Raw genomic sequence first — 71,479 nt, forward strand, 5'->3', positions numbered from 1 at the left:
TTCCTCCAGAAGATTTGCCAATTATCTATGAAGCCCACATCGTTTCTTGGACACCACTCAGACAGACAGCAACTTAAGGAGAACATGTGGCTAAACATGTCACTCCTGGTCTGTATCCCAATTCAGGGTCTGCAGCCTTAAAGGCCGCATTTTAAGGCCGATTACGTCACAGCAACGTGACGAAGGCTGTCCCAATTCAAAGGCTGCTCGGAATGCGGCCCTCAAATGCGTCCTTCATTTCCCTGAATTTTAAGGATGTGTCGGTGTAGACTTCGTGGCCCAACATATCCCAGATTGCATGGATAATTTTGCCAAAAAAAAACGGTGGAAGTGGAGCAGCCAAAGAGTAAACATTTAAAAGTAAGTACTGATATGATGTCTCAACAGGACCTGGAAAAACTAGTCCATGCATTCATCTTTAGTAGGCTTGATTACTGTAACAGCATCTTTACAGGTCTACCTAAAAAATCAGTCAGACAACTACAGCTCATTCAGAACTCTGCTGCTCGAGTCCTCACTAAGACCAAAAAAGTGGACCACACCAGTCCAGCTCTGAGGTCTTCACTCTGGCTGCCTGTCCGTCAGAGGATAGACTTTGAAGTTCTGATGCTGGTCTATAAAGTTCTGAATGGTTTAGGACCAAAATACATCAGTGACCTCCTCACCCAGTATAAACCTTCCAGATCCCTCAGGTCACCTGGATCAGTTTTTTTTAATCAGTTCCCAGAGTCAGAACCAGACACGGAGAAGCTGCATTCAGCTTTTATGCTCCATATATCTGGAACAAACCCCAAGAAAGCCTCAGATCAGCTGAAACACTCAGTTTATTTAAATCCAGGTTGAAGACTCACCTGTTCTCAGCTGCATTTGAATAAAGCACCAAATCCACACTTTTAAGCTTAAATTCTTTTTAATCAATTTAATAAATCATGCTTTTTATTTGTTTTTGTTTTTTAATGTCTCTTTAAAGCACTTTGAATGACCTTGTTGTTGAATTGTGCTATATAAATAAACTTGCCTTGCCTTACTGAATATTATGTCACTTATTTATGTGCAAATGTTTAATAATGAAGAACATTAAAACATTACTGTTGGCCACATGTCGGCAAAGTTATGTGACATTAGTGATGTTTGTACTAACTTGGTTTTAAAGCCTTTACTTTAAAATATTCTCTGTTCCATAGTCGACCTTAATCTTACAGAGAATGTGATGATTTTATGGATAATTAAAGTCAGTCATATATCCACAAACACAACAAGCTGAAAGTCAGTGATGCTGCTCGGTTTGCAGTCCTGAATATCACGGCACAAGCAGGATTCACTGCACTGTTAATGTTAGTGATGTTATATTGCTGCCTCTGTTCGGTGGTGTCGAGCCAAACAGACTTTAACGTGTGTTTGAACGAGTTGACGGTTCACTCGTTAAGCTGAAAGAAAGATGCCTCCGTGCCAGCTTGAACATGTTGCGTATGCCGTCGGAACTGGATTTCAGTCTAAACTGATGTCCGTGTTGGTCCTGCAGAGAATCAGAGTTGGAAAAGTTGTTATTGTAGCAAAAAACAAAATGTAATGCAATCTCTTTAAAGCCATGATCTTTTTTTATCACTGTCACTGGAGTGGGTAAATGAGTCTGCAAAGTTAAAAAAACAAATTTACATTTATTGTTTATTACTTTTATCGAACATCATCCCATCCCATTTATACACATTTAAGAAATAACGTAGAAAATATCCTTTTGTATGCATTTGGAGACTCAGCATTGGAACCATCCCAAATATCTGCACCAGGGAACCAACTTCTCAAGCTGGTAAAAAGGTCAAGGACACAGTTACACGATCGCTAAACTAACCAGTTTTTGAATAAAAGAAAACCATATAAGCATGATCCCTGGAATCTAGGTTTAAAAAAAAGTCAAGCACTACAAATTACTTTTCTTATGTTTAGTATACAGGAGTTGCTGCTCACACTCTGAGTTGCACTAGTGTGTCTGTCAGACGTCCCAAATGGACAGACCGCACTCGCACTCACGCCGGACACTGTAACAGTCACAATGGTGTGGTGTCTCTTTAAGACAACCCAAGTCAAGGGTTAATGTTGTCATCCGTATGCGCCACTGACTCTCTCTGTGATTGTGTGGACATGTGCTTGCACGCTAGTGCATGAGGAGGGACAGATTTTATGTTTTACCTCTCCAGGCACCTTTGTTTGCAACGTTATGGGTTGTACGAACACTGCGCTCTATGCTTGTTAAGCTGCAGCCGTTCAACCGGGCTTATATGGTTGATGAAGAGAAGGTATATTAAAGAACACGCTGTGGAATTCCCAATGCCAGTGCGAGTGTGTATTCTTTTGGCTAAGTGTTTTGCCGCCTCCTCTCAACCACTAAACGCAACCCGACGTTACAACACCTCCTGACTTTATTTCCACGAGCCCTCGACTCAGCTGCAAAGTGCTTACGGGGTCAGTTTCATCAGAATTATCTGCCGTCATTCAGACATAAGTTGAGCAATGGTTTAACCAATTTTCCATCAAACCATGAAGGGATGTCGGAATTTAACAGAACATAGGATGTAAGTTAAGGAAATATAAGTTTGACTATGGAGCACATCTCCTTCAGCGTTCACAATAATGGATTGCATTTCTCTCAGTCAACTGACTGTTTAGGGGGGGGGGGGGGGGGGGAAGCGGCTAAGAGTTAGTGGGCTCTGTGTTTGTTGTTTTTTAATCACACTAGGAGTGAACAAAAGCAGAAAAAACCCTGTAAAGATGCAGACTGTGAAAGTCTGGTTTATACCATAAATCTTAACAGCTGTAACTGAGTTTTTTGTGGTTTAAGTTATAAGCATGTGTCAAGACTTCTGAGAGATTTGCTATATAAATATGCTCAAGAGTCTGTTTGAGCTAAAAAAAAAAAAAAAAACAACAAAAAAAACCCCCTTCAAATATATACATATAATTTTAAATCAGTAACATAGATAAAATGTTTTTGGATAACAAACGAGTCACATTTTAAACACTGTTTGAATAATCAAAGAGACAATTATAAAGTGCAGGCTACAACAGACATGCTTACCGGGAGCAGAGAAACACGCTGTATTGTCTCTTTTGCATAAGCCACACCAGAAACGCTCTGTGGGGACATCAAAGTCTGCGCCGTGGGAGTGTCTGGACCCTCCACGCCGGGATTTGACGCACAACCTCACACTGGTCCCATGCAGGGGCATAGCCAACGTGTAAGCCCTAGTTCAGCTCCCGAAAAACATGCTCGAGTTGTTCTTGTGTCCAACAAAAATGAGTTCTAGTGTTCTGTTTTCAATGTTACTGCGTTGAAGTTTGCACAATTTGAATTAAAAAAAATCATTAGACTCTTAAATAAATGGCATCTTGACGTGGACTCGGCGAATGGCTTAAAAAACGAATACATTGTTTTACATCTTGTGCACTTGAGTACACTCCAATGAAACTCGAAAAGTGGGATAAATCCAGACACAGATTATGGAGATGATGACTCGGCATTTGTTAGGGAGGAGTGTAAGTATAGAGAGGAGGAATTCCTACTTCCCATTCATGTACTCTGCACTGGGCATTGTGTCAAAACTGTCCTTGTAACATGTTTACTTTTTTTTTTTTCAGAATAAATGGCTGTGAAAAAAAAACATCAAAGTTGAGGTAAGTGTTCACCACAGTATCCTGTTTTTTTTTATTGGGGTCAAATTTCTCTTTGGGTAAAAATTAAGCCAACATCCATGTGTGAAAGGTTGGTTAACATTTATAACGTGTATAACGTTTTGTAGAAACGTTTGATCGATTTGCGCTCTCTCACTCTCTCTCTCTCTCACTCTCTCTCACTCTCACTCTTAGAAAAATAATAAATTCTCTGGGGTTTTTCTTATATGTTTATGGTACCCGACGGAGGAAACATTGACCGGGATGAACCGACGGTCGTCTGACACCTTCTTGATGTGCGTAAAACAAGGCCATTTTCTTTTAGGGTTTCTGTCTATTTTCTGTTAACGAGAAAACCCGTTGTAAAAGTAGCTATAAAAATGAAGAAAAACTCTTTACTTTGGTATGAGTGGCTGCACCAAACCAAAATACCTGATCAGAGTGTTTTAATAAAATTATTTGGGATAGAGTTCTGAATATGTGAGCGGCGCTTTTTTCACTAAGGGATATTTTTTTACACATACGAGGAGACGAGTGGGCGGCCTGTCGGTTAATATAAGAAAGTAAAATACATCCGCTATTGTAAAAAGAAATGGCTATCTAAGCAATAGAAAGTCCTTCTTTTCATTACAAGCATTGGTGTAGCATACCTCCACCCGGCTCTATAAATATAAATGCAATCCGTTACTAGTCAGATAATCTTAAAGCAGGGGCGATTTTAGCCCATTTTTGGGAGTTCTTCAGCTGCCAGAGCGACAGTGGCTTAGACGCAGCGGAGCGCAGGTGTAAGTGTCTGGCTTAAACCAGGACATATTTGCTGCATTTAACCTTCAGTTACTCTTTATATAGTTAGGTAGGAGGCAGTCCATGTTTCTTTTTAACTGAAAAAAAAAACATTACAACCAGTAAAAACATTACACCCAGGTAACCTGCTGTGTTCAAAACGTGTTTCCCGACTATGTTCGCTACCCTACAATCCGTCCTACTCTGTAGTAAAATTTATAGCCTATTTAAAATCTAAAACTTAACATTATCATATATATATATCTGCAGCAGGTCCTCTTAGCGTGGACCCTCATTTATAAACACAACTTCTCACTACACAAATACCTCATCTGGAACAACAGAGATATTTTATTTCTTTTATTATCACTTTTCCTGGAAACTTGGGTCCAAAATGGGATCCTATTGGTGGCTCAGCTGGTTAATAAAGAGGGAGCACTACTTGCTTACAATGTATCCCTTACACTTTATAATTTTCCCGTAAGTGTTCGGGAATTCTCAATGGTGCTTGGTGCCATACCCTCAGGTACTTTAATGTTATATAAAAACACTGACAGTTCAATATCTGCCTCAGTCACTCTCCCTGATCCAGCTGAGTCAGCAGTGGGAAAAATTTGCTTTTCACAGGAACTTGGTAACAGCAATAAGAGAATACGTAGTTTATTCCAAGAAGATATCATGTCTCTCCCATATATATAATATCTTACTGGAACCGACATGTTCCAGATATCACCTGGAAGACAGTCTGGATGATCCCATAAATATCTAATTGTAAACAAGGTGAAGGAAATCTCATATAAAATTCTTCATAAATGTTACCCAGCCAGTCACTATATGGTAACATTTAAAAGAGACATAAATACTAATTGAACTTTCTGTGGGGATCATCCAAAAACTGTGGCACATCTTTTTTGGTACTGTTCCTCTACACAGAGATTCTGGAAGGAATTTAGCAGCTTTGTTATTGTCCATATTTAAAGGGAGTTTTCTTAATAATGGGAAAATGTTTTATTCTATTTCTTTAAGTTCCCCAGGAAGAATGATAAATGTTTTTTTTATAATAAATTTGTTAATACTTTTAGCTAAATTTTTTATCCATAAATGTAAGTTTATTAATAAAACACCATATTTCTGCCTTTTTATAAGGATATGGAATTGTACATACAATCAATATCAGACTCAACCAACAAAAAGGCTCTAAGAAAATATTTATATGTTGATTTTTGCGCTTACTCATATCATAATTTTTTTACCCCTGATTTTGTATGTTCATGTTCTGTTCTTTCGTAAACTTCATCTGTTTGTATGTTGTATACTCATTGTGTGTTCAATAAAGTTCAATTTAAAAAAAAGTACAGAAACTTCAGACGTCACTAATCATGTGACTCTGGCCAAACGAATCAAGCCTCGACACAGTGCTTCTGAAGCAGCGTGTTGATCTTTTTGACACACGCACCGGAGCGTCAGCTTCAAGCGGACCATCACTATCTCTCACATCTAAAGGTAAGTGTCAAGGTAACTTTGAACTGAGTTCAGTCAATCTTGAGTTTTTCGAAGTTTTCTGAGTGAAGTTTTCTGTTGCTCTCTGTGAGAGAAGACCGTTAAAGGCGAGGCTCTCCAGAGTGAGCAAAACAGGAAACCACAGGTGGATGTGTGTAAGTGTGCAAACGAATAGATTAGAAGTGGAAGTGAGCCACGAGTATAGAAAGGTCAAGTTTCGTGATTTGTTTTTCTCACCACTGATCACGCGCTCAACACTTTACACATACTTGCATCACACGCGCGCTCTCAAGCATCAGCATTGTACAATTCTGGGCGTCACGTGAGTTGAGGTTGTTACCATATAAGGGAAATCTCCATTGTTCTGTAGCAGTGGTTCTCAGACGTTTCACAATGAGTTTCACCCTTACGAGCAACATCAAAGCACAGTAGTATAGGCCTATTTAACACCACATACACATACTTGCCAACATTCAAAAGGGCTCTCTGTATGTGTGTGTGTGTGTGTGTACACGTGGGCTGATCAACTGGCGTTGGTTGAACAGATGTGTGGCAGACTTGCTTTTCAGGAGCCGCTACCGACAAAACAGCAAATAAACACCAAATATGTCATCTGTGACATTTGTGAGGTTACCTCAAACACACTCCGTCAGTCTTGTTCCTCTAGGACAACAAAATGTTTAAAAATATCGCGGGTTTACCTGGTGATATTCTCATGCAGATGGTGTTCACAGGACAGCAAGAGTAAACGATCGGGAGAATCTTGTCTTTGTCATCGTTCCCCTCGTACGTGTTATTACTCCGATTTCAGCGTTTTTGCTTCACAACTAGTGCAGTTTACTACTCAAATGGAGTCGAGTCAACCAGCGCCACCTCTGGCCAAGTACCATAGCCTACAGCCAGATTAACTTGTGACACACAGTAGCGGTTTTTGATAGGGCTACACGGGCTGTTGCCCGAGGCGGCATCGTGGTGGGGTGGTGGGGCACCACGGGCATTGGCAAGAAAAAGAAAAAAAAATTGCTCGTACTCGTGCTGCCCCGACATCATGCCAGCGCATATTGGGAATGTCGTAGGCACCGATCGGTTTTCTCCCATTTGCTGGGAGTAAGGGCGCCCTCCGTTTGCGAGGTGCGTCTGCTGCTTGCGGCACAGGGAGGAGAGGGCGGGGCGGCGGGGGAGTCTCTGGCTGGCTGGAGCGGCATCTAATAATCAACTCGCAAAATAAAACACACCAGACATTATGATACAGACTTATAATTTGCACCGATGTTTTTTTTTTTTTATTCTATACACGAAAAGTGAGCGCGAGAGCCCTCGGTGCGCGTGCTCGCTGCTGAAGTCAAAGTAAACTTTATTGTCATCTCCGCTACATACAGTCCAGTATATAGAGAGACGAGACGACGAGGCTCCAGTTACAGCAGTGAAAGTAAACAAACAATAAATATAAGAAGAGTAAGAAAATAAATATACACTTTAGGACCAGGGGTAAAGGGATCAATAACAATTTAAAATTTATAATTTACAGTTTGATGATTTAAAGTCTCTCACAAAACCCCTGGAACGGGGAGGGGGACATGCTGCTTCCAAATAGAGCACATTTCATTCATCATGTTGTAAATCCAAGCCCATTATGTATTCACGATCTGAATACTGGGTTGTGCGAAATCCCAGAAATAAACCTCAGACAAAGTGAATCTGTGAACTAAGGTGTAGGTCTGTTAGGTTAAGTTGTGGTGATCCTCGGGTTGGGGGATTTGTGTTCATACTGGAGTGCAAAATTAAAACCAATGGAAGATGGACAAGAAAAGTTCAAAGCCATCAGGTGCTCAGTTTAGAAAAAATAGAAAAGAAAAGGAGGAGAAATGAGCAAAAGATACAGGTAAGCAGATGTGTGATTGATTGTTTCAGGATGACCTGCCATTATCCAGACTAAACTCCAAACAATACATTATGTTACAGATTTTAATATTAATTAGTCATTGTTAATTGTTGATTTGTCCTGTTCTCGTTGTATGACGAATTATGACGACTGTTTGGTAGCTGTTTGCATATCCTCTCTCTCTCTCTCGCTCTCTCCCTCTCTCTCTCCCTCCCTCCACGTGTGTGTGTGTGTGTGTGTGTGTGTGTGTGTGTGTGTGTGTGTGTGTGTGTGTGTGTGTGTGTGTGTGTGTGTGTGTGTGTGTGTGTGTGTGTGTGTGTGTGTGTGTGTTTCTCTGGTGAAACAACAGTTTTATGTTAATGTACAATCCTTAAGAAGTTTTATGTGTGTGTGTGTGTGTGTGTGTGTGTGTAAAGTTCCACAATACATGTGGAACTTTCTATTTTGTCTGTTTTTGTATCTTGCAAATAAACCTTTAAAATAAATAAAATTTTATTATGTATTTATTTTTGGCCTACATCAGTAAGAAATGCCAAATTATATACACAAAGTTATAGAAATCACCACTCCCGTTATTCATGATGATTCCAATAACATCACATAATAACATGTAACATCACATCCTGTAAGCACAGTCTGCCTGTGTCTTTTCTCTGGAAATGAACATTTTCAGTCAATATAGGTAATACATCAACATGGCTGCCATGGCTAAGTTAGGAATATTTATAATGTAATTTCCAAAACTTGCATATGATTTGCTATTTGTAGCAGATCTACTGACTGTCACAGAGCAGCTGGAGCAGTCTCAAATGGAGGTCAGTCCACTACTGCCACCTGTGGCCAAGTGCCATAGTCTACTACTAGATTAACTCGTGACACATCTGCACCTGTTTCTATGACCACATTGAGTAGAGGCTGAGTGGCTGCACTTACACTGGTTGTAGCATCCCCGGTTGAAAAGATGGTCTCTCAAACTGATGGTTCACAATCCTTTTATTAAACAGCCGTGTATGTGAACACACCGTAAGAGCTACAACATACAGAATAAAAGACTATTAGTAAATCAAACAGTGTGTTACCTTTAACCTTTTGACTTATTCATTAATCACAAATTAATTCTCTTTACCTTACAAAACAAATAACACTAAAACTTGTAAATTATTGCATATAACAGGGAAATCGTTGCATTGCTGACTAAACATGACGAGGTATGTTAGCACCCTCTAGTGGGTGAAAACTTAGCCTTTATGCTTAGTAGCGGTCAGCAGCTATATGCTCCGTAAAACAACAAAATACATATCTACAGGACAAACTTTGTTACAGACCTTGTTCCCTCATCAACCAGGTGCTAAGAAACTGCTTTCAACTCAGTGTTGCACCTTAATAGCCGTTCTTTTTCCCATTCCCGTCCATTAACCATAGAGCACACCTTCTCTCTGTGCATTAAAACTCGCGCTTCTGCTATATGGTTTACTTCACTTAATTTACGGCACCTTGTCGCTCCGTGACTTTCAAAATAAAAGCATCCGTTTACACTGGTGCATTCAAATCTACCCACAAACACTGAAAGATGCAATGTGGATTGTCAAGACTCAAACCAATCATTAAGCAAAGACAGCAGGGATCACTTGTTTCTGTTTATTATACAGCCAGATTTACTTGTGACACACATGTGCAGCTGGCTTTATCACCTATTTTGAATTTGTTTCAAGCACAATACATTTGTAACTTTCAGTGTTTTCAGGTCTTCCAAAAGAAGAAGAAAAAAAACCTTCAGCTACATGACATGCAATTGTGTATTTGTTTTCACCTTATCATACACTTGAAGTTTTACAAATCACCTCTCCTTTTGTTAATATCATTTCAGTCTCAGACAATCTAGTTTTTCTTACAGAGATTGAATGCACCTTCTGCGGATGGCGGTACCACACAGTGTGCGTGAACTTCCCCTGTACAGAAAGCAACTACAAATGTTGTGAATGCTAAATAAACAGAAACAAATGATCCCTGTTGTCTTTGCTTAATGATTGGTTTTAGTCTTGACAATCCTCATTGCTGGCATTGCATCTTTCAATGCCAGCAATGCCAGGTATCGGTGCTCAAACCTTTTGTGTTTGTTTCCAATAAGTTGCCCACCTCGGGAAGCAAAAATGTGTTCTTTTACTTGTGAGATGAACATATGAGACACTTTGACTCTTCAGTGCAGTGTGGAGCCTAACAAAGATCTGTTTTGTGTCCCAGCTGATCAGCAGGAGGAGAAGAGTCTGACGGAGCAGCAGAGGAACATTTTCAGCTACTTGGACTCAGCTCAGCCACTACAGAGAAAACGATGAGCTCAACACAGAAGGTGACAGACAGAGCAGGGCGATATGACCTTGGAGCAAATGTCGGCCAATTTCCTCTGGAAAATCCTTTTGGTTTAACTGTCAGCAAGCAATTTGCATTTGCACTGTTAAATTTTTATATAACTTTAATGCACATAAAAACAGCTGTTTGTTTAACTGAAAATATATTGAGTTTTTTAATAAAGTTGTGGAGTTGTAAAGTATTTTGTCTAGTGTCAATTATATCGTCAGTTATATTGTTATCACAAATTAAAAACAAAGTAACTTTTTGTAAAACTGTTATATTTAGAGCATCTTTTAAGTGGAATAAATTGCCTTATAAAATTAGAGAATTATTCAAACTCTTCAAAACTTCAATGACCACTTAAAAGCCAATTTACAGAGCTTTTAGTTGTTGTAAATATTGTAAGAGATTATTTCTTTTTGAAATTTGTGTAATGTGCCTGAATGTTATTGATATTATTATTATTATTATTGATTGCTTATATTTTAACAATTGTGAAACCTCACTGTGGATGTAAGAGCCAAATTGAATCCACTTTATTGTATAATATTTTATGTGATTGTATTTGACGGAAGATGAGCAACATCTGTTGTGGAAGCTAATGGGGTTCTTTTTGAATAAACAAACATAGATAAATGGTAAATGGCCTGTATTTGTATAGCGCTTTTACTAGTCCCGCCTAGGGACCCCAAAGCGCTTTTACACGTCCAGTCATCCTCCCATTCACTCTCACATTCATACACTGGTGGAGGCAAGCTACAGTTGTAGCCACAGCTGCCCTGGGGCAGACTGACAGAAGCGAGGCTGCCATATCGCGCCATCGGCCCTTCTGGCCATCACCAGTAGGCGGTAGGTGAAGTGTCTTGCCCAAGGACACAACGACCGAGACTGTCCGAGCCGGGGCTCGAACTGGCAACCTTCCGATTACAAGGCGAACTCCCAACTCTTGAGCCACAATCGCCCCAAACATAGGATTTATTATCACTGAATAATTATGTATAAATCTATAAAAATTAAAGAAAGATGTAATAGGAAACAACACTATAATATAAATGATAAAATAATAATTTAGTGTGTGTGTGTGTGTGTACAATCAGGAGGGATGGGCATGATTTTAGTGTTTAAACAGTCATGAATTCTTTTTAACACCAGGTTGGATGTAATGTGTTAGAACTACCAGCAGGTGGGGATAAGAGACCTTTAAGGTGTTTGGTGCCACACTCCACCTTCAGGTTTAAAACTAGTGTTGATGGAGGGAGTTTGAAGGCTCAGTTTGTTCCACGACTGCATTTCACTCACTGCCTCTGTTTGTATCTCTGTCACTGCAGGACCAACATGGAGCGAGAAGTCAGCGCTCTCAGGAGGCCGACAAACCTCACAGAAGAAAGAGAGAGGAAAAACACACCTGTGACGAGTGTGGGAAGCATTTTACTAGGAAGAATTCACTAAAACTTCATCAGTTCATCCACACTGGAGAGAGACCGTTCAGCTGTGACTTGTGTGGAAAGTCTTTTTCCAGGAAGGATTCCCTAAAAAAACACCAACTCATCCAAAGTGGAGTTAAAGCGTACAGCTGTGACGAGTGTGGAAAGTCTTTTTCCAGGAAGGATTCCCTAAAACAACACCAACTCATCCACAGTGGAGTTAAAGCGTACAGCTGTGATCAGTGTGGCAGAGCTTTTACTCACGGTAGGAGCTTACAGAGTCATCTAGTTACCCACTCTGGAATTAAGGCATACAGCTGTGACATTTGTGGGAAGGATTTTGCTCTGAAGACTTCACTAAAAAAGCATCAGGTCATCCACAGTGGAGAGAGACCGTTCAGCTGTGACTTGTGTGGAAAGTCTTTTTCCTTGAAGGATTCCCTAAAACAGCACGAACTCATCCACAGTGGAGTTAAAGCGTACAGCTGTGACGAGTGTGGGAAGGAGTTTACTGAGAAGGGTTCACTAAAAAAGCATCAGGTCATCCACACTGGAGAGAGACCGTTCAGCTGTGACTTGTGTGGAAAGTCTTTTTCCAGGAAGGATTCCCTAAAACAACACCAACTCATCCACAGTGGAGTTAAAGCGTACAGCTGTGATCAGTGTGGCAGAGCTTTTAATCACAGTAGCCACTTACAGAATCATCTAGTTACCCACTCTGGAATTAAGGCATACAGCTGTGACATTTGTGGAAAAACTTTCAGCCAGAGAGGAAACCGAAATAAACACCTACGAATTCACACCAGACATGATGTGTACTGCTGTGAACAGTGTGGCAAATACTTTGCTACAGACGCACAGTTACAACGACACATGTTTACCCACACTGAGGGACGACCTTATAAATGTGACCTGTGTGAGAAGACTTTTAAATCTCCACCTTCCCTGAGAGAACACCAACAGATCCACACCAGAAAGAAACTCTACAAGTGCAGCTACTGTGAGGTATGTATTTATATTGTTATCTTGTCATTTTAGCCTGACTGTTTGAAACAACTCTGCTCATTAAACTGTGTTAGCATGTTAGCAATTCTACTTCATGGAAAAGCAGCTCTGAGTGATTATTCAGATTTTCATGTCAGTTATGGTTTTAGTATTACTGTAGTATTATGGTGGTAGTATTGTAGTTATTGCAGCCCAGTAAACTGAGTGTGTTAACTGAAACAGTAAAATGTAATTGGACGTCTGCAGAGATGCTCTTTATTTCAGGCGACGTTCAGGATAAAAATGTTGAAGGACTGACTTACACTGTCTTTGTGTCTTTGTTTAGAAGCAGAGCGACACAGATGGATCCAGTTCTCAACCCTGTCATCACTGTGGTGGTGGGAAAGACTTTCGTTGTGACCTCTGTGGAAAAACTTTCATTTGGCAAGCTGACCTAAAAATACATCAACGTAGACACACTGGAGACAAACTGAAATACTGCAAAGAATGTGGGAGAAGCTTCATCACATCACATCACTTAAAACAACATGAACTGATTCACAGTGGGGTTAAAAAGCACCTCTGTGATCAGTGTGGGTCATCCTTCATTACTGCAGGTCAGCTTAAATCACACAAACGAGTCCACACGGGAGAGAAACCATACAAGTGCAGACACTGTGACAAAAGCTTCTCACGTTCAAGTCATCGTAACAGGCATGAACATACACACATGGAAGGAAACTACAGCTGTGACCAGTGTGACAAGAGCTTCAGGAATCTCAGTTCATACTCCAAACACAAACGATCCCACGTTACTAATAAACTGTTTCACTGTTACCAATGTGCCCAAACATTCACCTCATTGTCTGCTCTGTGCAAACATCGGCGTGATCACTCAGGGCTGAAATCACTCCCATCACTGGATCACAGTGAATCTGAAGAGACAGAAAGATCCTCTGGTTTCAGTGTCAGACTCAAAAAGCTTGAGATCAGGCTCCACAGAGTTCAGATAGAATCATTTAAACTTGTGTTGAACTGAATTGGTTGCTGGGCTGAACTTCTGCATTACCAATGCAAACTGAATAATACAGAAGATGGAAGGATAGACTTTGATCAGTTAATAAAGGTCATGATCTTGATTCATTGTGGCTGCTACACAGATACTTCTGGGTCACCTCTCTCAGTTAGGAACCTTCCTCACCAAAACTGACTGTTGGACCACATCCCTGGTTTCATGAGAAATTGTTTCAGCCATGATTTCTCTTCATGTATTTCAGAGTGAAGACTGAAGCGACAAATGGAAACATGTTTAAAAAACACAATGTGAGAGAGACGTTGAGATCCTTAGAAGATACCCTGGGTTTTTCTGTCACCCTGCTAGATGTTACACACCTTGTTGTTGGACTGATTCCTACTGCTGGACTACTCCTGGGGAGAGTAACAATACTCTTACTAATTAACTCCCTTTCACACCTTTGGGGATATTTATTTTTGTGCTTGAAGCGCTGTGAGCCAGAACAGCGAGAGAAAAATCTGCAAACGCAATGAGCCGAATGCTTAAGTGAATCCCAGCAGCTGCACATGTGCTACGCTGATTTAGAGGATATCTTTGCTCTGGATTTATATTAATACTTTTTCATTTCTATATGATTCTTCTTGCATCTAAACAAAGATGATTCAATTTGCTAAATTTTGATGGCTCTTCGTGCTCAGGTGTAAATGAGACGTAATATTTGCTCTTGGTTTGGTTCTCCTGTACAGAACCTTGCAGTACAACAGAAACCTAAAAACATTATTTGTAGTTGTTATTCTTAGTTGTTCTGCTGCCTAAATACCACAGGGTGTAATTATGAAGTTATTGAGTTGCACATACTTTACGACCTGCTTAAGTTCGAGGTCACAGCGTCTGTAGAGAAGCTGGAACATAATGAAGTCTACAAGGTTAAAGTTTTCTCTTAACTTATTGTTCTTTCTGCTAGTTGATTTGATGGATCTGAGAGCTTTTGTTTTTATTACTGTTATTATAATTATCATTAATATTTTACTCTTTAGAAGCTTTAAAATAGTGTTTGTGTTTGAAAAAATGGATTTAAGAATTGAACAGAAACATCTGTCCTTCTGAAAATCACCCAAAGGCACGGAGACAAACTCAAAGGATGCAACCTGTAACTTTCTCTTCCTTCATGTCAGTACCATCATCGATTATTTATATAAAATGCATAAAGCAACAGTAACACTTTAGTTTGGATTTCATGATTTCTGTAGTTGGAAAATATTTTGTTTAAAGACAGAAGTGACCGCATAGTTGCAACATTAAAGTGAAATATTTAATATTTTAATAACAGATTAAATGCTGTGTTGAGGCTGTCTTTTCAGGAGGAGAGAAGCTGCAGAGAGGCGTGTAAGACTGCAACTCTGCTTCCTGGTTCCAGCTCTGGATAGTCATATTTTAGGGGGTTTAATAAATTTGTCCATATTTCTAGAAATGAGAGCTGCTCCATCCAAAGTGGGATCGATGCCCTCTCTCCTAACAAGAACAGGTTTCCTCCAGAATTTTTGCCAATTATCTATGAAGCCCACATCGTTTCTTGGACACCACTCAGACAGCCAGCAACGTAAGGAGAACATGTGGCTAAACATGTCACTCCTGGTCTGTATCCCAATTCAGGGTCTGCAGCCTTAAAGGCCGCATTTTAAGGCCGATTACGCCACAGCAACGTGACGAAGGCTGTCCCAATTCAAAGGCTGCTCGAAATGCGGCCCTCAAATGCGTCCTTCATTTCCCTGAATTTTAAGGATGTGTCGGTGTAGACTTCGTGGCCCAACATATCCCAGATTGCATAGCGCGGCGTGGGTGTGGATAATTTTGCCAAAAAAAACGGTAGAAGTGGAGCGGCCAAAGAGTAAACGTTTAAAAGTAAGTACCGATATGATGTCTCAACAGGACCTGGAAAAACTAGTCCATGCATTCATTTTTAGTAGGCTTGATTACTGTAACAGCATCTTTACAAGTCTACCTAAAAAAGCAGTCAGACAACTACAGCTCATTCAGAACTCTGCTGCTCGAGTCCTCACTAAGACCAAAAAAGTGGACCACACCAGTCCAGCTCTGAGGTCTTCACTCTGGCTGCCTGTCCGTCAGAGGATAGACTTTGAAGTTCTGATGCTGGTCTATAAAGTTCTGAATGGTTTAGGACCAAAATACATCAGTGACCTCCTCACCCAGTATGAACCTTCCAGATCCCTCAGGTCACCTGGATCCGTTTTTTTTAATCAGTTCCCAGAGTCAGAACCAGACACGGAGAAGCTGCATTCAGCTTTTATGCTCCATATATCTGGAACAAACCCCAAGAAAGCCTCAGATCAGCTGAAACACTCAGTTTATTTAAATCCAGGTTGAAGACTCACCTGTTCTCAGCTGCATTTGAATAAAGCACCAAATCCACACTTTTAAGCTTAAATTCTTTTTAATCAATTTAATAAATCATGCTTTTTATTTGTTTTTGTTTTTTTAATGTCTCTTTAAAGCACTTTGAATGACCTTGTTGTTGAATTGTGCTATATAAATAAACTTGCCTTGCCTTACTGAATATTATGTCACTTATTTATGTGCAAATGTTTAATAATGAAGAACATTAAAACATTACTGTTGGCCACATGTCGGCAAAGTTATGTGACATTAGTGATGTTTGTACTAACTTGGTTTTAAAGCCTTTACTTTAAAATATTCTCTGTTCAATAGTCGACCTTAATCTTACAGAGAATGTGATGATTTTATGGATAATTAAAGTCAGTCATATATCCACAAACACAACAAGCTGAAAGTCAGTGATGCTGCTCGGTTTGCATTCCTGAATATCACGGCACAAGCAGGATTCACTGCACTGTTAATGTTAGTGATGTTATATTGCTGCCTCTGTTCGGTGGTGTCGAGCCAAACAGACTTTAACGTGTGTTTGAACGAGTTGACGGTTCACTCGTTAAGCCGAAAGAAAGATGCCTCCGTGCCAGCTTGAACATGTTGCGTATGCCGTCGGAACTGGATTTCAGTCTAAACTGATGTCCGTGTTGGTCCTGCAGAGAATCAGAGTTGGAAAAGTTGTTAATGTAGCAAAAAACAAAATGTAATGCAATCTCTTTAAAGCCATGATCTTTTTTTATCGCTGTCACTGGAGTGGGTAAATGAGTCTGCAAAGTTAAAAAAACAGATTTACATTTATTGTTTATTACTTTTATCGAACATCATCCCATCCCATTTATACACATTTAAGAAATAACGTAGAAAATATCCTTTTGTTTGCATTTGGAGACTCAGCATTGGAACCATCCCAAATATCTGCACCAGGGAACCAACTTCTCAAGCTGGTAAAAAGGTCAAGGACACAGTTACGATCGCTAAACTAACCTGTTTTTGAATAAAAGAAAACCATATAAGCATGATCCCTGGAATCTCGGTTTAAAAAAAAGTCAAGCACTACAAATTACTTTTCTTATGTTTAGTATACAGGAGTTGCTGCTCACACTCTGAGTTGCACTAGTGTGTCTGTCAGACGTCCCAAATGGACAGACCGCACTCGCACTCACGCCGGACACTGTAACAGTCACAATGGTGTGGTGTCTCTTTAAGACAACCCAAGTCAAGGGTTAATGTTGTCATCCGTATGCGCCACTGACTCTCTCTGTGATTGTGTGGACATGTGCTTGCACGCTAGTGCATGAGGAGGGACAGATTTTATGTTTTACCTCTCCAGGCACCTTTCTTTGCAACGTTATGGGTTGTACGAACACTGCGCTCTATGCTTGTTAAGCTGCAGCCGTTCAACCGGGCTTATATGGTTGATGAAGAGAAGGTATATTAAAGAACACGCTGTGGAATTCCCAATGCCAGTGCGAGTGTGTATTCTTTTGGCTAAGTGTTTTGTCGCCTCCTCTCAACCACTAAACGCAACCCGACGTTACAACACCTCCTGACTTTATTTCCACGAGCTCTCGACTCAGCTGCAAAGTGCTTACGGGGTCAGTTTCATCAGAATTATCTGCCATTCAGACATAAGTTGAGCAATGGTTTAACCAATTTTCCATCAAACCATGAAGGGATGTCGGAATTAAACAGAACATAGGATGTAAGTTAAGGAAATATAAGTTTGACTATGGAGCACATCTCCTTCAGCGTTCACAATAATGGATTGCATTTCTCTCAGTCAACTGACTGTTTAGGGGGGGGGAAGCGGCTAATAGTTAGTGGGCTCTGTGTTTGTTGTTTTTTAATCACACTAGGAGTGAACAAAAGCAGAAAAAACCCTGTAAAGATGCAGACTGTGAAAGTCTGGTTTATACCATAAATCTTACCAGCTGTAACTGAGTTTTTTGTGGTTTAAGTTATAAGCACGTGTCAAGACTTCTGAGAGAGATCATTAATGCAGAGGATTGCAGCAGCTCTTGGATTTTCACTCTCTGCTGGCTTTTAGATGAACAGTCACATAAATTTCATTCCCAATTTTTCGCCTTTTTTCCAATTAAGATGTGTCTTTAAATCTTTTCTAGTTTGAATAGTTTATTCACATAGTAAAAAAGTAGCTCGGGAACTCAGTAAGTTTGAACTGCGATAATTTAAAGACATTTTCTAAAATAAAGAGGATTTCATCATCCACAGTTTGTGAAAACTGCTGTTAAAAACAAATCAGTAAATTCACAAATGATGGACTCTTTTCAGAGGTACGCTTCATGTACTGATTAACATACACTTAAAAGATGTACATTAGGGTGCAGACTGGTTATGTGGATTTGCTATATGAATATGCTCAAGAGTCTGTTTGAGCTAAAAAAAAAAAAAAACCTTCAAATATATACATATAATTTTAAATCAGTAACATAGATAAAATGTTTTTGGATAACAAACGAGTCACATTTTAAACACTGTTTGAATAATCAAAGAGACAATTATAAAGTGCAGGCTACAACAGACATGCTTACCGGGAGCAGAGAAACACGCTGTATTGTCTCTTTTGCATAAGCCACACCAGAAACGCTCTGTGGGGACATCAAAGTCTGCGCCGTGGGAGTGTCTGGACCCTCCACGCCGGGATTTGCCGCACAACCTCGCACTGGTCCCATGCAGGGGCACAGCCAACGTGTAAGCCCTAGTTCAGCTCCCGAAAAACATGCTTGAGTTGTTCTTGTGTCCAACAAAAATGAGTTCTAGTGTTCTATTTTCAATGTTACTGCGTTGAAGTTTGCACAATTTGAATTAAAAAAATCATTAGACTCTTAAATAAATGGCATCTTGACGTGGACTCGGTGAATGGCTTAAAAAACGAATACATTGTTTTACATCTTGTGCACTTGAGTACACTCCAATGAAACTCGAAAAGTGGGATAAATCCAGACACAGATTATGGAGATGATGACTCGGCATTTGTTAGGGAGGAGTGTAAGTATAGAGAGGAGGAATTCCTACTTCCCATTCATGTACTCTGCACTGGGCATTGTGTCAAAACTGTCCTTGTAACATGTTTACTTTTTTTTCAGAATAAATGGATGTGAAAAAAACCCATCAAAGTTGAGGTAAGTGTTCACCACAGTATCCTGTTTTTTGTATTGGGGTCAAACTTCTCTTTGGGTAAAAATTAAGCCAACATCCATGTGTGAAAGGTTGGTTAACATTTATAACGTGTATAACGTTTTGTAGAAAAGTTTGATCAATTCGCTCTCTCACTCTCTCTCACTCTTAGAAAAATAATAAATTCTCTGGGGTTTTTTTCTTATATGTTTATGGTACCCGACGGAGGAAACATTGACCGGGATGAACCGACGGTCGTCTGACTCCTTCTTGATGTGCGTAAAACAAGGCCATTTTCTTTTAGGGTTTCTGTCTATTTTCTGTTAACGAGAAAACCCGTTGTAAAAGTAGCTATAAAAATGAAGAAAAACTCTTTACTTTGGTATGAGTGGCTGCACCAAACAAAATACCTTATCAGGGTGTTTTAATAAAATTATTTGGGATAGAGTTCTGAATATGTGAGCGGCGCTTTTTTCACTAAGGGATATTTTTTACACATACGAGGAGACGAGTGGGCGGCCTGTAGGTTAATATAAGAAAGTAAAATACATCCGCTATTGTAAAAAGAAATGGCTCTCTACAAACAATAGAAAGTCCTTCTTTTCATTACAAGCATTGGTGTAGCATACCTCCACCCGGCTCTATAAATATAAATGCAATCCGTTACTAGTCAGATAATCTTAAAGCAGGGGCGATTTTAGCCCATTTTTGGGAGTTCTTCAGCTGCCAGAGCGACAGTGGCTTAGACGCAGCGGAGCGCAGGTGTAAGTGTCTGGCTTAAACCAGGACATATTTGCTGCATTTAACCTTCAGTTACTCTTTATATAGTTAGGTAGGAGGCAGTCCATGTTTCTTTTTAACTGAAAAAAAAAAACATTACAACCAGTAAAAACATTACACCCAGGTAACCTGCTGTGTTCAAAACGTGTTTCCCGACTATGTTCGCTACCCTACAATCCGTCCTACTCTGTAGTAAAATTTATAGCCTATTTAAAATCTAAAACTTAACATTATCATATATATATATCTGCAGCAGGTCCTCTTAGCGTGGACCCTCATTTATAAACACAACTTCTCACTACACAAATACCTCATCTGGAACAACAGAGATATTTTATTTCTTTTATTATCACTTTTCCTGGAAACTTGGGTCCAAAATGGGATCCTATTGGTGGCTCAGCTGGTTAATAAAGAGGGAACACTACTTACTTACAATGAATCCCTTACACTTTATAATTTTCCCTTAAGTGTTCGGGAATTCTCAAAGGTGCTTGGTGCCATACCCTCAGGTACTTTAATGTTATGTAAAAACACTGACAGTTCAATATCTACCTCAGTCAGTCTCCCTGATCCAGCTGAGTCAGCAGTGGGAAAAATCTGCTTTTCACAGGAACTTGGTAACAGCAATAAGAGAATACGTAGTTTATTCCAAGAAGATATCATGTCTCTCCCATATATATAATATCTTACTGGAACCGACATGTTCCAGATATCACCTGGAAGACAGTCTGGATGATCCCATAAATATCTAATTGTAAACAAGGTGAAGGAAATCTCATATGAAATTCTTCATAAATGTTACCCAGCCAGTCACTATATGGTAACATTTAAAAGAGACATAAATACTAATTGAACTTTCTGTGGGGATCATCCAAAAACTGTGGCACATCTTTTTTGGTACTGTTCCTCTACACAGAGATTCTGGAAGGAATTTAGCAGCTTTGTTATTGTCCATATTTAAAGGGAGTTTTCTTAATAATGGGAAAATGTTTTATTCTATTTCTTTAAGTTCCCCAGGAAGAATGATAAATGTTTTTTTTATAATAAATTTGTTAATACTTTTAGCTAAATTTTTTATCCATAAATGTAAGTTTATTAATAAAACACCATATTTCTGCCTTTTTATAAGGATATGGAATTGTACATACAATCAATATCAGACTCAACCAACAAAAAGGCTCTAAGAAAATATTTATATGTTGATTTTTGCGCTTACTCATATCATAATTTTTTTACCCCTGATTTTGTATGTTCATGTTCTGTTCTTTCGTAAACTTCATCTGTTTGTATGTTGTATACTCATTGTGTGTTCAATAAAGTTCAATTAAAAAAAAAGTACAGAAACTTCAGACGTCACTAATCATGTGACTCTGGCCAAACGAATCAAGCCTCGACACAGTGCTTCTGAAGCAGCGTGTTGATCTTTTTGACACACGCACCGGAGCGTCAGCTTCAAGCGGACCATCACTATCTCTCACATCTAAAGGTAAGTGTCAAGGTAACTTTGAACTGAGTTCAGTCAATCTTGAGTTTTTCGAAGTTTTCTGAGTGAAGTTTTCTGTTGCTCTCTGTGAGAGAAGACCGTTAAAGGCGAGGCTCTCCAGAGTGAGCAAAACAGGAAACCACAGGTGGATGTGTGTAAGTGTGCAAACGAATAGATTAGAAGTGGAAGTGAGCCACGAGTATAGAAAGGTCAAGTTTCGTGATTTGTTTTTCTCACCACTGATCACGCGCTCAACACTCTACACATACTTGCATCACACGCGCGCTCTCAAGCATCAGCATTGTACAATTCTGGGCGTCACGTGAGTTGAGGTTGTTACCATATAAGGGAAATCTCCATTGTTCTGTAGCAGGGGTTCTCAGACGTTTCACAATGAGTTTCACCCTTACGAGCAACATCAAAGCACAGTAGTATAGGCCTATTTAACACCACATACACATACTTGCCAACATTCAAAAGGGCTCTCTCTCTCTCTCTCTGTGTGTGTGTGTGTGTGTGTGTGTGTGTGTGTGTGTGTGTGTGTGTGTGTGTACACGTGGGCGTATCAACTGGCGTTGGTTGAACAGATGTGTGGCAGACTTGCTTTTCAGGAGCCGCTACCGACAAAACAGCAAATAAACACCAAATATGTCATCTGTGACATTTGTGAGGTTACCTCAAACACACTCCGTCAGTCTTGTTCCTCTAGGACAACAAAATGTTTAAAAATATCGCGGGTTTACCTGGTGATATTCTCATGCAGATGGTGTTCACAGGACAGCAAGAGTAAACGATCGGGAGAATCTTGTCTTTGTCATCGTTCCCCTCGTACGTGTTATTACTCCGATTTCAGCGTTTTTGCTTCACAACTAGTGCAGTTTACTACTCAAATGGAGTCGAGTCAACCAGCGCCACCTCTGGCCAAGTACCATAGCCTACAGCCAGATTAACTTGTGACACACACAGTAGCGGTTTTTGATACGAGCGACACGGGCTGTTGCCCGGGACGGCATCGTGGTGGGTGGCGGCATCACAAGCATCGGAAAAAAAATTAAAATAAGATTGCTCGTACTCATGCTGCCCCGACATCATGCCAGCGCATATTGGGAATGTCGTAGGCACCGATCGGTTTTCTATCACCCATTTGCTTGGAGTAAGGGCGCCCTCCGTTTGCGAGGTGCGTCTGCTGCTTGCGGCACAGGGAGGAGAGGGCGGGGCGGCGGGGGAGTCTCTGGCTGGCTGGAGCGGCATCTAATAATCAACTCGCAAAATAAAACACACCAGACATTATGATACAGACTTATAATTTGCACCGATGTTTTTTTTTTTTTATTCTATACACGAAAAGTGAGCGCGAGAGCCCTCGGTGCGCGTGCTCGCTGCTGAAGTCAAAGTAAACTTTATTGTCATCTCCGCTACATACAGTCCAGTATATAGAGAGACGAGACGACGAGGCTCCAGTTACAGCAGTGAAAGTAAACAAACAATAAATATAAGAAGAGTAAGAAAATAAATATACACTTTAGGACCAGGGGTAAAGGGATCAATAACAATTTAAAATTTATAATTTACAGTTTGATGATTTAAAGTCTCTCACAAAACCCCTGGAACGGGGAGGGGGACATGCTGCTTCCAAATAGAGCACATTTCATTCATAATGTTGTAAATCCAAGCCCATTATGTATTCATGATCTGAATACTGGGTTGTGCGAAATCCCAGAAATAAACCTCAGACAAAGTGAATCTGTGAACTAAGGTGTAGGTCTGTTAGGTTAAGTTGTGGTGATCCTCGGGTTGGGGAATTTGTGTTCATACTGGAGTGCAAAATTAAAACCAATGGAAGATGGACAAGAAAAGTTCAAAGCCATCAGGTGCTCAGTTTAGAAAAAATAGAAAAGAAAAGGAGGAGAAATGAGCAAAAGATACAGGTAAGCAGATGTGTGATTGGATAATGGCAGGTCATCCTGAAACAATCAGACTAAACTCCAAACAATACATTATGTTACAGATTTTAATATTAATTAGTCATTGTTAATTGTTGATTTGTCCTGTTCTCGTTGTATGACGAATTATGACGACTGTTTGGTAGCTGTTTGCATATCCTCTCTCTCGCTCTCGCTCTCTCCCTCTCTCTCTCCCTCCCTCCACGTGTGTGTGTGTGTGTGTGTGTGTGTGTGTGTGTGTGTGTGTGTGTGTGTGTGTGTGTGTGTGTGTGTGTGTGTGTGTGTGTGTGTGTGTGTGTGTGTGTGTGTTTCTCTGGTGAAACAACAGTTTTATGTTAATGTACAATCCTTAATAAGTTTTATGTGTGTGTGTGTGTGTAAAGTTCCACAATACATGTGGAACTTTCTATTTTGTCTGTTTTTGTATCTTGCAAATAAACCTTTAAAATAAATAAAATTTTATTATGTATTTATTTTTGGCCTACATCAGTAAGAAATGCCAAATTATATACACAAAGTTATAGAAATCACCACTCCCGTTATTCATGATGATTCCAATAACATCACATAATAACATGTAACATCACATCCTGTAAGCACAGTCTGCCTGTGTCTTTTCTCTGGAAATGAACATTTTCAGTCAATATAGGTAATACATCAACATGGCTGCCATGGCTAAGTTAGGAATATTTATAATGTAATTTCCAAAACTTGCATATGATTTGCTATTTGTAGCAGATCTACTGACTGTCACAGAGCAGCTGGAGCAGTCTCAAATGGAGGTCAGTCCACTACTGCCACCTGTGGCCAAGTGCCATAGCCTACTACTAGATTAACTCGTGACACATCTGCACCTGTTTCTATGACCACATTGAGTAGAGGCTGAGTGGCTGCACTTACACTGGTTGTAGCATCCCCGGTTGAAAAGATGGTCTCTCAAACTGATGGTTCACAATCCTTTTATTAAACAGCCGTGTATGTGAACACACCGTAAGAGCTACAACATACAGAATAAAAGACTATTAGTAAATCAAACAGTGTGTTACCTTTAACCTTTTGACTTATTCATTAATCACAAATTAATTCTCTTTACCTTACATAACAAATAACACTAAAACTTGTAAATTATTGCATATAACAGGGAAATCGTTGCATTGCTGACTAAACATGACGAGGTATGTTAGCACCCTCTAGTGGGTGAAAACTTAGCCTTTATGCTTAGTAGCGGTCAGCAGCTATATGCTCCGTAAAACAACAAAATACATATCTACAGGACAAACTTTGTTACAGACCTTGTTCCCTCATCAACCAGGTGCTAAGAAACTGCTTTCAACTCAGTGTTGCACCTTAATAGCCGTTCTTTTTCCCATTCCCGTCCATTAACCATAGAGCACACCTTCTCTCTGTGCATTAAAACTCGCGCTTCTGCTATATGGTTTACGCCACTTAATTTACGGCACCTTGTCGCTCCGTGACTTTCAAAATAAAAGCATCCGTTCCAACAATATAATAGTCACTCATAGCTTTTACAAAACACTTTACAAAATATTAATGAGGCCATTTACACTCCCACCAAATCATTAAGAGCTTAACTGGGAATTAACTGAAGCGATAATGATTTCCTAATGAAGAAATGACCCGTAACCATTATTAACCAGTATGATAACACATAGTTCCATTGAAAAGAGGGAGCCTTAAACCTTAGAATGTAGTTAAACAGTCTCTAATAGCAAAACCAGTTTCTGCACTGGGCGTTCCACTATAGAACATTTACTAGAACATTGTCCCTTCTCAGTCTTCCTTTCTCCGAAGCAAATCCTTACTTTTCTTACAAGTCCGTCTTTGTCAGTTACTGTGTCCATTACACGTGCTAATCTCCATTCATTGCGGGGTAGATCGTCCATCTTCTCCATGACAACATCTCCAACTTTCAAGTTTCTCCTTGGAGTGTGCCATTTCTGTCTTGTTGCGATGTTGGATAGATACTCCCTTTTCCAACGTGAACAAAACTGTTCTGATAGGTACTGCACCTGCCGCCACCTTTTACGTGCGTAAATATCCTCTTTGATGAATGTGCCTGGAGGGGGCAGGGATATCTTTGGCTTCATAGTAAGCAGGTGATTTGGCGTCAAGGGCTCTGGGCTGCTTGGGTCACTTAGGTTGTCCACCGTTAGAGGCCTGCTGTTGACAATCGCCATTGCCTCATAAAAGAATGTCCTTAACGATGCGTCATCCATTCTGCCAGATGAAAGTGAAACTGTGGAGCGCAGAATGTTTCGAACTGTCCTGATTTGTCTTTCCCATACACCTCCTGTATGGCTTGAATGAGGAGTGTGCATTTTGAAGTCACACTGCTTCTCTGCAAGAAATGTGGTAATGCGGTTGGAGTCCACTTGTTTTAAAGCTTCTTGTAGCTCATTTTTAGCTCCGACAAAGTTGCTTCCTTGATCGCATCTAATCACACTGACTGCTCCTCTTATGGCTAAAAAACAGCGGAGCGCATTGATAAAGGCGTCTGTAGTCATGTTGTCCAACATTTCTATGTGTACTGCTCTGCAGCAAAGGCATGTAAAAAGAAGTCCATAACGCTTGTGCTCTTTGCGAGCTTGTTTGGTTAGAAAAGGACCAAAACAGTCCATTCCACAGAATGTAAATGGTGGAGATGGCTCTAAGCGCTGCGTTGGGAGATCAGACATCTTTTGTTCCTCTGTGCCTCTTCTGAGTTTGCGACACTTCACACATTGGTGTATAAAATTTGCCACGGCCTTGTTGATGCCTGGAATCCAAAATCCATTCACTCTGACCTCATTGATTGTAAACCCTTTCCCTTGGTGCTGCACCTTACTGTGGAAATGATCTATTATTAGTTGAGTGACATGGTGACCTTTCGGAACTATCACTGGGTGTTTCAGTATGGAGGAGAATGAAGCATCTTTAAGTCTTCCTCCCACCTTAAGGAGTCCATCAGTATCAAGAAAAGTGTCCATTTGAAACAGTTTACTTTTATGTGGAAGTGGTTTCCCGTTCCTTAGCAACCTTATCTCCTCTGCATATTCACTTGCTTGTGTGTCCTTTAGAATAACACATCGTGCATTTTGTCTTTCTTGTACTGTACTGTGGCCTGTTGTTTTGTCTCCCTTGGCACAGCGAATGAGTCAAGCTATGGCTTGGGTGGCTTTGTACCATGAGGGAAAACTTTGTTAACTTGTCTGATAAACCTTTTTTCTCTGTTTTGAGCGTGTTCAGTGCCTGTACCTTCTTAACCTCTGGGTCTCCAAGTGGTATGTTCATGTCGATGTCTGCAGGTGGAGGTATTTCCTTTTCCCATAGAAACTGTGGCCCTTTGAACCAGTCGGATATGATGAGCTCTCTTGCACCTGAACCTCTAGAGGCAATGTCTGCAGGATTTTCCTCAGAAGGGACATATCTCCACTGCTGGGGAGAGCTGTTGAGCCTTATCCTCTGAACTCTATTGGAGACAAATGTGTGAAAACGTCTTACATCATTATTAATGTAGCCTAAAACTACCTTAGAGTCCGTCCAGAAATACTCCTCTATCTGTGTCAATCCAAGCTCATCTTTTAACATGTTACTTACGGTAATGGAGACAACAGCAGCGGTCAGTTCGAGTCTTGGTATTGTTGTTACCTTGATGGGAGCAACTCTGGTCTTTGCTGTGACTAAAGCACAATGCACTTTATAATCTTTGTTTACATGTCTTAAGTACGAACACTGACCATAGCCGTATGAACTTGCATCAGAAAAGTGATGCAACTCTGTTTTTACAATCGGGCCAAAGTCTTTAGGGACATAACAGCGTGGTATTACGATTTTCTCCAAGTTCTTCAAGTCACTGTTCCAGTTATCCCACATTGGCCTTAATTCGCTTGGAAGGGGATCATCCCAGCCTGTGCCTTGTTTGCATGTCTCTTGAAGCACTCTTTTGCCTGTTAGTACAAAAGGAGAGATGAATCCTAATAGGTCGTAAAGGGATGCAACCATAGAGAGGATGCCACGCCTTGTAGCAGGTTGAACATTGGGGCGAAAACGAAACCTGAGTGTGTCTGAGCCAATGTGCCAGTGAATGCCTAGTGCTCTTTCAAGTTTAGAGTCATTAAACGCCAGGTCACATGCTTGCTGTGGGGAGGCACGTTCAGATGCTGGAATGCTTTCTAACACAGTTTTGTCATTACTTACAAACTTGTGTAGTCTGAGGCCACCTGATGCACAGAGTCTCTGAGCCTCCTGAGCGAGCTGTATTGCTTCTTTGACACTTGGAGTGCTCGTCACACCATCGTCCACGTAGAAATCCTTCATTATAAATTAAGATGCAAGAGGAAACTGTGTCTCGTTTTCTTTAGCGAGATGCTTTAATCCATAATTTGCACACCCTGGCGAGGACGTAGCACCGAAAATGTGCACCTTCATCCGAAACTCTTGGGGCTCAGTGTTCATTGCGCCATTTTCCCACCATAAAAATCTTAAATAATCTCTGTCTGCTTCATACACGTGAAATTGGTGGAACATTTTTTCAATGTCACATAATAAAGCAACTTGATGCCTTCTAAACCTGATGAGAACACCATTAAGGCTATTCAGCAAATCTGGGCCTGACAGCAAATGATCATTAAGACTGGTACCTCTGTATTTTGCGGAGGCGTCAAACACTACTCTGAGTTTGTCTGGTTTTTGGGGGTGATATATCCCGTGGTGAGGAATATACCATCTTTCTCCTTCTTTAGCTTCATTCTGCACTTCCTCTGCATCACCCCTTTCCAATATTTCACTCATAAACTTTATATACTGTTCCTTGTACCTTTGGTCTTTTGACAGTTTGGTTTTGAGGTTTTGAAGTCGCACAGTGGCCATTTGCTTATTGTCTGGTAGGAGGGGTCTCTCCTTAAATGGAAGTGGCATTTCATAATGTCCTTCAGTGTTTTTGTAAATGCCTTCCTTTAACATGTTGAGAAAGAGAATGTCATCTTGAGACACTGACTTGTTATCCTTGTCATTATCCTTAAAGTCAGACTCAAGGACCTTGATTACATCAGCTGGAGTCACTAGGGGAAGCTCTTTAACTGCAACTCTGTGACACACAGTAGACATGCTAGAAGAGTCACCATAAGATGATGTCGGACCTACAATACTCCAGCCCAATGCTGTGCAAACTGCATAGGGTTCGTTCTCACCTCCTAAGATTACCTGCTTTGGAGCTAATGCCTTAGAGCAACTGTAGCCAATTAAGAGGCCGACTTCACATTCTAGCTGTGGAGGAATCTCGTTCCTTATTTCCTTGAGATGATTCCACCGCCTTGCCGTTTCACAGGTAGGAATGTGAGAGCGGTTAACTGGTATACATTCTTTAGTGTAAGCAGGAGGGAGTTCAATCATTTCTGAGGAGTTATAGCCTCTTACCTTGAGACCTGAGATGCGTTCGCTTGGCACAACAACATCCTTACCAAGCAGTGTAGTGAGCTTCAACCTTATTGGGGTAGCCTTAGCTTGGAGGTTATTAGACACATCTTGGTCAATGAACACGGTGTCACTTTGCGTGTCTAGGAGGGCATAAACAAGCCTTTCTGTACCTGGATGTTGCTCTGAAGAAACCCATACTGGTACAATCATGGAGGTGCTCACGCACTGTTCACTGGCTTCTGCAGTCAGAGACAGGGTGGTTGCAGCCTGTTCTGTGCTGATCTGAGTTTGTGGCTGGTTTGAGGCTGATTTATCATTGTTATAGTTGAAGTCATGCAGACAGGTAGGATGTTTTTTCTTACACACTTCACATACAAGTCTGTAATTACAGTTCTTTGCGCTGTGTCCGGGTTTGAGACAACCATAACAGAGTTTTTTCTCCTTTATATATTTCCTTCGTTCTTCAAGCAATATTCCGTTGAACTGTGGGCAACTGTGAAGTTTATGTCCGTTGTTTTGACAGAACATGCATGGGACCTTAACATTTGGACCTTTATTTTCAGTCTCAGTTATCGCCTGGGTGTGGAGAACATTAGAAGTGGGCCTTTTGTCCTTTTGGCAGCCCTTACCAGTGTCTGTGGTGAAGTTTGCAGAGTGGAGAGCCTGAAATGATGTAATTGGGTTGCACATGATCTCTGCTTCAGAAGACATGAACTTGGCAAAGTCCTTTAAACCTGGAAACTTCCCACTTTCTTTCATGAACTGAGTGGCCTGACGATTCCACCTTGCAGCTGCCCAGTTTGGTAACTTTTGAACGAGTTTTTGGTTTTCCTCGCAATCGTTGAGAATGCTTAAGCCTTCAATGTGGGGCATGGCCTCGTGACATGTTTGAATGAAATCAGCAAATGCCCTGAATCCCGTGGAGTCATTTGTTTGGATCTTTGGCCATTTTGCCAGTCTTTCTCTGAAAGCTCTCTGTACCACAAATGGATGTCCATACCTGTGGTTGAGACGCTCCCATGCATCTCTGTATGCTTCACTGTCGTTTCTATAGAAGATGCCATCAAGCGTTTGTCGAGCTGGACCTCCTATGTATTTCTTTAAGTAGTGCAGTTTGTCAGCAGGTGAGATGTTCCTTTTATCAATGAGAGCAGTAAAGGAAGCTTTCCACTCAATGAATTGTATTGGGTCACCTGTGAACGTGGAGGGCTCTGGCACTGGCAGTCTGTTCAATGCAACACTATCCTGTACTGCTTGTGCTAAGTAGAGGACATCTGTTTGTGGAAGTGAGGTAGACACTACATTGTTGTCAGGGACTTTACTGAGATTAGAAACTGTGGGGGCTTTCTGAGCAGTGTTTCTATAGTCAACATCAGAGGCACTGATTTCACTCTTTATCTCAGTATCATAGGTCCTTAGTCTAGCTCGTGCAGCCTTTAACTCCTTTTCAGCCTTCAGTTTCTCTAGCTCACGCCTTTGAGATTCGAGCTCCTTTCTTTGCCTTTCTTCTAAAAGCTGAATCTTTTCCTTTTGTTTTTCCTCCTCTAATAACACCTCATACTCTGCTTCTTTGGCTGCTAACTCTGCTGCAGCCTCTGCTCTCTTAACAGCTACTACTGACATTGCAGAGTATGACTTACTGGCAGAAGAGTTTTTACTTGAGTGCGTGACTGAGGAACTGTAAATGGACTGAGCATAGTCTGGCTCAAGAAGCTCACGGAGACGTATCTTTACCTTGTCCCTATCATAGTCATCTATGCCTGAGAGTCTTTCATGAGCAATCTTGATAATGTCTCTGGTGACTGCTTCACATGCGTCTATGAGTCGCCTTGTGCCACTCGAAGGAGTAATGTTTTCTCTAATTTCCATATACAACTTTATGACAGTCTCTTTTTCATTCTCTAAGATGTCCATGAGTGAAGCAATTTGATTGTCTGTTAAGTCTCCTTTTAATTGCTCTCGTGTTTTACGTACTTGTTTTTTCCATTCATCATAAACTTTGAGAAGCCGTTTTTCTTTCTTGTGGGCCTCCTCCTCCTGATATGCTTGCATTTTTTCAGTAGGCCTCCTTCGACGAACAGAGTGTGGAGGCTCCTCTTCCTCATTGGCCTTGGGATCCTCCGCAAACTCTGTCTCTTCTTCAGATGCTTCCATGCTGAGGACGGGGCAATTTAGTTGACCATCAGATCCCAGAAGACCTTGTGTGGAGCTGTGGAACTGGGACCTCGATGCTGAGCGTGGGATGAAGCTCTTCTCAGCTGGGGCCAAGCTCTTACTGTAGCATCCCCGGTTGAAAAGATGGTCTCTCAAACTGATGGTTCACAATCCTTTTATTAAACAGCCGTGTATGTGAACACACCGTAAGAGCTACAACATACAGAATAAAAGACTATTAGTAAATCAAACAGTGTGTTACCTTTAACCTTTTGACTTATTCATTAATCACAAATTAATTCTCTTTACCTTACATAACAAATAACACTAAAACTTGTAAATTATTGCATATAACAGGGAAATCGTTGCATTGCTGACTAAACATGACGAGGTATGTTAGCACCCTCTAGTGGGTGAAAACTTAGCCTTTATGCTTAGTAGCGGTCAGCAGCTATATGCTCCGTAAAACAACAAAATACATATCTACAGGACAAACTTTGTTACAGACCTTGTTCCCTCATCAACCAGGTGCTAAGAAACTGCTTTCAACTCAGTGTTGCACCTTAATAGCCGTTCTTTTTCCCATTCCCGTCCATTAACCATAGAGCACACCTTCTCTCTGTGCATTAAAACTCGCGCTTCTGCTATATGGTTTACGCCACTTAATTTACGGCACCTTGTCGCTCCGTGACTTTCAAAATAAAAGCATCCGTTTACACTGGTGCATTCAAATCTACCCACAAACACTGAAAGATGCAATGTGGATTGTCAAGACTCAAACCAATCATTAAGCAAAGACAGCAGGGATCACTTGTTTCTGTTTATTATACAGCCAGATTTACTTGTGACACACATGTGCAGCTGGCTTTATCACCTATTTTGAATTTGTTTCAAGCACAATACATTTGTAACTTTCAGTGTTTTCAGGTCTTCCAAAAGAAGAAGAAAAAAAACCTTCAGCTACATGACATGCAATTGTGTATTTGTTTTCACCTTATCATACACTTGAAGTTTTACAAATCACCTCTCCTTTTCTTAATATCATTTTAGTCTCAGACAATCTAGTTTTTCTTACAAAGATTGAATGCACCTTCTGCGGATGGCGGTACCACACAGTGTGCGTGGACTTCCCCTGTACAGAAAGCAACTACAAATGTTGTGAATGCTAAATAAACAGAAACAAATGATCCCTGTTGTCTTTGCTTAATGATTGGTTTTAGTCTTGACAATCCACATTGCTGGCATTGCATCTTTCAATGCCAGCAATGCCAGGTATCAGTGCTCAAACCTTTTGTGTTTGTTTCCAATAAGTTGCCCACCTCGGGAAGCAAAAATGTGTTCTTTTACTTGTTAGATGAACATATGAGACACTTTGACTCTTCAGTGCAGTGTGGACCCTAACAAAGATCTGTTTTGTGTCCCAGCTGATCAGCAGGAGGAGAAGAGTCTGACGGAGCAGCAGAGGAACATTTTCAGCTACTTGGACTCAGCTCAGCCACTACAGAGAAAACGATGAGCTCAACACAGAAGGTGACAGACAGAGCAGGGCGATATGACCAAAAATATTTGTCACGATATACATTTGAAAATTTGCGATAACGATATAGCTGACGATATAATTGACACCAGACAAAATACTTTACAACTCCACAACTTTATTAAAAAACCCATCAATGTATTTTCACTTAAACAAGCAGCTGTTTTTTTATGTGTATTAAAGTTGTATAAAAAATTTAACAGTGCAAATGCAAATGCCTTGGAGCAAATGTCGGCCAATTTCCTCTGGAAAATCCTTTTGGTTTAACTGTCAGCAAGCAATTTGCATTTGCACTGTTAAATTTGTATATAACTTAAATGCACATAATGTCATGACCCTGTGCCTTCTCAGCTGACTCTGTATGGCTACAGTTGTTTTTGTTGTGCTGCATCTCTCTCTCCCCTCCGCGCACTGCGCTCTACCGGGGCGGAGTCATGACGGCTCCAGCCCCTGGCTCGGACACCTGCAAACAATCGTCTCATCTCATCCACTTCTTAAGGCAGCTGCTGAGAGTGCTTCCTCGCTGGATTATTGTGTAACACTCGTCAGTGTCATTTCTAGTCCGAGCTTTTACCCGAGTTTCTTTCGTGCCGCTGCTTACCTGTTCTTCCTCCCTGTGCCAGATTCTCGCCAGCCTGAGGACCGCCGTTTGGTGAGCCAAAAGCCGGAGTCCGAGCTACCTGAGCTTCAGTGAAGGATTGTGTACATAGCCGTCCCCTTCCCGTGCCTGTGTTTCCCGGAGACCCTCTTCCTGTGCCCCCTCACTTGTATATATCCGCACCTGGTGTCTGTGTGTAATAAATTTGTGAACTTACATGACGGTCTGCCTCCGAGTCTCTCCTGAGCCTGACACATAAAAACAGCTTGTTTAACTGAAAATACATTGATGAGTTTTTTAATAAAGTTGTGGAGTTGTAAAGTATTTTGTCTAGTGTCAATTATATTGTCAGTTATATTGTTATCACAAATTAAAAACAAAGTAACTTTTTGTAAAACTGTTATATTTAGAGCATCTTTTAAGTGGAATAAATTGCCTTATAAAATTAGAGAATTATTCAAACTATTCAAAACTTCAATGACCACTTAAAAGCCGATTTACAGAGCTTTTAGTTGTTGTAATATTTTAAGAGATTATTTGTTTTTGAAATTTGTGCAATGTGCCTCAATGTGATTGATATTATTATTATTATTATTGATTCCTTATAATTTAACAATTGTGAAACCTCGCTGTGGATGTAAGAGACAAATTGTGAGGATATCTTGAATCCACTTTATTGTATAATATTTTATGTGATTGTATTTGACGGAAGATGAGCAACATCTGTTGTGGAAGCTAAAGGGGTTCTTTTTGAATAAACAAACATAGGATTTATTATCACTGAATAATTATGTATAAATCTATAAAAATTAAAGAAAGATGTAATAGGAAACAACACTATAATATAAATGATAAAATAATAATTTAGTGTGTGTGTGTGTGTGTGTGTGTGTGTGTACAATCAGGAGGGATGGGCATGATTTTAGTGTTTAAACAGTCATGAATTCTTTTTAACACCAGGTTGGATGTAATGTGTTAGAACTACCAGCAGGTGGGGATAAGAGACCTTTAAGGTGTTTGGTGCCACACTCCACCTTCAGGTTTAAAATGGAGGGAGTTTGAAGGCTCAGTTTGTTCCACGACTGCATTTCACTCACTGCCTCTGTTTGTATCTCTGTCACTGCAGGACCAACATGGAGCGAGAAGTCAGCGCTCTCAGGAGGCCGACAAACCTCACAGAAGAAAGAGAGAGAAAACCTACACCTGTGACGAGTGTGGGAAGGAGTTTACTAGGAAGAATTCACTAAAACTTCATCAGGTCATCCACACTGGAGAGAGACCGTTCAGCTGTGACTTGTGTGGAAAGTCTTTTTCCTTGAAGGGTCACCTAAAACAACACCAACTCATTCACAGTGGAGTTAAAGCGTACAGCTGTGATGAGTGTGGCAGAGCTTTTGCTCAAAGTGGTAGCTTACAGAGTCATCTAGTTACCCACTCTGGAATTAAGGCATACAGCTGTGACATTTGTGGGAAGGATTTTGCTCTGAAGGCTTTACTAAAACGTCATCAGTTCATCCACACTGGAGAGAGACCGTTCAACTGTGACTTGTGTGGAAAGTCTTTTTCCAGGAAGGGTTCCCTAAAACAGCACGAACTCATCCACAGTGGAGTTAAAGCATACAGCTGTGATCAGTGTGGGAAGGAGTTTACTGATAAGGCTAAACTAAAATGTCATCAGTTCATCCACACTGGAGAGAGACCGTTCAGCTGTGACTTGTGTGGAAAGTCTTTTTCCTTGAAGGGTCACCTAAAACAACACCAACTCATCCACAGTGGAGTTAAAGCGTACAGCTGTGATCAGTGTGGCAGAGCTTTTAATCGCAGTAGGAGCTTACAGAGGCATCTAGTTACCCACTCTGGAATTAAGGCATACAGCTGTGACATCTGTGGAAAAACTTTCAGCCAGAGAGGGTACCGAAATATACACCTACGCATTCACACCAGACATGATGTGTACTGCTGTGAACAGTGTGGCAAAGAGTTTACAACAGACGCACAGTTACAACGACACATGTTTACCCACACTGAGGAGAGACCTTATCAATGTGACCTGTGTGAGAAGACTTTTAAATCTCCACATTACCTGAGAGGACACCAACAGATCCACACCAGAAAGAAACTCTACAAGTGCAGTTACTGTGAGGTATGTATTTATATTGTTATCTTGTCATTTTAGCCTGACTGTTTGAAACAACTCTGCTCATTAAACTGTGTTAGCATGTTAGCAATTCTACTGCATGGAAAAGCAGCTCTGAGTGATTATTCAGATTTTCATGTCAGTTATGATTTTAGTAATACTGTAGTATTATGGTGGTAGTATTGTAGCTATTGCAGCCCAGTAAACTGAGTGTGTTAACTGAAACAGTAAAATGTAATTGGACGTCTGCAGAGATGCTCTTTATTTCAGGCGACGTTTAGGATAAAAATGTTGAAGGATTGACTTACACTGTCTTTGTGTCTTTGTTTAGAAGCAGAGCGACACAGATGGATCCAGTTCTCAACCCTGTCATCACTGTGGTGGTGGGAAAGACTTTCGTTGTGACGTCTGTGGAAAAACTTTCAGTCATCAAAATAACCTAAAAACACATCAACGTAGACACACTGGAGACAAACTGAAATACTGCAAAGAATGTGGGAGAAACTTCACCACATCACATCACTTAAAACAACATGAACAGATTCACAGTGGGGTTAAAAAGCACCTGTGTGATCAGTGTGGGTCATCCTTCACCACTGCAAGTAACCTTAAAAAACACAAACGAGTCCACACGGGAGAGAAACCATACAAGTGCAGACACTGTGACAAAAGCTTCTCACAATCAAGTAGTCGTAACTATCATGAACGTACACACATGGAAGGAAACTACAGCTGTGACCAGTGTGACAAGAGCTTCAGGAATCTCAGATCATACTCCGAACACAAACGATTCCACGTTACTAATAAACTGTTTCACTGTTACCAATGTGCCAAAACATTCACCTCATTGTCTGCTCTGTGCAAACATCAGCGTGATCACTCAGGGCTGAAATCACTCCCATCACTGGATCACAGTGAATCTGAAGTGACAGAAAGATCCTCTGGTTTCAGTGTCAGACTCAAAAAGCTTGAGATCAGGCTCCACAGAGTTCAGATAGAATCCTTTAAACTTGTGTTGAACTGAATTGGTTGCTGGGCTGATTTTCTGCATTACCAATGCAAACTGAATAATACAGAAGATGAAAGAATAGACTTTGATCAGTTAATAAAGCTCATGATCTTGATTCATTGTGGCTGCTACACAGATACTTCTGGGTCACTTCTCTCAGTTAGGAACCTTCCTCACCAAAACTGACTTTTGGACCACACCCCTGGTTTCATGAGAAATTGTTTCAGCCATGATTTCTCTTCATGTATTTCAGAGTAAAGACTGAAGTGACAAATGGAGACATGTTTAAAAAACACAATGTGAGAGAGACGTTGAGATCCTTAGAAGTTACCCTGGGTTTTTCTGTCACCCTGCTAGATGTTACACACCTTGTTGTTGGACTGATTCCTACTGCTGGACTACTCCTGCAGAGAGTAACAATACTCTTACTAATTAGCTCCCTTTCACACCTTTGGGGATATTTATTTTTGTGCTTGAAGCGCTGTGAGCCAGAACAGCGAGAGAAAAATCTGCAAACGCAATGAGCCGAATGCTTAAGTGAATCCCAGCAGCTGCACATGTGCTACGCTGATTTAGAGGATATCTTTGCTCTGGATTTATATTAATACTTTTTCATTTCTATATGATTCTTCTTGCATCTAAACAAAGATAGTTGTTATTCTTAGTTGTTCTGCTGCCTAAATACCACAGGGTGTAATTATGAAGTTATTGAGTTGCACATATTTTATGACCTGCTTAAGTTCGAGGTCACAGCGTCTGTAGAGCAGCTGGAACATAATGAAGTCTACAAGGTTAAAGTTTTCTCTTCTCTTATTGTTCTCTCTGCTAGTTGGTTTGATGGATCTGAGAGCTTTTGTTTTTATTACTGTTATTATAATTATCATTAATATTTTACTCTTTAGAAGCTTTAAAATAGTGTTTGTGTTTGAAAAAATTGATTTAAGATCATAGCGTGGGTGTGGATAATTTTGCCAAAAAAAACGGTGGAAGTGGAGCGGCCAAAGAGGAAACGTTTAAAAGTAAGTACTGATATGATGTCTCAACAGGACCTGGAAATACATCTTTACAGGTCTACCTAAAAAATCAGTCAGACAACTACAGCTCATTCAGAACTCTGCTGCTCGAGTCCTCACTAAGACCAAAAAAGTGGACCACACCAGTCCAGCTCTGAGGTCTTCACTCTGGCTGCCTGTCCGTCAGAGGATAGACTTTGAAGTTCTGATGCTGGTCTATAAAGTTCTGAATGGTTTAGGACCAAAATACATCAGTGACCTCCTCACCCAGTATGAACCTTCCAGATCCCTCAGGTCACCTGGATCCGTTTTTTTTAATCAGTTCCCAGAGTCAGAACCAGACACGGAGAAGCTGCATTCAGCTTTTATGCTCCATATATCTGGAACAAACCCCAAGAAAGCCTCAGATCAGCTGAAACACTCAGTTTATTTAAATCCAGGTTGAAGACTCACCTGTTCTCAGCTGCATTTGAATAAAGCACCAAATCCACACTTTTAAGCTTAAATTCTTTTTAATCAATTTAATAAATCATGCTTTTTATTTGTTTTTGTTTTTTAATGTCTCTTTAAAGCACTTTGAATGACCTTGTTGTTGAATTGTGCTATATAAATAAACTTGCCTTGCCTTACTGAATATTATGTCACTTATTTATGTGCAAATGTTTAATAATGAAGAACATTAAAACATTACTGTTGGCCACATGTCGGCAAAGTTATGTGACATTAGTGATGTTTGTACTAACTTGGTTTTAAAGCCTTTACTTTAAAATATTCTCTGTTCAATAGTCGACCTTAATCTTACAGAGAATGTGATGATTTTATGGATAATTAAAGTCAGTCATATATCCACAAACACAACAAGCTGAAAGTCAGTGATGCTGCTCGGTTTGCAGTCCTGAATATCACGGCACAAGCAGGATTCACTGCACTGTTAATGTTAGTGATGTTATATTGCTGCCTCTGTTCGGTGGTGTCGAGCCAAACAGACTTTAACGTGTGTTTGAACGAGTTGACGGTTCACTCGTTAAGCTGAAAGAAAGATGCCTCCGTGCCAGCTTGAACATGTTGCGTATGCCGTCGGAACTGGATTTCAGTCTAAACTGATGTCCGTCTTGGTCCTGCAGAGAATCAGAGTTGGAAAAGTTGTTAATGTAGCAAAAAACAAAATGTAATGCAATCTCTTTAAAGCCATGATCTTTTTTTATCGCTGTCACTGGAGTGGGTAAATGAGTCTGCAAAGTTAAAAAAACAGATTTACATTTATTGTTTATTACTTTTATCGAACATCATCCCATCCCATTTATACACATTTAAGAAATAACGTAGAAAATATCCTTTTGTATGCATTTGGAGACTCAGCATTGGAACCATCCCAAATATCTGCACCAGGGAACCAACGTCTCAAGCTGGTAAAAAGGTCAAGGACACAGTTACACGATCGCTAAACTAACCTGTTTTTGAATAAAAGAAAACCATATAAGCATGATCCCTGGAATCTCGGTTTTAAAAAAAAGTCAAGCACTACAAATTACTTTTCTTATGTTTAGTATACAGGAGTTGCTGCTCACACTCTGAGTTGCACTAGTGTGTCTGTCAGACGTCCCAAATGGACAGACCGCACTCGCACTGTAACAGTCACAATGGTGTGGTGTCTCTTTAAGACAACCCAAGTCAAGGGTTAATGTTGTCATCCGTATGTGCCACTGACTCTCTCTGTGATTGTGTGGACATGTGCTTGCACGCTAGTGCATGAGGAGGGACAGATTTTATGTTTTACCTCTCCAGACATCTTTGTTTGCAACGTTATGGGTTGTACGAACACTGCGCTCTATGCTTGTTAAGCTGCAGCCGTTCAACCGGGCTTATATGGTTGATGAAGAGAAAGTATATTAAAGAACACGCTGTGGAATTCCCAATGCCAGTGCGAGTGTGTATTCTTTTGGCTAAGTGTTTTGTCGCCTCCTCTCAACCACTAAACGCAACCCGACGTTACAACACCTCCTGACTTTATTTCCACGAGCCCTCGACTCAGCTGCAAAGTGCTTACGGGGTCAGTTTCATCAGAATTATCTGCCGTCATTCAGACATAAGTTGAGCAATGGTTTAACCAATTTTCCATCAAACCATGAAGGGATGTCGGAATTAAACAGAACATAGGATGTAAGTTAAGGAAATATAAGTTTGACTATGGAGCACATCTCCTTCAGCGTTCACAATAATGGATTGCATTTCTCTCAGTCAACTGACTGTTTGGGGGGGGAAGCGGCTAATAGTTAGTGGGCTCTGTGTTTGTTGTTTTTTAATCACACTAGGAGTGAACAAAAGCAGAAAAAACCCTGTAAAGATGCAGACTGTGAAAGTCTGGTTTATACCATAAATCTTACCAGCTGTAACTGAGTTTTTTGTGGTTTAAGTTATAAGCATGTGTCAAGACTTCTGAGAGAGATCATTAATGCAGAGGATTGCAGCAGCTCTTGGATTTTCACTCTCTGCTGGCTTTTAGATGAACAGTCACATAAATTTCATTCCCAATTTTTCGCCTTTTTTCCAATTAAGATGTGTCTTTAAATCTTTTCTAGTTCGAATAGTTTATTCACATAGTAAAAACGTAGCTCGGGAACTCAGTAAGTTTGAACCGCGATAGTTTAAAGACATTTTCTAAAATAAAGAGGATTTCATCATCCACAGTTTGTGAAAACTGCAGTTAAAAACAAATCAGTAAATTCACAAATGATGGACTCTTTTCAGAGGTACGCTTCATGTACTGATTAACATACACTTAAAAGATGTACATTAGGGTGCAGACTGGTTATGTGGATTTGCTATATGAATGTGCTCAAGAGTCTGTTTGATCTAAAAAAAAAAAAAAAAAAAAAACTTCAGATATATACATATAATTTTAAATCAGTAACATAGATAATTTTTTTTGGATAACAAACGAGTCACATTTTAAACACTGTTTGAATAATCAAAGAGACAATTATAAAGTGCAGGCTACAACAGACATGCTTACCGGGAGCAGAGAAACACGCTGTATTGTCTCTTTTGCATAAGCCACACCAGAAACGCTCTGTGGGGACATCAAAGTCTGCGCCGTGGGAGTGTCTGGACCCTCCACGCTGGGATTTGCCGCACAACCTCGCACTGGTCCCATGCAGGGGCACAGCCAACGTGTAAGCCCTAGTTCAGCTCCCGAAAAACATGCTCGAGTTGTTCTTGTGTCCAACAAAAATGAGTTCTAGTGTTCTATTTTCAATGTTACTGCGTTGAAGTTTGCACAATTTGAATTAAAAAAATCATTAGACTCTTAAATAAATGGCATCTTGACGTGGACTCGGTGAATGGCTTAAAAAACGAATACATTGTTTTACATCTTGTGCACTTGAGTACACTCCAATGAAACTCGAAAAGTGGGATAAATCCAGACACAGATTATGGAGATGATGACTCGGCATTTGTTAGGGAGGAGTGTAAGTATAGAGAGGAGGAATTCCTACTTCCCATTCATGTACTCTGCACTGGGCATTGTGTCAAAACTGTCCTTGTAACATGTTTACTTCTTTTTTTTTCAGAATAAATGGATGTGAAAAAACCCCATCAAAGTTGAGGTAAGTGTTCACCACAGTATCCTGTTTTTTTTATTGGGGTCAAATTTCTCTTTGGGTAAAAATTAAGCCAACATTCATGTGTCAAAGGTTGGTTAACATTTATAACGTGTATAACGTTTTGTAGAAAAGTTTGATCAATTTGCTCTCTCACTCTCTCTCTCTCTCTCTCTCACTGTTAGAAAAATAATAAATTCTCTGGGGTTTTTTCTTATATGTTTATGGTACCCGACGGAGGAAACATTGACCGGGATGAACCGACGGTCGTCTGACTCCTTGATGTGCGTAAAACAAGGCCATTTTCTTTTAGGGTTTCTGTCTATTTTCTGTTAACGAGAAAACCCGTTGTAAAAGTAGCTATAAAAATGAAGAAAAACTCTTTACTTTGGTATGAGTGGCTGCACCAAACAAAATACCTTATCAGGGTGTTTTAATAAAATTATTTGGGATAGAGTTCTGAATATGTGAGCGGCGCTTTTTTCACTAAGGGATATTTTTTACACATACGAGGAGACGAGTGGGCGGCCTGTAGGTTAATATAAGAAAGTAAAATACATCCGCTATTGTAAAAAGAAATGGCTCTCTACAAGCAATAGAAAGTCCTTCTTTTCATTACAAGCATTGGTGTAGCATACCTCCACCCGGCTCTATAAATATAAATGCAATCCGTTACTAGTCAGATAATCTTAAAGCAGGGGCGATTTTAGCCCATTTTTCGGGGTGCTTCAGCTGCCAGAGCGATAGTAGCTTAGACGCAACGGAGCGCAGGTGTAAGTGTCTGGCTTAAACCAGGACATATTTGCTGCATTTAACCTTCAGTTACTCTTTATATAGTTAGGTAGGAGGCAGTCCATGTTTCTTTTTTACTGAAAAAAAGCATTACAACCAGTAAAAACATTACACCCAGGTAACCTGCTGTGTTCAAAACGTGTTTCCCGACTATGTTTGCTACCCTACAATCCGTCCTACTCTGTAGTAAAATTTATAGCCTATTTAAAATCTAAAACTTAACATTATCATATATATATATATATCTGCAGCAGGTCCTCTTAGCGTGGACCCTCATTTATAAACACAACTTCTCACTACACAAATACCTCATCTGGAACAACAGAGATATTTTATTTCTTTTATTATCACTTTTCCTGGAAACTTGGGTCCAAAATGGGATCCTATTGGTGGCTCAGCTGGTTAATAAAGAGGGAGCACCACTTACTTACAATGAATCCCTTACACTTTATAATTTTCCCATAAGTGTTCGGGAATTCTCAATGATGCTTGGTGCCATACCCTCAGGTACTTTAATGTTATGTAAAAACACTGACAGTTCAATATCTACCTCAGTCACTCTCCCTGATCCAGCTGAGTCAGCAGTGGGAAAAATCTGCTTTTCACAGGAACTTGGTAACAGCAATAAGAGAATACGTAGTTTATTCCAAGAAGATATCTTGTCTCTCCCATATATATAATATCTTACTGGAACCGACATGTTCCAGATATCACCTGGAAGACAGTCTGGATGATCCCATAAATATCTAATTGTAAACAAGGTGAAGGAAATCTCATATAAAATTCTTCATAAATGTTACCCTGCCAGTCACTATATGGTAACATTTAAAAGACACATAAATACTAATTGAACTTTCTGTGGGGATCATCCAGAAACTGTGGCACATCTTTTTTGGTACTGTTCCTCTACACAGAGATTCTGGAAGGAATTTAGCAGTTTTGTTATTGTCCATATTTTAAGGGAGTTTTCTTAATGATGGGAAAATGTTTTATTCTATTTCTTTAAGTTCCCCAGGAACAATGATAAATGTTTTTTTATAATAAATTTGTTAATACTTTTAGCTAAATTTTTTATCCATAAATGTAAGTTTATTAATAAAACACCATATTTCTGCCTTTTTATAAGGATATGGAATTGTACATACAATCAATATCAGACTAAACCAACAAAAAGGCTCTCAGAACAATATTTATATGTTGATTTTTGCGCGTACTCATATCATAATTTTTTTACCCCTGATTTTGTATGTTCATGTTCTGTTCTTTCGTAAACTTCATCTGTTTGTATGTTGTATACTTATTGTGTGTTCAATAAAGTTCAATAAAAAAAAAAAGTACAGAAACTTCAGACGTCACTAATCATGTGACTCTGGCCAAACGAATCAAGCCTCGACACAGTGCTTCTGAAGCAGCGTGTTGATCTTTTTGACACACGCACCGGAGCGTCAGCTTCAAGCGGACCATCACTACCTCTCACATCTAAAGGTAAGTGTCAAGGTAACTTTGAACTGAGTTCAGTCAATCTTGAGTTTTTCGAAGTTTTCTGAGTGAAGTTTTCTGTTGCTCTCTGTGAGAGAAGACCGTTAAAGGCGAGGCTCTCCAGAGTGCAGCAAAACAGGAAACAGCAGCTGGGTGTGTGTAAGTGTGCAAACGAATAGATTAGAAGTGGAAGTGAGACACGAGTATAGAAAGGTCAAGTTTCGTCATTTGTTTTTCTCACCACTGATCACGCGCTCAACACTCTACACATACTTGCATCACACGCGCGCTCTCAAGCATCAGTATTGTACAATTCTGGGCGTCACGTGAGTTGAGGTTGTTACCATATAAGGGAAATCTCCATTGTTCTGTAGCAGTGGTTCTCAAACTTTTCACAATGAGTTTCACCCTTACGAGCAACATCACAGCACAGTAGTATAGGCCTATTTAACACCACATACACATACTTGCCAACATTCAAAAGGGCTCTCTGTATGTGTGTGTGTGTGTGTGTGTGTGTGTGTGTGTGTGTGTGTGTACACGTGGGCTGTTAACTGGAGTTGGTTGAACAGATGTGTGGCAGACTTGCTTTTCAGGGGCCGCTACCGACAAAACAGCAAATAAACACCAAATATGTCATCTGTGACATTTGTGAGGTTACCTCAAACACACTCCGTCAGTCTTGTTCCTCTAGAACAACAAAATGTTTACAAATATCGCGGGTTTACCTGGTGATATTCTCATGCAGATGGTGTTCACAGGACAGCAAGAGTAAACGATCGGGAGAATCTTGTCTTTGTCATCGTTCCCCTCGTACGTGTTATTACTCCGATTTCAGCGTTTTTGCTTCACAACTAGTGCAGTTTACTACTCAAATGGAGTCGAGTCAACCAGCGCCACCTCTGGCCAAGTACCATAGCCTACTACTAGATTAACTTGTGACAGTAGCGATTTTTGATGCGGGCGACACGGGCGGTTGCCCGGGACGGCATCGTGGTGGGTGGCGGCATCACAAGCATCGGAAAAAAAATTAAAATAAGATTGCTCGTACTCGTGCTGCCCCGACATCATGCCAGCGCATATTGGGAATGTCGTAGGCACCGATCGGTTTTCTATCCCCCATTTGCTGGGAGTAAGGGCGCCCTCCGTTTGCGAGGTGCGCCTGCTGCTTGCGGCACAGGGAGGAGAGGGCGGGGCGGCGGGGGAGTCTCTGGCTGGCTGGAGCAGCATCTAATAACCAACTCGCAAAATAAAACACACCAGACATTATGATACAGACTTATAATTTGCACCGATGTTTTTTTTCTATTCTATACACGAAAAGTGAGCGCGAGAGCCCTCGGTGCGCGTGCTCGCTGCAGAACTCAAAGTAAACTTTATTGTCATCTCCGCTACATACAGTCCAGTATATAGAGAGACGAGACGACGAGGCTCCAGTTACAGCAGTGAAAGTAAACAAACAATAAATATAAGAAGAGTAAGAAAATAAATATACACTTTAGGACCAGGGGTAAAGGGATCAATAACAATTTACAATTTGTAATTTACAGTTTGATGATTTAAAGTCTCACACACAACCTCTGGAAAGGGGAGGGGGACATGCTGCTTCCAAATAGAGCACATTTCATTCATAATGTTGTAAATCCAAGCCCATTATGTATTCACGATCTGAATACTGGGTTGTGCGAAATCCCAGAAATAAACCTCAGACAAAGTGAATCTGTGAACTAAGGTGTAGGTCTATTAGGTTAAGTTGTGGTGATCCTCGGGTTGGGGGATTTGTGTTCATACTGGAGTGCAAAATTAAAACCAATGGAAGATGGACAAGAAAAGTTCAAAGCCATCAGGTGCTCAGTTTAGAAAAAAAGAGAAAAGAAAAGGAGGAGAAATGAGCAAAAGATACAGGTAAGCAGATGTGTGATTGGATAATGGCAGGTCATCCTGAAACAATCAGACTAAACTCCAAACAATACATTATGTTACAGATTTTAATATTAATTAGTCATTGTTAATTGTTGATTTGTCCTGTTCTCGTTGTATGACGAATTATGACGACTGTTTGGTAGCTGTTTGCATATTTTCTCTCTCTCTCTCTCTCTCTCTCTCTCTCTCTCTCTCTCTCTCTCTCTCTCTCTCTCTCTCCCCCTCCCTCCGTGTGTGTTTCTCTGGTGAAACAACAGTTTTATGTTAATGTACAGTCCTTAATAAGTTTTATGTGTGTGTGTGTGTGTGTAAAGTTCCACAATACATGTGGAACTTTCTATTTTGTCTGTTTTTGTATCTTGCAAATAAACCTTTAAAATAAATAACATTTTATTATGTATTTATTTTTGGCCTACATCAGTAAGAAATGCCAAATTATATACACAAAGTTATAGAAATCACCACTCCCGTTATTCATGATGATTCCAATAACATCACATAATAACATGTAACATCACATCCTGTAAGCACAGTCTGCCTGTGTCTTTTCTCTGGAAATGAACATTTTCAGCCAATATAGGTAATACATCAACATGGCAGCCATGGCTAAGTTAGGAATATTTATAATGTAATTTCCAAAACTTGCATATGATTTGCTATTTGTAGCAGATCTACTGACTGTCACAGAGCAGCTGGAGCAGTCTCAAATGGAGGTCAGTCCACTACTGCCACCTGTGGCCAAGTGCCATAGCCTACTACTAGATTAACTCGTGACACATCTGCACCTGTTTCTATGACCACATTGAGTAGAGGCTGAGTGGCTGCACTTACACTGGTGCATTCAAATCTACCCACAAACACTGAAAGATGCAATGTGGATTGTCAAGACTCAAACCAATCATTAAGCAAAGACAGCAGGGATCACTTGTTTCTGTTTATTATACAGCCAGATTTACTTGTGACACACATGTGCAGCTGGCTTTATCACTTATTTTGAATTTGTTTCAAGCACAATACATTTGTAACTTTCAGTGTTTTCTGGTCTTCCAAAAGAAGAAGGAAAAAAAACCTTCAGCTACATGACATGCAATTGTGTATTTGTTTTCACCTTATCATACACTTGAAGTTTTACAAATCACCTCTCCTTTTGTTAATATCATTTCAGTCTCAGACAATCTAGTTTTTCTTACAGAGATTGAATGCACCTTCTGCGGATGGCGGTACCACACAGTGTGCGTGGACTTCCCCTGTACAGAAGGCAACTACAAATGTTGTGAATGCTAAATAAACAGAAACAAATGATCCCTGTTGTCTTTGCTTAATGATTGGTTTTAGTCTTGACAATCCTCATTGCTGGCATTGCATCTTTCAATGCCAGCAATGCCAGGTATCAGTGCTCAAACCTTTTGTGTTTGTTTCCAATAAGTTGCCCACCTCGGGAAGCAAAAATGTGTTCTTTTACTTGTGAGATGAACATATGAGACACTTTGACTCTTCAGTGCAGTGTGGAGCCTAACAAAGATCTGTTTTGTGTCCCAGCTGATCAGCAGGAGGAGAAGAGTCTGACGGAGCAGCAGAGGAACATTTTCAGCTACTTGGACTCAGCTCAGCCACTACAGAGAAAACAATGAGCTCAACACAGAAGGTGACAGACAGAGCAGGGCGATATGACCAAAAATATTTATCATGATATACATTTGAAAATTTGTGATAACGATATAGCTGACGATATAATTGACACTAGACAAAATACTTTACAACCTCACAACTTTATTAAAAAACCTATCAATGTATTTTCACTTAAACAAGCAGCTGTTTTTTATGTGCATTAAAGTTATATAAAAAATTTAACAGTGCAAATGCAAATGCCTTGGAGCAAATGTCGGCCAATTTCCTCTGGAAAATCCTTTTGGTTTAACTGTCAGCAAGCAATTTGCATTTGCACTGTTAAATTTTTATATAACTTTAATGCACATAAAAACAGCTTGTTTAACTGAAAATATATTGATGAGTCTTTTAATAAAGTTGTGGAGTTGTAAAGTATTTTGTCTAGTGTCAATTATATCGTCAGTTATATTGTTATCACAAATTAAAAACAAAGTAACTTTTTGTAAAACTGTTATATTGAGAGCATATTTTAAGTGGAATAAATTGCCTTATAAAATTAGAGAATTATTCAAACTCTTCAAAACTTCAATGACCACTTAAAAGCCGATTTACAGAGCTTTTAGTTGTTGTAAATATTGTAAGAGATTATTTGTTTTTGAAATTTGTGCAATGTGCCTGAATGTTATTGATATTATTATTATTGATTGCTTATATTTTAACAATTGTGAAACCTCACTGTGGATGTAAGAGCCAAATTGAATCCACTTTATTGTATAATATTTTATGTGATTGTATTTGACGGAAGATGAGCAACATCTGTTTTGGAAGCTAATGGGGTTCTTTTTGAATAAACAAACATAGGATTTATTATCACTGAATAATTATGTATAAATCTATAAAAATTAAAGAAAGATGTAATAGGAAACAACACTATAATATAAATGATAAAATAATAATTTAGTGTGTGTGTGTGTGTGTGTGTGTGTGTATACAATCAGGAGGGATGGGCATGATTTTAGTGTTTAAACAGTCATGAATGATTTTTAACACCAGGTTGGATGTAATGTGTTAGAACTACCAGCAGGTGGGGATAAGAGACCTTTAAGGTGTTTGGTGCCACACTCCACCTTCAGGTTTAAAACTAGTTTTAATGGAGGGAGTTTGAAGGCTCAGTTTGTTCCACGACTGCATTTCACTCACTGGCTCTGTTTGTATCTCTGTCACTGCAGGACCAACATGGAGCGAGAAGTCAGCGCTCTCAGGAGGCCGACAAACCTCACAGAAGAAAGGGAGAGAAAACCTACACCTGTGATGAATGTGGGAAGGAGTTTACTAGGAAGAATTCACTAAAACGGCATCAGGTCATCCACACTGGAGAGAGACCGTTCAGCTGTGACTTGTGTGGAAAGTCTTTTTTCTTGAAGGGTAACCTAAAAAAACACCAACTCATCCACAGTGGAGTTAAAGCGTACAGCTGTGATCAGTGTGGCAGAGCTTTTAATCGCAGTAGGAGGTTACAGAGTCATCTAGTTACCCACTCTGGAATTAAGCCATACAGCTGTGACATTTGTGGGAAGGATTTTGCTCTGAAGACTTCACTAAAACGGCATCAGGTCATCCACACTGGAGAGAGACCGTTCAGCTGTGACTTGTGTGGGAAGGAGTTTACTGAGAAGGGTTCACTAAAAAGACACCAACTCATCCACACTGGAGAGAGACCGTTCAGCTGTGACTTGTGTGGAAAGACTTTTTCCTGGAAGGATTCCCTAAAACTACACCAACTCATCCACAGTGGAGTTAAAGCGTACAGCTGTGATCAGTGTGGCAGAGCTTTTAATCGCAGTAGGAGCTTACAGAATCATCTAGTTACCCACTCTGGAATTAAGGCATACAGCTGTGACATTTGTGGGAAGGATTTTGCTCTGAAGACTTCACTAAAAAAGCATCAGGTCATCCACACTGGAGAGAGACCGTTCAGCTGTGACTTGTGTGGAAAGTCTTTTTCCTTGAAGGGTTCCCTAAAACAGCACGAACTCATCCACAGTGGAGTTAAAGCGTACAGCTGTGACTTGTGTGGGAAGGAGTTTACTGAGAAGGATTCACTAAAAAAGCATCAGGTCATCCACACTGGAGAGAGACCGTTCAGCTGTGACTTGTGTGGAAAGTCTTTTTCCAGGAAGGATTCCCTAAAAAAACACCAACTCATCCACAGTGGAGTTAAAGCGTACAGCTGTGATCAGTGTGGCAGAGCTTTTAATCACAGTAGCCACTTACAGAATCATGTAGTTACCCACTCTGGAATTAAGGCATACAGCTGTGACATTTGTGGAAAAACTTTCAGCCAGAGAGGGTACCGAAATAAACACCTACGCATTCACACCAGACATGATGTGTACTGCTGTGAACAGTGTGGCAAATACTTTGCTACAAACCAACACTTACAACGACACATGTTTACCCACACTGAGGGACGACCTTATAAATGTGACCTGTGTGAGAAGACTTTTAAATCTCCACATTCCCTGAGAGGACACCAACAGATCCACACCAGAAAGAAACTCTACAAGTGCAGTTACTGTGAGGTATGTATTTATATTGTTATCTTGTCATTTTAGCCTGACTGTTTGAAACAACTCTGCTCATTAAATTGTGTTAGCATGTTAGCAATTCTACTTCATGGAAAAGCAGCTCTGAGTGATTATTCAGATTTTCATTTCAGTTATGATTTTAGTATTACTGTAGTGTTATGGTGGTAGTATTGTAGTTATTGCAGCCCAGTAAACTGAGTGTGTTAACTGAAACAGTAAAATGTAATTGGACGTCTGCAGAGATGCTCTTTATTTCAGGCGACGTTCAGGATAAAAATGTTGAAGGACTGACTTACACTGTCTTTGTGTCTTTGTTTAGAGGAAGGGTGACACAGATGGATCCAGTTCTCAACCCTGTCATCACTGTGGTGGTGGGAAAGACTTTCGTTGTGACCTCTGTGGAAAAACTTTCAGTTGGCAAGCTGACCTAAAAAGACATCAACGTAGACACACTGGAGACAAACTGAAATACTGCAAAGAATGTGGGAGAAGCTTCATCACATCACATCACTTAAAACAACATGAACTGATTCACAGTGGGGTTAAAAAGCACCTCTGTGATCAGTGTGGGTCATCCTTCACCACTGCAAGTAAGCTTAAATCACACAAACGAGTCCACACGGGAGAGAAACCATACAAGTGCAGACACTGTGACAAAAGCTTCTCACGTTCAAGTCATCGTAACAGGCATGAACGTGCACACGTGGAAGGGAACTACAGCTGTGACCAGTGTGACAAGAGCTTCAGGAATCTCAGTTCATACTCCGAACACAAACAATCCCACGTTACTAATAAACTGTTTCACTGTTACCAATGTGCCAAAACATTCACCTCATTGTCTGCTCTGTGCAAACATCAGCGTGATCACTCAGGGCTGAAATCACTCCCATCACAGTGAATCTGAAGAGACAGAAAGATCCTCTGGTTTCAGTGTCAGACTCAAAAAGCTTGAGATCAGGCTCCACAGAGTTCAGATAGAATCATTTAAACTTGTGTTGAACTGAATTGGTTGCTGGGCTGAACTTCTGCATTACCAATGCAAACTGAATAATACAGAAGATGGAAGAATAGACTTTGATCAGTTAATAAAGCTCATGATCTTGATTCATTGTGGCTGCTACACAGATACTTCTGGGTCACTTCTCTCAGTTAGGAACCTTCCTCACCAAAACTGACTGTTGGACCACACCCCTGGTTTCATGAGAAATTGTTTCAGCCATGATTTCTCTTCATGTATTTCAGAGAAAAGACTGAAGCGACAAATGGAAACATGTTTAAAAAACACAATGTGAGAGAGACGTTGAGGTCCTTAGAAGTTACCCTGGGTTTTTCTGTCACCCTGCTATATGTTACACACCTTGTTGTTGGACTGATTCCTACTGCTGGACTACTCCTGCAGAGAGTAACAATACTCTTACTAATTAGCTCCCTTTCACACCTTTGGGGATATTTATTTTTGTGCTTGAAGCGCTGTGAGCCAGAACAGCGAGAGAAAAATCTGCAACAGCAACGAGCCGAATGCTTAAGTGAATCCGAGCAGCTGCACATGTGCTACACTGATGTAGAGGATATCTTTGCTCTGGATTTATATTAATACTTTTTCATTTCTATATGATTCTTCTTGCATCTAAACAAAGATGATTCAATTTGCTAAATTTTGATGGCTCTTCGTGCTCAGGTGTAAATGAGACGTAATATTTGCTCTTGGTTTGGTTCTCCTGTACAGAACCTTGAAGTACAACAGAAATCTAAAAACATTATTTGTAGTTGTTATTCTTAGTTGTTCTGCTGCCTAAATACCACAGGGTGTAATTATGAAGTTATTGAGTTGCACATACTTTACGACCTGCTTAAGTTCGAGGTCACAGCGTCTGTAGAGCAGCTGGAACATAATGAAGTCTACAAGGTTAAAGTTTTCTCTTAACTTATTGTTCTCTCTGCTGCTTGATTTGATGGATCTGAGAGCTTTTGTTTTTATTACTGTTATCATAATTATCATTAATATTTTACTCTTTAGAAGCTTTAAAATAGTGTTTGTGTTTGAAAAAATGGATTTAAGAATTGAACAGAAACATCTGTCCTTCTGAAAATCGCCCAAAGGCACGGAGACCAACTCAAAGGATGCAACCTGTAACTTTCTCTTCCTTCATGTCAGTACCATCATCGATTCTTTATATAAAATGCATAAAGCAACAGTAACACTTTAGTTTGGATTTCATGATTTCTGTAACTGTAAAATATTTTGTTTAAAGACAGAAGTGACCGCATAGTTGCAACATTAAAGTGAAATATTTAATAGTCTAATAACAGATTAAATGCTGTGTTGAGGCTGTCGTTTCAGGAGGAGAGAAGCTGCATATCACGTTATCCAAGCTAGAATCAATTTTAATCGATAATCAAAACCCGCCCCTAGTAACTGTGTAATCATGCTTATGTACATCTGGATAATGACACAAACTGTGTGGCGCTTCACTTTTTAATAAACTAAAAGACATAAGTCAGGTGGATCTGTAGTGTTGTTTATTTATATTATGGTACTTATCATTTGTGATATTTATTACTGTGTGCATACTTTATTAGAAGAGAAAAAATGTCTTCCTTGCTGGTTCCATCGAAGAAGAAATGCTCAAGTAACTATGTAGCACGTACGTAATCCAATTCCACAACACAGTGTGATGGGGGAATCAGCTGTGTTTTGCTGCCCATTTTATTTCGTATCTGGTGCGAACCGGCGAGCCAGTTCCTGAATCAGTCACGTGGTACGGACTTCCCACGAGGCCTCGAACGTCACTGCATACGTAATCAAAGCGAGCCTCGATACGGGCTTCACAAAAACTCCCCCGAGATTACTCGACACACAGGACACATCACAACCTCTCATATCTAAAGGTTAGTGTCAAGGTAAGTTCAGTCAATCTTGAGTTTATCGAAGTTTTCTGAAGGACGCTTTCTGTTGCTCTCTGTGAGAGAAGACCGTTAAAGCCGAGGCTCTCCAGAGTGTAGCAAAACAGGAAACCACAGCTGGGTGTGTGTAAGTGTGCAAACGAATAGATTAGAAGTGGAAGTGAGCCACGAGTATGGAAAGGTCAGGTTTCGTGAGTTGTTTTTCTCACCACTGATCACGCGCTCAACACTCTACACATACTTGCATCACACGCGCGCTCTCAAGCATCAGTATTGTACAATTCTGGGCGTCACGTGAGTTGCAGGTGTTACCATATAACGGAAATCTCCATTGTTCTGTAGCAGTGGTTCTCAAACGTTTCACAATGAGTTTCACCCTTACGAGCGACATCAAAGCGCAGTAGCATAGGCCTATTTAACACCACATACACATGAAGATGTTTCACCTCTTATCCAAGAAGCTTCTTCCGTTCTAAGGGTCAAATGGTGGAGAGTCCCAGATTTAAATGTATTTCAAGTTACTTAAAGAAGTCCAGACGCTTTTCTTTCCAAGCTCCTTTGACTACGATGACCTGGATGACTGAGAACCTTCACAGACACCACATACACATATTTGGCAACATTCAAAAGGGCACTCTGTGTGTGTGTGTGTGTGTGTGTGTGTGTGTGTGTGTGTGTGTGTGTGTGTGTGTACACGTGGCCCGGGTCCTTCGAAAGTCGGGTAGGCTGGAAGTAAGCGATTGTGAAGTTGGACGGTCTAGCCTTCAGAATTACGTCATGACCTCTCTCAGTGGAGTGAAATTCTGCCCTCTGCTCCTTGCTATCTAAAATATAACCGGACGCGTAAATTCTTGACCATCTCACACTTTTGTTTAATCAGTTTTCTGTTTGATTTACTCAGGAACAAATAAAACACTGAAAAAAGCCAAACAATAATAATAAGTTGTCTAAATGACTTATATATCATGTTTAACCTGATTAGCAAAAGACCACAGGGGGTTCGAAAACGATGAAGCCAGGAGTTCGCTGTTCTTGCCGGCTCAGATATTTGAAGTTTACACAGCTACATTCTCACCTGAAAATATTTTAAAAGTTTATTTTGCAACTCCGAAAGAGTAATAAGAGTAATATTAAAACTAAGTTGCTGCCGCCATTTTTGGAAACTGGAATTAGCTGGGCCGCGCTAGGAATTCTTTGATATTCTTTGATTTTTCAATTTTGTTGTCTGGGTGGAAAATCGGGAGAAATTTGGGAGAATGGTGGTTCCAGGAGATTTTCGGGAGGGGCAATGAAATTCTGGATTCTCCCAGAAAAATTGGGAGGGTTGGCATAGTCCAATGTTTTCCTCTTAGCCATTTTTGGGTTTTAGCTGTGTATTTTGGGTCATTGTCCTGTTGTAAGACCCATGACCTGCGACTTATTGTCAACACGTAGTTTGGCATATTCCAGTCTGCAACTTTTGTGATATGTTTTTTACAGTGGTGTCCTCCTTGGTCGTCTCCCATGTAGCCCACTTTGGCTGAAACAATGACGGCTCGTGCGATCTGACACTGATGTTCCTTGAGCATGAACTTCAGCTTGGATCTCTTTAGAAGTCTTTCTGGGCTCTTTTGTTACCATTCGGATTATCCGTCTCTTTGATCTGTCATCAATTTTCCTCCTACGGCCACATCCAGGGAGGTTGGCTACAGTTCCATGGATCTTAAATTTCTGAATAACATGTGCAACTGTAGTCACAGGAACATCTAGCTGCTTGGAGATGGTCTTATAGCCTTTAACTTTAACATGCTTGTCTATGATTTTCTTTCTGATCTCCTGAGACAACTCTTTCCTTTGCTTCCTCTGGTCCATGTTGAGTGTGGTACTCACCATGTCACCAAACAACACCTGGAGTCCTATATATAGGCCCACTGACTTATTACAAGATTGTAGACACTTGTGATGCTGATTAGTGGACACACCTTGGATTAACATGTCGCTTTGGTCACATTCTTTTCATTCTTTTCTAGGGGTACCATCATTTTAGTCCAGACCTGTTTCAGCCATTCATTATTTTAATAATTCAGTTGAAGCAGGGTTGAAAAGCAATGTCTGATTTTCATTGGTTAAGATTTATAGAATTTTATTTATTATTACTTTTGTCAGATTAAAGTTATTTCTGTGACCATTGTGAGTTCTTCTTTCATGACTGAAACGTACCAACAATTTTGTCCACGTCTACGGCGCTACTCCCTCGGACCGAGAAACTCTTCTCTCGGGCCTGGGTGACGGTATTGCTCTTGAGCTCATGTAGAGCACAATGTTCTTGCTAGAGACGGATGACGGCGGATTCCTCTTCACTCAAGTCTTCCTCTGACAGCTGGCTTCACCAATTCACTGTTGCTGGCTGCAAAGGATTACTACTCACTTGCAGGAGCGGCCGCGACCACTGGCAATAAGCTGCTCTTTATAGAGGACTCATGCTCGGGGAGATGTTTTCTGGTCCACCCTCTCTCCCAGAAGAGCCCCGGGAACGCTTGTGTTGTCTTTGCATACCTCCACAATTACATATTGTTTAGTCTTTAAAAAAAAATTTGCGATTTTCTGTGTACCACCAGAGAGAGACTAAGTACCACTAGTGGTATGTGGTATGTGTACCAAAGTTTGAGAACCACTGTTCTAAACCATGCTGTTAAACTCCTGGGGACCACCCCTTAAGGGTGAGATTAAAAGTATATGTGTATGACTGAGGGGCTGCCCCTTAGATCTGCTCTGGGAGAAACATAGGAATGTAGAAGAGGTGAAGGGAGTGTGTGTTTTTAAAAAAAACAAAACAAAGAACAAACAAACAGCATGTTGGCGGTAGGGGTGCAACGATACTCGTATCAATATTGAACCATTCGATACAGTGCTTTTGGTTCGGTATGCATATGTATCGAACAATACAAAATTTTTTATTTGTTTTATTAACTTTTCTTCCGACGATGCTGTCTGTGTTGAGCGCTCAGTGTATCTGCGTTCGACTACCCCGCCTAGGCTGCACTGTCGAGTGCAGATCCACTGAGCGTAGCGCAAGCTAGCAAGACAGAAGCTAAGCTCGTTGCAACATGGCAACTGCCTCAACGCTACCCGAAATTGAACCTCCCCCACCCTCATTCAGATCTGGCGTTTAGAACTATCTTGATGTTCATGTTAAGCATGACCCTGAATGTAAGCGCGTCATGGACTAAAGTAAAACAGTATGTCGGATGTGCCACGCAATGCTCAATTGGTGGGAACTAGTGCGTTAGCGCAGTTAGCTTGTTAACGTGTTGACGCCGTCCAGCCCCACGCACGGGGCGATCCGCGATAACTCGTTAAGGGAGATTTGCGGCGTTATGGCGTTAACGTCGTTTTAACGAGATTAATGCTGACAGCACTAGTGGGAACACATCGAATATGACTGCACATTTACGCCGACATCATCCTAGTGCAAAGACAAGTGGAAGCAGACAAAAACAACAAGCATGCATGCCACAAACTTTACCCGAGTCATTTAGACAGCCGTTAGCACATGATTCTCCTTATGGGGACCTGATATGTTTAATATGCTGCTGAGAATATAGCCCAGAAGAAGCGTATAGCTTTTATTTTGGAAAGAGCCATTTCTCTGTAATAAACTCTCTTTTCCAAAGATGAGTGATTTCTCCATCAGATAGATTTTTTTGTTGTTGTTGTTGTTGTTTCAGCAACATTAATTTTAAAAACTGTACTTTTGAGTTAAAATATATATTTATAATTTTAATAAATGACAAATTAAAAAAGCATGAATTTTTTTTTTTTTATCTAAAAAATATCGAACTGTGACACCAAAGTATCGAACCGAACCGAACTGAATTTTGTTTATCGTTGCACTCCTAGTTGACGGTAAAAGTGCTACAAGGAAAAAAATTTCAAGGAAATGTAAAAAAAATGTATTCCAGGATAAAACACAACTGTCTTTGTCTTATCGGTACAAATCGTTGTGTCGGCCCACTGGCCATTTGATTCCAATAACAGGCCTCAGTCTCTCCTGCTACTGGTCTGCCATACTGCTAAATTTGGTATCGGTGCTCAAACCTTTTGTGTCTGTTTGCCCACCTCGGGAAGCAAAAAATTTGTTGTTTTTTGTTGTCAGATGAACATATGAGACACTTTGACTCTTCAGTGCAGTGTGGAGCCTAACAAAGATCTGTTTTGTGTTACAGCTGATCAGCAGGAGGAGAAGAGTCTGACGGAGCAGCAGAGAAACATTTTCAGCTACTTGGACACAGCTCAGCCACTACAGAGAAAACAATGAGCTCAACACAGAAGGTGACAGACAGAGCAGGGCGATATGACCAAAAATATTTATCACGATATACATTTGAAAATTTGCGATAACGATATAGCTGACGATATAATTGACACTAGACAAAATACTTTACAACTCCACAACTTTATTAGTGCAAAGAAAAAAACAACATCAATGTATTTTCATTTAAACAAGCAGCTGTTTTTTATGTGTATTAAAGTTACATAAAAATTTAACAGTGCAAATGCAAATGCCTTGGAGCAAATGTCAGCCAATTTCCTCTGGAAAATCCTTTTGGTTAAACTGTCAGCAAGCAATTTGCATTTGCAATGTTAAACTTTTATATAACTTTAATGCACATAAAAACAGCTACTTGTTTAAGTGAAAATACATTGATGGGTTTTTTTAATAAAGTTGTGGAGTTGTAAAGTATTTTGTCTAGTGTCACTTAGATTGTCAGTTACATCGTTATCGCAAATTTTCAAATGTATATCGTGATAAATATTTTTGGTCACATCGCCCTGCTCTACTTTCATGTGTTACTGTTTAGGCTTAAATTGGTTTGATGTTTGGTGCCTTTTCCTTAATGTAAAAAAACCCTTAGTTTACAATCAGACATTTTTCTTGCATTTGATTTGATAAATGATGATCTTTTGATTGATAAACTAAAATGTTATGGATTTTCACCAGCTGCTTTGTGCTGGAAAAACAATTATTTGGACAGAAGATAGCAGAAGGTTTATTGTAATGGTTATTTCTCAGCTATGAACTGCAGTTTACCCCAAGGCAGCTGCCTCGCTCCACTTCTCTATTCAGTTTTCACTAACGATCTGCAATATGTCTTGGCTTAATCTTGGGTATGCCAATGATTCCACCATGTTTTATTCAGCCAGTGACAACTCTGAATTGATCAGCATGTCACAACAAAATTTGCTGAACCTGTTTGACTGGATAAGTAAAAACAACATGATTTTGAATGTATCTAAATCCAAATCTATGTTAATTAGAAGCAGATTAGTCAACAGCCCACAACTGAATTTTTCCATAGCCAGTGTTAGAACACGTCACCCAGATTAAACTACTCGGCATTACCATAAATCACCACCTTTCATGGTCTCAGCACATCGACTCTGTTATTAAGAAAATGGGACAAGGTATAGCTATGGCTATGAAATGCTCTTTCTGTATCACTTCTTCAATTATGAAAGATGTCATTAATGCACTAGTAATGTCCCATCTGGAGTATTGTTCAATCATTTGGTCAGCAGCTAATAAGACAGATCTTAACAGACTTCAGTTAGTCCAGAATAAGGCGTCCAGATTAGTGTTAAGATGTTCATACTATACTAATATGGATAAAATGCATAATCAACTTTCTTGGCTTCCTGTACAGGCTAAATTATTCTATGGCTTACTTGTAGTTATAAAGAACGCAATTCTGTTAAACACACCACATTTATTTCTGCTCAGCTGCAGTATCCCGATGAAATACACAATGATATTACACAGTTTTCAACAAACTGCAATTTAGTAAATCCTCGAGTTAAAAGTAACTTTTTGTAAAACTGTTATATTTAGAGCAACTTTTAAGTGGAATAAATTACCTTATAAAATTTGAGAATTATTCAAACTATTTAAAACTTCAATGAACACTTAAAAGCTTTGAAATTCTCCTGAGCTGCTCGCCCAAGGCTGGAGCTGAACAAAACTCCCTGATAACGACTGTGTTTAGACTGTTCCCCCCATTCCATGCAAGGCCACCTGGGTTGGCTGGAAGACTGTTTACTTAGCCTGGCGGGGCGAAGGACACTGTCTCAGCTGAACTCTGGAGACACACACACACACACACACACACACACACACACACACACACACACACACACACACACACACACACACACACTGATATGCACACACTGATCCCCCCTCCCTTTCCAAACGCCTTCGATGCTTGTGCCCTACCGGGGAAGATGGCAGTCAACTGGACCAGCGCAGACATGCCGCAGGATCGGATGCGCTGTCTACACCGGCTCTCTCTTACCCTTGACCCGCCCCTGTTGCTTGTCTTGTGTTTCTATGGTGTATTGATAGTCATGTGCTTTTTGTGCTGAGGTGTTTTTTCTGTTATCAAACTGTTCTCCCACTAGGAGCTCAGTCTGAGTGGAGTTTTGTTTTTCTCCTCCTCTTACCTCATGTTATGTATTTTTGTTGTGTTTTTTCCTGTCAGCCTACCTTTCTGACATGTCTCCCCAATGTGATGTTTGTGTAAAGTTGGTCAGAAGGTTCCTTTGTAAGTGCGCATGCGCCATTAGCGTGCTGCCTGCTGTAACCCTAATTTCCTTCGGGATTAATAAAGTATTCTGATTCTGATTCTGAAAAGCCAATTTACAGAGCTTTTAGTTGTAGATATTGTAAGAGATTATTTGTTTTTGAAATTTGTGTAATGTGCCTCAATGTGATTGATATTATTATTATTATTATTATTATTATTATTATTATTATTATTATTATTGATTCCTTATAATTTAGCAATTGTGAAACCTCGCTGTGGATGTAAGAGACAAATTATGTGGATATTTTGAATCCACTTTATTGTATAATAATTTATGTGATTGTTAGAGATGGACCGATCCGATATTACGTATCGGTATCGGTCCGATACTGACCTAAATTGCTGGATCAGATATCGGAGAGAAATAAAAAATGTAATCCGATCCATTAAATATCAAAAAAGCACACGGCGTAACTCTGCTCATAACCGTAGCGCGTCGGAGCAGTGTGGTCATCTGATAGAGCGGCTGTGTGTATTTGTAGCCTGCTAGCAAACATTTCATCTCCGAGGAAGTTATCTCAGAGAGAAGAAAAGCAAGTGTGTAAGTTCATCTCTGAATGTTTGTAAAGCATTCCCGCGTTAAGCTTAACAACCTATATAGAGCAACTGCCTCTCTCTCTCTCTCCTGCTGCTACTTCAATCGTGAAACTGATTAATGATCAGCTGATCGGCTTTTCTGTCGCGAGTCAGTCTTTCTTCTTTGTTTTTGGCCCACTTTGCACCAGAAAGAGGAAACCAGCGGCTGAACAACAGCAGCACTATTAAGCTTGATAAGATGTTGTTAGAATTTATTTAATATTACTTTCTAGACCAGGATCTTTTTCTATGTAGCTGACGGCTGGTAACTGTGCAGGGGCGGATCTAGCAAAGTTTAGCCAGGGGGGCTGATAGGGCATTAACAGGGAAAAGGGGTCACAAAGACATACTTTTCTTTCTTATTCTCATTTAAAATATCTAGCTTTTAATTATTTAATAATTATCTGAATCTTACACCCAAAGTTTTAATCTGATGTAAAATGTATAGAAGTCCATTACTGTATATAGTAACTGTTAAGTCTAATATACCCTAGTAAGCTGTAGTACTTTTTCCTTTGGGAAAGTACCATCTGTGAATTCTGCAATTCTGTTGAAGAAAGATGTTGAATCTATTTAATTATTCTTGAAAAATAATTTATTTCTGTGATTTTTTTTAGCCCTGCATCAAATTAAAGTTGATTACACTGATTAAGCATCATGAGGTGGAGGGTGGTTCCCTATTTTCTTTTGCTGGGAGTTTGCAACCCTATTACTTAGGTTGCTTAATATTTCTGCTAAGTACTCTTTAAAATACCAAAATAGGGAGGATGGAGTAGGTTTAACTTTATTAGATTGATCAGTGTTGCTGGTCTATGAAATATTTTGGGTGCATTGTTTTTTGTTTGTTTTTTTTACATACAGGTATAACACAATAGCTTTAGTGTTGTTGTTGTTTTTTAACTTGAGTATGAACTTGTACAAAAAGCAGCAAGATATTAAAAAAAACAGTTTTATTGATTAAAAAACACACTATATCGGATTCATATCGGTATCGGCAGATATCCAAATTTATGATATCGGTATCGCACATAAAAAAGTGGTATCGTGCCATCTCTAGTGATTGTATTTGACGGAAGACGACAACATCTGTTGTGGAAGCTAATGGGATTCCTTTTGAATAAACAAACATAGGATTTATTATCACTCAATAATTATGTATAAATCTATAGTGTGTGTGTGTGTATACAATCAGGAGGGATGGGCATGATTTTAGTGTTTAAACAGTCATGAATTCTTTTTAACACCAGGTTGGATGTAATGTGTTGGAACTACCAGCAGGTGGGGATAAGAGACCTTTAAGGTGTTTGGTGCCACACTCCACCCTCAGGTTTAAAACTAGTGTTAATGGAGGGAGTTTGAAGGTTGAGTTTGTTCCACGACTGCATTTCACTCACTGCCTCTGTTTGTATCTCTGTCACTGCAGGACCAACATGGAGCGAGAAGTCAGCGCTCTCAGGAGGCCGACAAACCTCACAGAAGAAAGAGAGAGAAACCATACACCTGTGACGAGTGTGGGAAGGAGTTTACTGGGAATTATAAACTAAAACAGCATCAGGTCATCCACACTGGAGAGAGACCGTTCAGCTGTGACTTGTGTGGAAAGTCTTTTTCCTGGAAGCGTTCCCTAAAAAACCACCAACTCATCCACAGTGGAGGTAAAGCGTACAGCTGTGATCAGTGTGGCAGAGCTTTTACTCGCAGTAGCTGCTTACAAAGGCATCTACTTACCCACTCTGGAATTAAGCCATACAGCTGTGACATTTGTGGGAAGGATTTTGCTCTGAAGGCTTTACTAAAACAGCATCAGGTCATCCACACTGGAGAAAGACCGTTCAGCTGTGACTTGTGTGGAAAGTCTTTTTCCTTGAAGAGTTACCTAAAAAACCACCAACTCATCCACAGTGGAGTTAAAGCGTACAGCTGTGGTCAGTGTGGCAGAGCTTTTACTCACAGTAGCTACTTACAGAGTCATCTAGTTACCCACTCTGGAATTAAGCCATACAGCTGTGACATTTGTGGAAAAACTTTCAGCTGGATAGATAGCCGAAATAGACACCTACGCATTCACACCAGACATGATGTGTACTACTGTGAACAGTGTGGCAAATACTTTGCTACAGACCAACACTTACAACAACACATGTTTACCCACACTGAGGGACGACCTTATAAATGTGACCTGTGTGAGAAGACTTTTAAATCTCCACGTTACCTGAGAGGACACCAACAGATCCACACCAGAAAGAGACTCTACAAGTGCAGTTACTGTGAGGTATGTATTTATATTGTTATTTTGTCATTTTAGCCTGACTGTTTGGAACAACTCTGCTCATTAAATTGTGTTAGCATGTTTGCAATTCTACTACATGGAAAAGCAGCTCTGAGTGATTATTCAGATTTTCATTTCAGTTATGATTTTAGTATTACTGTAGTATTATGGTGGTAGTATTGTAGTTATTGCAGCCCAATAAACTGAGTGTGTTAACTGAAACAGTAAAATGTAATTGGACGTCTGCAGAGATGCTCTTTATTTCAGGCGACGTTCAGGATACAAATGTTGAAGGACTGACTTACACTGTCTTTGTGCCTTTGTTTAGAAGCAGAGCGACACAGATGGATCCAGTTCTCAACCCTGTCATCACTGTGGTGGTGGGAAAGACTTTCATTGTGACGTCTGTGGAAAAACTTTCAGTCGGCAAAAGACCCTAAAAACACATCAACGTAGACACACTGGAGACAAACTGAAATACTGCAAAGAATGTGGGAGAAGCTTCACCACATCATATCACTTAAAACAACATGAACTGATTCACAGTGGGGTCAAAAAGCACCTCTGTGACCAGTGTGGGTCATCCTTCACCTCTGCAAGGGAGCTTAAATCACACAAACGAGTCCACACAGGAGAGAAACCATACAAGTGCAGACACTGTGACAAAAGCTTCTCACAATCAGCTCATCGTAACAATCATGAACGTACACACATGGAAGGAAACTACAGTTGTGACAAGTGTGACAAGAGCTTCAGGAATCTCAGTTCATACTCCAAACACAAACGATCCCACGTTACTAATAAACTGTTTCACTGTTACCAATGTGCCCAAACATTCACCTCATTGTCTGCTCTGTGCAAACATCAGCGTGATCACTCAGGGCTGAAATCACTCCCATCACAGTGAATCTGAAGAGACAGAAAGATCCTCTGGTTTCTTTATGTAGTGTGGAAGTTTTTAATGTTTCTTTCATCTGTGATGTTCTTGAATGTGTTCACATGAAGATGGTACAAATAAACTGTCCTTTTAGCTTTAGCTCCTAAGTTATTCATTATTTATGGATGTAGCACAGCAGCAATTTCTTGATTTACACATCGAGGGCTCTGGATCTGATGGTAAATAATGTTTTGTGTCTTTGTACACATCATACAGCTCTGCTGTTCCACAGATGTCGGGTTTACACAGTGGGATGGTTTGTAAGAACGCAGCTCTCCTGTGGATAAATCCTTACTCTTAGCCTCAGGACCTCACACAGTCCCAGCAGGTTTGGTCAGAAGATTTATCCCTTATACCAAAACGTCATAAAGTCTCCTTTGCTGTGCTGTTTTCACAAAGAAACGTAAACTGAAGACCTGAACTTACAATGTTTTAATTAGTTTAGCAGATTCAGTGTCTCCATGATCGAATCTGCTGTTTTTGTGCTGCTGTTGGTAGAAAGCCGGTTAATGCTGAAATGAACTGGCTGCATGCATCTCTGAATGTAAATTGGTGCACTATTAATAGATCACTCTGGAACGGTGTCATCACCATAATTTGCGCACTGTTGGATTATAATATTATTTTATGCCATGTTAGACCCCTAATTAAAGATTGTGAATTATTATGTAGTTTTAGTTTGCATTATTCTCCTGAATTAGAAGAAGGTGATAACTATTACATTTGTTAAACTGATTTGCATTACATTAGACTGTTGATTTATTGTGAATGAATGATATTGTTTTATGATGCATTATACTGTTGAGTTATAAGAAATACTGTTCGCAGAAAGTCATCGCCTTATTTGTCTGATTAGAAGAGAACAGAGCATACTGCCCCATCTCAGCAGGAGCAGATAAACAGGGAGCCAAGGTCGTAGCTTAGGCACTGTGTGAGAGAAAGAATGTGAATGTTTAGGCATTTATGATTAGGTGGGGGCCACTAGAGGCTATAAGAGTTTGATCAATGCTCCACCATTTTGAGATCTGATGCTGTCTGCTGTATGGTGTCCATCTCCCACGCGTGTATTCATTAAATCATCGTTTGACTCAACCCGGCCGAACCAGTGTTGTTATTTTGGTTTTCCTCTTGTATCCATCCCCAATATTTGAATCCGGACTATTCCTGGGGAGAGCAGCAATACTCTTACTAATTAGCTCCCTTTCACACCTTTGGGGGTATTTATTTTTGTGCTTGGAGCGCTGTGAGCCAGAACAGCGAGAGAAAAATCTGCAAACGCAATGAGCCGAATGCTTAAGTGAATCCCAGCAGCTGCACATGTGCTACGCTGATTTAGAGGATATCTTTGCTCTGGATTTATATTAATACTTTTTCATTTCTATATGATTCTTCTTGCATCTAAACAAAGACCATTCAATTTGATAAATTCTGATGGCTCTTCGTGCTCGGGTGTAAATGAGACGTAATATTTGCTCTTGGTTTGGTTCTCCTGTACAGAACCTTGCAGTACAACAGAAACCTAAAAACATTATTAGTGTGAATGCTTGAAAAGCATTCACACTAATAATGTGTGAATGCTTGAAAAGCATTCACAGTATTGTTCTTCTAATCTTTATTTTTCTATTTTATTATTATATATTCCGTACGTTTTTTGTACTCCTACTCCTTCAAAACCGTTCAACTTAGAAAAACCTTCTTCTCTTTGGCTCTCAGCGAAGGCGGTCGCACTTTTCTCCTCTCCTCCTTACCCTTATCTTCTCTGCTTAGCCTCTTGTGTCCTTCGTATTACTCCTCACCCCCCACCCAACCCTGTGGTTTGTTATGTCTTCACAATGTTGTACTGTGGATATTTGTGTGCTTTTTTGTGCAGAGGAGTTTTTTTGTTTCCTGTTCTCGTGCTGTCCTACCATGGAAGCACAGCATGAGTAGAGGTCTCTTTTTTTCCACTAGTACTTTCCCGATGTTGTGTACATTCAGTGTTTTTTTTCTGTAACGCTACCGGTCTCCGACTTCTATCCCCATGTAATGTCTGTGTTATGTGTGTAAGGTCGGGGGGGGGGGGGGGGGGGGGGGGGGGTGTCCCATTTCACTGCAGGGCAACCTGCATGTGGCGAATAAAGCTTTGATTGATCGATTGATTGATTGATTGAAACCATCAACTATTCAACTTGTATTTATCTTTTCAATATCTATTATACTTTTTCTTCAGTTCCAGTTTAAGTTTCATGCTGTTTTTTCAGCCATTTCAGAGTTTATAATGGGTGTGTATGGGACGGAATGTTGGCGCTAGAGTGAGACAGCTCCACTGCTAGAGTGAGAGGAGAGTGGGAATTTATCTTAAAATCTTTTCTTAAAACTGCTGCTGTGTCCACAATGTTTGCTCTACAGCCACCATTTTACCCTCAAAACGTAGCCATCGCTATCCTCTTTCATCCAATGTGTTTATTATTGTAATAGGTGTTATGGTTCTTTCATAAATGTCACCAATGCACAGCCTCCTCCCTCCAACTCTTCCATAGACTCTAATGTTAAAAGGGCTCAGAAAGTTCTTTTGAAAATCAGAAGTACAGGCTGTCTTTACACTGTCACCACGCCCATATAATAAACTCCACAGGCATGAAAACTGAGAATTCAGTAGACTGGACATTGCTGCCGCTCACGGTGAAAGAATTTTGTCAATACGACGTGTACTTTTCATTAGGGAACGATTTGTTTTGGCCTGACTTTTCTGTTCATTTTAAGCAGCAGAAGTGAGGTGCATGTCTGTGTGCGTGTGTATGGAGCCATTGGGTGCAGTCACTATAGCAACCAGGCTCACACCTGCCTGCCTAACGAGCTCTGTCTCACTCTGCCAAGATTCATCTTAATAAACACTTCTCTTACAACTGCTGCTGTGTCCACAGTGGAGGGTGGAGGGATCACATTTTAGTCATTCAGTGATTCAAAGAATATGAACTTTTAATATTCATTCAGATGTTTTCTGACTCTAAATTTCCTTTTCTCATTATTTGGGTTTTTCTAATTTACCACATACGTTGTCCTCTTTCATCCAATGTTATTATTGTACTAGGTGTTATGGTTTTGTCATAAATGTCACCAATGCACAGCCTCCTCCCTCCAACTCCTCCATAGACTCCAATGTTAAAATGGCTTAGAAAGTTCGTTTGAAAATCAGAAGAGCATGCTGTCTTTACACTGTCACCACGTCCATATAATAAACTCCACAGGCATGAAAACTGAGAATTTGGTAGACTGGACATTGCTGCCACTCACGGTGAAAGAATTTTGTCAATACGATATGTACTTTTCATTTGGGAGTGATTTGTTTCGGGCTGACGTTTCTGTTCATTTTAAGCAGCAAAAGTGAGGTACATGTCTGTGTGCGTGTGTATGGAGCTACTGGGTGCAGTCACTATAGCAACCAGGCTGACACCTGCCTGCTTAACGAGCTCTGTCTCTCACTGTGCCAAGATTCATCTTAAACACTTCTCTTTCAACTGCTGCTGTGTCCACAGTGTTTGCTCAACAGCCATCATTTCACCCTCAAAACGTCCCCATCGTTGTTCTCTTTCCAACACCGTGTCTTTCAAAGCTCAGAGATTAAACGTTTTAAACTGTGTGGATCCAAGTGGAGGGATCACATTTTAGTTATTCAGTGATTCAAAGAGTATGAACTTTTAATATTCATTCAGATGTTTTCTGACTCTAAATTGTGTTTTCTAATTTCTTATGTTTTTCTAATTTACAATTAAAATATTTTCTTCTTCTGTGCGGATGTCAGCTTTTAGCAGTTCAGCACTTTTGTTTTCAGGTTAAAATTTCTGTATTTTTCATGTCATTCAACATTTTTAACTTAAAATTCAGCAATTAATTCATTTCAGTGCATACATTCAGATTCAAGCATTCACACTGCAGTTTCTTCAGAAAATGCACTTTCTAGTTTGTAGTTGTTATTCTTAGTTGTTCTGCTGCCTAAATACCACAGGGTGTAATTATGAAGTTGCACATACTTTACGACATGCTTAAGTTCAAGGTCACAGCGTCTGTAGAGCAGCTGGAACATAATGATGTCTACAAGGTTAAAGTTTTCTCTTCTCTTATTGTTCTTTCTGCTGCTTGGTTTGATGGATCTGAGAGCTTTTGTTTTTATTACTGTTATTATATTTATCATTAATATTTTACTCTTTAGAAGCTTTAACATAGTGTTTGTGTTTGAAAAAATGGATTTAAGAATTGAACAGAAACATCTGTCCTTCTGAAAATCACCCAAAGGCACGGAGACAAACTCAAAGGATGCAACCTGTAACTTTCTCTTCCTTCATGTTAGTACCATCATCGATTATTTATATAAAATGCATATAGCAACAGTAACACTTTAGTTTGGATTTCATGATTTCTGTAGTTGTAAAATATTTTGTTTAAAGACAGAAGTGACTGCATAGTTGCAACATTAAAGTGAAATATTTAATATTCTAATAACAGATTAAATGCTGTGTTGAGGCTGTCGTTTCAGGAGGAGAGAAGCTGCAGAGAGGCGTGTAAGACTGCAACTCTGCTTCCTGGTCCCAGCTCTGGATAGTCATATTTTAGGGGGTTTAATAAATTTGTCCATATTTCTAGAAATGAGAGCTGCTCCATCCAAAGTGGGATCGATGCCCTCTCTCCTAACAAGAACAGGTTTCCTCCAGAATTTTTGCCAATTATCTATGAAGCCCACATCGTTTCTTGGACACCACTCAGACAGACAGCAACTTAAGGAGAACATGTGGCTAAACATGTCACTCCTGGTCTGTATCCCAATTCAGGGTCTGCAGCCTTAAAGGCCGCATTTTAAGGCCGATTACGCCACAGCAACGTGACGAAGGCTGTCCCAATTCAAAGGCTGCTCGAAATGCGGCCCTCAAATGCGTCCTTCATTTCCCTGAATTTTAAGGATGTGTTGGTGTAGACTTCGTGGCCCAACATATCCCAGATTGCATAGCGCAGCGTGGGTGTGGATAATTTTGCCAAAAAAACGGTGGAAGTGGAGTGGCCAAAGAGTAAACGTTTAAAAGTAAGTACCGATATGATGTCTCAACAGGACCTGGAAAAACTAGTCCAAGCATTCATTTTTAGTAGGCTTGATTACTGTAAAAGCATCTTTACGGGTCTACCTAAAAAATCTGTCAGACAACTACAGCTCATTCAGAACTCTGCTGCTCGAGTCCTCACTAAGACCAAAAAAGTGGACCACACCAGTCCAGCTCTGAGGTCTTCACTCTGGCTGCCTGTCCGTCAGAGGATAGACTTTGAAGTTCTGATGCTGGTCTATAAAGTTCTGAATGGTTTAGGACCAAAATACATCAGTGACCTCCTGACCCAGTATGAACCTTCCAGATCCCTCAGGTCACCTGGATCCGTTTTTTTTAATCAGTTCCCAGAGTCAGAACCAGACACGGAGAAGCTGCATTCAGCTTTTATGCTCCATATATCTGGAACAAACCCCAAGAAAGCCTCAGATCAGCTGAAACACTCAGTTTATTTAAATCCAGGTTGAAGACTCACCCGTTCTCAGCTGCATTTGAATAAAGCACCAAATCCACACTTTTAAGCTTAAATTCTTTTTAATCAATTTAATAAATCATGCTTTTTATTTGTTTTTGTTTTTTAATGTCTCTTTAAAGCACTTTGAATGACCTTGTTGTTGAATTGTGCTATATAAATAAACTTGCCTTGCCTTACTGAATATTATGTCACTTATTTATGTGCAAATGTTTAATAATGAAGAACATTAAAACATTACTGTTGGCCACATGTCGGCAAAGTTATGTGACATTAGTGATGTTTGTACTAACTTGGTTTTAAAGCCTTTACTTTAAAATATTCTCTGTTCAATAGTCGACCTTAATCTTACAGAGAATGTGATGATTTTATGGATAATTAAAGTCAGTCATATATCCACAAACACAACAGGCTGAAAGTCAGTGATGCTGCTCGGTTTGCATTCCTGAATATCACGGCACAAGCAGGATTCACTGCACTGTTAATGTTAGTGATGTTATATTGCTGCCTCTGTTCGGTGGTGTCGAGCCAAACAGACTTTAACGTGTGTTTGAACGAGTTGACGGTTCACTCGTTAAGCTGAAAGAAAGATGCCTCCGTGCCAGCTTGAACATGTTGCGTATGCCGTCGGAACTGGATTTCAGTCTAAACTGATGTCCGTGTTGGTCCTGCAGAGAATCAGAGTTGGAAAAGTTGTTAATGTAGCAAAAAACAAAATGTAATGCAATCTCTTTAAAGCCATGATCTTTTTTTATCACTGTCACTGGAGTGGGTAAATGAGTCTGCAAAGTTAAAAAAACAGATTTACATTTATTGTTTATTACTTTTATCGAACATCATCCCATCCCATTTATACACATTTAAGAAATAACGTAGAAAATATCCTTTTGTTTGCATTTGGAGACTCAGCATTGGAACCATCCCAAATATCTGCACCAGGGAACCAACTTCTCAAGCTGGTAAAAAGGTAAAGGACACAGTTACGATCGCTAAACTAACCTGTTTTTGAATAAAAGAAAACCATATAAGCATGATCCCTGGAATCTCGGTTTAAAAAAAAGTCAAGCACTACAAATTACTTTTCTTATGTTTAGTATACAGGAGTTGCTGCTCACACTCTGAGTTGCACTAGTGTGTCTGTCAGACGTCTCAAATGGACAGACCGCACTCGCACTCACGCCGGACACTGTAACAGTCACAATGGTGTGGTGTCTCTTTAAGACAACCCAAGTCAAGGGTTAATGTTGTCATCCGTATGTGCCACTGACTCTCTCTGTGATTGTGTGGACATGTGCTTGCACGCTAGTGCATGAGGAGGGACAGATTTTATGTTTTACCTCTCCAGGCACCTTTCTTTGCAACGTTATGGGTTGTACGAACACTGCGCTCTATGCTTGTTAAGCTGCAGCCGTTCAACCGGGCTTATATGGTTGATGAAGAGAAGGTATATTAAAGAACACGCTGTGGAATTCCCAATGCCAGTGCGAGTGTGTATTCTTTTGGCTAAGTGTTTTGTCGCCTCCTCTCAACCACTAAACGCAACCCGACGTTACAACACCTCCTGACTTTATTTCCACGAGCTCTCGACTCAGCTGCAAAGTGCTTACGGGGTCAGTTTCATCAGAATTATCTGCCGTCATTCAGACATAAGTTGAGCAATGGTTTAACCAATTTTCCATCAAACCATGAAGGGATGTCGGAATTAAACAGAACATAGGATGTAAGTTAAGGAAATATAAGTTTGACTATGGAGCACATCTCCTTCAGCGTTCACAATAATGGATTGCATTTCTCTCAGTCAACTGACTGTTTGGGGGGGGGAAGCGGCTAATAGTTAGTGGCCTCTGTGTTTGTTGTTTTTTAATCACACTAGGAGTGAACAAAAGCAGAAAAAACCCTGTAAAGATGCAGACTGTGAAAGTCTGGTTTATACCATAAATCTTAACAGCTGTAACTGAGTTTTTTGTGGTTTAAGTTATAAGCACGTGTCAAGACTTCTGATAGAGATCATTACTGTAGAGGATTGCAGCAGCTCTTGGATTTTCACTCTCTGCTGGCTTTTAGATGAACAGTCACATAAATTTCATTCCCAATTTTTCACTTTTTTTCCAATTAAGATGTGTCTTTAAATCTTTTCTAGTTCGAATAGTTTATTCACATAGTAAAAAAGTAGCTCGGGAACTCAGTAAGTTTGAACCGCGATAGTTTAAAGACATTTTCTAAAATAAAGAGGATTTCATCATCCACAGTTTGTGAAAACTGCAGTTAAAAACAAATCAGTAAATTCACAAATGATGGACTCTTTTCAGAGGTACGCTTCATGTACTGATTAACATACACTTAAAAGATGTACATTAGGGTGCAGACTGGTTATGTGGATTTGCTATATGAATATGCTCAAGAGTCTGTTTGAGCTAAAAAAAAAAAACAAACCTTCAAATATATACATATAATTTTAAATCAGTAACATAGATAAAATGTTTTTGGATAACAAACGAGTCACATTTTAAACACTGTTTGAATAATCAAAGAGACAATTATAAAGTGCAGGCTACAACAGACATGCTTACCGGGAGCAGAGAAACACGCTGTATTGTCTCTTTTGCATAAGCCACACCAGAAACGCTCTGTGGGGACATCAAAGTCTGCGCCGTGGGAGTGTCTGGACCCTCCACGCCGGGATTTGGCGCACAACCTCGCACTGGTCCCATGCAGGGGCACAGCCAACGTGTAAGCCCTAGTTCAGCTCCCGAAAAACATGCTCGAGTTGTTCTTGTGTCCAACAAAAATGAGTTCTAGTGTTCTATTTTCAATGTTACTGCGTTGAAGTTTGCACAATTTGAATTAAAAAAATCATTAGACTCTTAAATAAATGGCATCTTGACGTGGACTCGGCGAATGGCTTAAAAAACCAATACATTGTTTTACATCTTGTGCACTTGAGTACACTCCAATGAAACTCGAAAAGTGGGATAAATCCAGACACAGATTATGGAGATGATGACTCGGCATTTGTTAGGGAGGAGTGTAAGTATAGAGAGGAGGAATTCCTACTTCCCATTCATGTACTCTGCACTGGGCATTGTGTCAAAACTGTCCTTGTAACATGTTTACTTTTTTTTCAGAATAAATGGCTGTGAAAAAAACCCATCAAAGTTGAGGTAAGTGTTCACCACAGTATCCTGTTTTTTTTATTGGGGTCAAATTTCTCTTTGGGTAAAAATTAAGCCAACATCCACGTGTCAAAGGTTGGTTAACATTTATAACGTGTATAACGTTTTGTAGAAAAGTTTGATCGATTCGCTCTCTCACTCTCTCTCTCTCTCACTCTCTCTCTCTCTCACTCTTAGAAAAATAATAAATTCTCTGGGTTTTTTTTTCTCATATGTTTATGGTACCCGACGGAGGAAACATTGACCGG

The 71,479-nt window shown here is 40.0% G+C and overlaps 4 protein-coding genes and 3 long non-coding RNA genes across 10 annotated transcripts; 4 read left to right on the top strand and 3 right to left on the bottom strand.

Annotated features, from left to right (window-relative positions):
• Positions 1–8,806: 8,806 nt before the first annotated feature.
• On the bottom strand, positions 8,807–9,284 carry LOC148101501 (uncharacterized). Its single transcript, XR_015719657.1, has 2 exons — positions 9,157–9,284; positions 8,807–8,861 (listed from the first exon to the last, which is right to left on the bottom strand). It is a non-coding gene; the product is annotated as an uncharacterized LOC148101501 (long non-coding RNA).
• Positions 9,285–10,613: 1,329 nt separating this feature from the next.
• On the top strand, positions 10,614–14,005 carry LOC148101502 (uncharacterized). Its single transcript, XM_087845518.1, has 3 exons — positions 10,614–10,625; positions 11,509–12,609; positions 12,935–14,005. The coding sequence occupies exons 1-3, from the start codon at positions 10,614–10,616 to the stop codon at positions 13,625–13,627; spliced, it is 1,806 nt and encodes a 601-aa protein (XP_087701644.1). The 3' UTR covers positions 13,628–14,005.
• A 7,282-nt stretch (positions 14,006–21,287) lies between these two features.
• On the top strand, positions 21,288–37,850 carry LOC148101503 (uncharacterized). 3 transcript variants are annotated; one of them, XM_087846333.1, is made up of 4 exons: positions 21,288–21,413; positions 32,347–32,452; positions 34,184–35,200; positions 35,526–37,850. In XM_087846333.1, the coding sequence occupies exons 2-4, from the start codon at positions 32,435–32,437 to the stop codon at positions 36,216–36,218; spliced, it is 1,728 nt and encodes a 575-aa protein (XP_087702459.1). In that variant the 5' UTR covers positions 21,288–21,413; positions 32,347–32,434; the 3' UTR covers positions 36,219–37,850. The 3 variants fall into 3 exon arrangements, 1 of the variants encoding a protein (XP_087702459.1); XR_015719649.1 differs by lacking the exons at positions 21,288–21,413; positions 34,184–35,200; positions 35,526–37,850 and adding exons at positions 32,959–33,003; positions 33,083–33,304 and having other exon boundaries at positions 32,433–32,452; XR_015719650.1 differs by lacking the exons at positions 21,288–21,413; positions 34,184–35,200; positions 35,526–37,850 and adding an exon at positions 32,831–33,304 and having other exon boundaries at positions 32,258–32,452.
• On the bottom strand, positions 24,296–24,894 carry LOC148101504 (uncharacterized). Its single transcript, XR_015719660.1, has 2 exons — positions 24,646–24,894; positions 24,296–24,350 (listed from the first exon to the last, which is right to left on the bottom strand). It is a non-coding gene; the product is annotated as an uncharacterized LOC148101504 (long non-coding RNA).
• Positions 31,081–31,627, bottom strand: LOC148101505 (uncharacterized). Its single transcript, XR_015719658.1, has 2 exons — positions 31,431–31,627; positions 31,081–31,135 (listed from the first exon to the last, which is right to left on the bottom strand). It is a non-coding gene; the product is annotated as an uncharacterized LOC148101505 (long non-coding RNA).
• A 5,119-nt stretch (positions 37,851–42,969) lies between the features above and the next one.
• Positions 42,970–51,698, top strand: LOC148101506 (uncharacterized). Of its 2 annotated transcripts, XM_087846327.1 has the most exons (4): positions 42,970–43,095; positions 46,552–46,657; positions 47,850–49,202; positions 49,528–51,698. In XM_087846327.1, exons 2-4 carry the CDS (start codon positions 46,640–46,642, stop codon positions 50,104–50,106), a joined length of 1,950 nt encoding a protein of 649 aa, XP_087702453.1. In that variant the 5' UTR covers positions 42,970–43,095; positions 46,552–46,639; the 3' UTR covers positions 50,107–51,698. The 2 variants fall into 2 exon arrangements, 1 of the variants encoding a protein (XP_087702453.1); XR_015719648.1 differs by lacking the exons at positions 46,552–46,657; positions 47,850–49,202; positions 49,528–51,698 and adding an exon at positions 45,682–45,986.
• Positions 51,699–56,405: 4,707 nt separating this feature from the next.
• On the top strand, positions 56,406–63,486 carry LOC148101507 (uncharacterized). Its single transcript, XM_087846348.1, has 3 exons — positions 56,406–56,423; positions 60,735–61,583; positions 61,909–63,486. Exons 1-3 carry the CDS (start codon positions 56,406–56,408, stop codon positions 62,485–62,487), a joined length of 1,446 nt encoding a protein of 481 aa, XP_087702474.1. The 3' UTR covers positions 62,488–63,486.
• Positions 63,487–71,479: the final 7,993 nt, after the last annotated feature.

The sequence above is a fragment of the Neolamprologus brichardi genome, chromosome 9 (genome assembly GCF_056152115.1).
Source record: "Neolamprologus brichardi isolate AB-2024 chromosome 9, ASM5615211v1, whole genome shotgun sequence".
Classification (NCBI taxonomy): domain Eukaryota; kingdom Metazoa; phylum Chordata; class Actinopteri; order Cichliformes; family Cichlidae; genus Neolamprologus; species Neolamprologus brichardi.

Excerpts from the sequence above, each read along its gene's own strand:
- LOC148101502 (XM_087845518.1), top strand. Across the intron at positions 12,610-12,934 it reads ACAAGTGCAGCTACTGTGAG|AAGCAGAGCGACACAGATGG; the intron begins GTATGTATTTAT and ends GTCTTTGTTTAG.
- LOC148101506 (XM_087846327.1), top strand. Across the intron at positions 49,203-49,527 it reads ACAAGTGCAGTTACTGTGAG|AGGAAGGGTGACACAGATGG; the intron begins GTATGTATTTAT and ends GTCTTTGTTTAG.
- LOC148101503 (XM_087846333.1), top strand. Across the intron at positions 35,201-35,525 it reads ACAAGTGCAGTTACTGTGAG|AAGCAGAGCGACACAGATGG; the intron begins GTATGTATTTAT and ends GTCTTTGTTTAG.
- LOC148101507 (XM_087846348.1), top strand. Across the intron at positions 61,584-61,908 it reads ACAAGTGCAGTTACTGTGAG|AAGCAGAGCGACACAGATGG; the intron begins GTATGTATTTAT and ends GCCTTTGTTTAG.